Here is a 55,362-nt window from a genome sequence, read left to right as displayed (position 1 = left end):
ATGTAATAAATTAAACTTTTAATAATATAATTAAATATTAGATAAATTATTTTTAAAATAAATCATTATTAATTAAAATTATTCAATAATTACAAAGTGATACAAATACACTTACAAAATATATAATTAATATATGTTTTTTGTTGTTGTTGTATACGCACCGGTATGTACTGTAGTTGTGTATATAAATGATTGGATACAACTTGTAAATTTAGTATATTATTAATAATTATATAAATCTATAAAACACATACATATTAATTTGGTTGTTTGAGCCAGTTCACATCAATTTTTCAAATTATATATATATATATATATATATATATATTTATATACATTTTTTTCCCAATGAATATTTCTATTAAATAACTTTATTTAATCTCACATTTTTGTTTTGTTTAGTAAATGCCATAAAAACGGTTATTTCTCCCTTTATTTTGTCGGTCACTGTTACGGTGCTATAATAACCAGATAATATGGCCAATAAAACATATTAAACAATATGAATAATGCGGGAAATAAAACCCGACTAAATATATCTATGTCTTCGGGTTTCATATTTCGATTTAATTTCGACTTCAATACGGTTTTTGATTCGACTTTATCGCTGTTTAATGTTTGCTTATTTACCTCAACCATCGATGTCTCAGCAATACATGAGTTGTTTTGTTTTGACTATTTTTTAAATAAATAAAAAACAAAATTGACATCAAATATATTATTTTAAGTTTAATATAATTAATAATTAAATAAAAATTATTGATTTTTTGTTTTGTTTAATTTGTTAAAAATAATTGACATTTTTGGATTGTTTAATAATACTATATGTATTATATTTATTTTTAAACAATTCAACTATTATTTATAAGTTTATAGAAAAAATTATATTTTAAATAAAATATGATGTTTTAAATACAAAATAAATATAATTAATTTTTAATTATAAAAATTAATCTTAACGTTACCTTTATTAAATTAAATTTTTATTATTTGTTTTTGTATTAATTTTTTTGTTTATAATTTGTTAACAGTGATAAAAAATATCCGCATTTTATAATAGTTTGATTAATTAATATAATTACAATCTTTGAAAACTGCAATCTTCAGGATCAACTTATAATCTAATAATAAATGTTTAAATAATTTATTTACTTATAGTATTAATAATTATATTATTATAATAATTCTTTATAAATTATTATTAATAATATTAATACAGTAATGTTTTTAAAATTAATTCATAAATATGTTGTAATAACATTATAATTCATATAAAAATTAAAATAAAAGTTTTATTATAAAAATATTTAATCGTCTTTAGCTTTTAAATGCATAGTTTATGGAGATTTTAATTTTAATATAATAAAATTCAGAGAAGAGAAAAAAAGGAAAAATTATAAATATATTTAATAATATAACTGTTTGACAATAATATAATTTATATGTAAAATAAATATTTTTATAAAATATGTTTTTGATCAATAATATAGGATATAATTATCAAAAAAATCCTTTTTATATTTTAAATATTATAAAGTTTACTATTGTGTTGTATTTGAAAACTTTGAACATAAATTAATGCAAAAATATTTATTTGGATGATTTATTTTTATTGAATAAAATTGATTTTTTCTTTTATTTTTTTTACATATTTAATGATTAGTAATATGTCCTTAATCTTGACTTCAATAAAAAATCAAGTCTTAGTTGTACTGATAGTTCAGTATAAAAATCAATTCAATTTTATAAATAAAAATAAATAAATAAAATTTTCAAATATATGCTATTATTTGTTAAGATTTTATTTATAATGTATGTAAATATATTTCAATAAATGATAATACTTTTATTTAACTGATGATAAATAATCTATGATAAATAAAGTACATTTTGTAAAATTTATCATAATCTATGTTTAACCAAAAAAACAAACAAATATTTATCTAAACTAAAAAACAAAATTTTTTTAGACGACATTTACAGTGTCTATATAGTAAATGTTAACTTTTAAATATAGTTATAGAGATTCAATAAAAAATATCGATCAATATATTTTTAGTATAGTATAATATATACTGTATAAGACTTAATATAATAGTATATTAATAATATATAAGTGCAAAATGTTGTTTTACAAAATGAAATACAGTTATACAGCAATTATTATAAATTTTATATTTTTGAACAATTATTAGAGTATAATATGATACTATTGATACAATATACTAGACTATTGAGTAAACACCTGTCTGCTTGAACATTACAAACTACAAATATTTTAAAACTTAAAAAATTAATCCTTAAATAATTAGCGATAATCATTTATTTTTATACTTACAAAAATAATAGTTTATAGTAAAAGTTATTTTTTATAAAAAAATATATTGTCTCTAATCAATAGTTTCAGCTTTACTATAGACTATATATATATAGAAATTATATACCTCTTGATATCGAAATGATTTGAGTTGATGTTTTTTAGCCTTTATCCGGCTCAGGTAGTTAACCAAAGTAAATTCCAACAGTGCTGTAAACACAAATATAGTACAGACACCCATCCATACATCGATAGCCTTGGCGTATGAAACGGGCGGCAAATTACTTTGAATACCGGCCCCTAAATCACATAATACGTTAACTACTAATATAATATTAGTATACAATAACAACTAATTTATTTATTTTTTTTTACTAAATTATGATAATTAAAGTGATTATACCTTTTGATGAGATAGTTAATAGTGTGGTAACGCCTAATGTAATTCGGGCCGGTATGGCCTCAACGTCCAACCAAAATGACACCCACGAGATGACAACAATTAGTATGGTTGGCAAATACGACTGAACCAAATGATAGCCCAGTGCTCGTTGCAGATAAAACTCAGCCTTAAGACAACTGTATTCTCCTAATGTTATTTGAAAAGGCATAAAATCTTATTAAAACTTTTTAAATGTAAATTTACAAACTTTAATAACATTATTACAGTACAAACCTATATGAAATGTTTCCTTACAGAGTGTTGTATTGACATTAGTGATCAAAAATTGCGGTAACTTTAGCTTATCATACAATTTGACGGGCGATATGTCCGACCACTTCAGCATCAGTTCACTCGTTGTTTTTGAAACTATAATTATGAAAGTGTTTTGTTTTTGTTGATATATAATAGTTGTTAATATTTTTTTCAACATCAATGGGTTATGTTATTAGTTTTATGTTGTTATTATTAGTAGTGGGTGATAGATCCTAGACAGACGAATTATATTATAACACTTTATACTTTACATATTCATTATATTTTAGTGATTAATTAAAACAACATAACTATATAATGAATTATTTGAATCATCTAATAAGCTTAGGAAGAGATCAAAGTTTTTATCTCACATTATCAAAAAATAGTGAACATGACGATATATCCACATTAGAAGTTAACTTAGAAACTCCATATGAATATGGTTCATCAAGATTAAAAGTTAGTTTAAGTGAAATATCATATACACCAACATGGCAAACTTTACCTTCTGATGAAGAAATATATTTTAAATATTGGAATCAAGAAAAAAAAATTATTGATCAAACACAAAAAATTAAAATAAAAGCAGGTAATTATACAATGCAAACTTTATGTAATGAAATCAATAACAAATATAATGAATTAATAGAAAAAACAAATATAGGTTATGTATTAAAAGAAGATCAAAATAAATATAAGATAACAAAAAAACCAAAAATACAAGTAAACAATTTTAAAATTATATATTATCCAGGTGAACTTGAAGATAAATATTTTATATTTCCAGTATTCTCTAATGTATTAAGTAATATATTAGAAATAAAATCAACTTATATAACTTTTTTAACAAAAATATTAGAAATAAATTATAAAATGTCTAATTATGAACAAATTTCATTTTTATATGGTGGAGAAATAAAAAAATATATACCTAATGGTTTAACAGAATTTTATATTCAAATTGATAATTTAGTTTCAAATTTATATATTAATAGTAAAAAATTTACTAAAATTTTACAAAAAATTAATATACCAAAAATAGAAAATGATAATATGATTACACAAAAAATATTAGATCCTATATATAGTCAAGTAGTTGGAGAATTAGGAAAAAGTGGAAATGAATTAAAAAATATTAAAATAAAAATTCTTGAAAATATTGACGGAAAACTGTTACCATTTAACGGTGGAAAAATCTCGTTAACATTACATTTTATTAAACAAAATTAAATATATATTGTTTAGTTATAATGGAAGAATCATTTTTTTACACAATAACAACTGGTTTTAAAGACAGTAAGTCAACAATAAACGATACAATTTTAAAACAAAAAATTCAATTAAGTAATAATAAAAAATGGCAAGTCGGTTTAAGTGAAATATCATATAAACCATGTTGGATGACATTACCTTCAGATCAAAACGTTTCATTACTTTACTGGGATTCAAAGGAAAACAAATTACTTGAATCTGAATGTGAAATAATATCTAAAGGAAATTATAACGTCCATGATTTAGTAGAAAAAATTTCAGAATGCTATGAAAAATTAATTATTACAAATACTAATGGTATTAAAAATATAAAAGGTGATAGTAATAAAATAAAAGTATCTGTAGAACCTAGAATATGGTTACAAAATATATACGATAGTAAATGTGATAAACAAGTGATATACGAACCTGGAGAAATAGATTATAGTAGTGCAATATGGCCTGTTTTTTCACAATGCTTAGGTAAAATATTATGTTTACCACCATGTCTAATATATCAAAAAGCATATCATATGGTTGATCAATATATAAATAAAAATAAAAAATACAGATTTAAAAATTTTTTCTATGGTGCTGTAGGTAATCACCCAAGAAACGGGCTTGATACATTTTACATTACTAGTAATATAATTAAATTTTCTTATTTGAATGGAATAGATAAACAAATTTTAAGACAAATTCATGTTCCATTTATAGATGATCATGTTAGACAAAACTCTGACATTATAGAATCATTTACAAATATACAGTATTCATCACTAGTAACAAATATATTCACAGATATAAATATCAGTGTCAAACAACTTTCTCATATTTATTTGGTTGAGCTACCATTAAATGATAATCATTTTACTTTCACATTACATTTCAAGTGTTTAGATATAAAAAATGAAAACTAAAAATTTTAATCGAAAGAGAAAAGTTCAGTTTTCAAATTTAGTCAAAGTTTATTTATTTGAAGATACAAATAAAGAAGATAGAGTCGGATATTGGCATTATGAAAGAATTAAAAGACTTATTTGGGAAAGTAAACTAAAAATATTACATAGTTTAATTGAACATATATTTATTAACAGATAAAAAGAAATTTTTATTGATTTTTAAATTGATGTATACAAAATTTTATAATCTATAATAATATAATAATATGTAATTTATAATTAAAACTTTTAAATATATGTATACAATTTTATATTTTATAAATAAAAAAAGCATTACAAAGAATTATATAATTGTTTAATTATTTTATCATTATATTGAGTATTACAACTAAATAAATTTATATAATTATGAAAAACTTTAAGATATTTTAATCTATATACAATAAAACCAACACAATATTCTCCACAAGTTATACAAGAGGTACATTGTAAAGTAATATTATTGTACTTAATACCATTCGGACAATAATTGTTTAAATAGTTTATAAATTCATTATACATAGGTGGCAATCCATATGAATCGAAGTATTCCCCAGTACCATTTATATTAATAATAATTGCTATCCAATGTTTCCCTGGTTCTGAAATTAAATCTGTATTAGCAATTAAACCAATAGGCTTTTGTTTTTTATAATTAAGATGAGGTAAGGTATTTCTTGCATAGACTCCAATAAAATTAGTAATATTATGTAATTTAGATATAATTTCTGTTGTAAATACCATATTTAACGATAATCCATAAAAACACTTTTGTCAGCATAAACACTTATTAAATTATCAAATTCTAAAAATAGTAGAGCATTAACAATAGTAGTTAGTGGATTAGCAAATCGTATTTCAAATCTCATAATACCTTCTCTAGGTAGATTTACATAACCAGATTCACTATATCCTTGCGATTGATCTTGACTTAAGTTAAATGCAAAAAATGTAAATCCATTTTTAAACTGTTCCTTTGTAATTTCCATTCGTGAGCGTCCATCATATTGATTAGATATTTTAAATAAATCTAGATATTCCCTACAATATTTATTATTATCAAAATTAGGTGTATATGCTCTTCGCGGTATTTGTTCGCCATTTACATAGCAAGCTATTGAGCTTACGTCATAATGATAAAAATTATATGGATTTTTAGTTAATGATCCACTAAATGCTTCATTGCTAACAAATGCTAAATAAACACGTCTAGGTAATGGTCCACGATCAATAACATTTTCTATATTTCTACTTATAGCTCCTGAATCAATTGTTACAGCTCGAACTTCAACTCTATTTAGTATATATTTTAAAGGACCAGTTTCAACAGCTCTTTTCTGTGCAGTTAAAATATCATCTGAAATTTTAAATTTTGATACATTTAAATGTATGTCTTCGAAATGTATTTTAGGTATTAAAGTTGTATCATTAGTCAAAAAATAAAACTCAGGTCTATTAGGTATTAAACGTAATCGTATTTTATTATCTCCAGTCAAAGTTCTATATTGCATAAATAAATCAATATGTAATTTACCTTCAATTTCCACTATTTGTCCTGTACCAGCAGGATCACCTGATTTTGATTTAATTAATGGTACGCGACTTGCTTGAGGAGAATCTATCTTATCTGAAGTCATTTTATCTTCATCAAATAATTCATATTGAAGATAAGTTTTTCTTGCATGAGGTGTAGACCAAAAAACATTTTCAAAATATGCTCTATACGGATATGTTTGTAGTGAAAGTGTAGTCTGAATATCGTTAATTGATAAATCTATTTGACTCCACAAAGAATGAAAAAAATTATTTACCAAAGATACTTTATTCCAATCGGCATCGGCTATATTTCCGTTGTTAGTTTTACTTAATTTTACTCTAAAAATTACAGATAGTGTTGTATCATTTAAGCGAATATATTCTTTTTCACTTGTGTTGAAAATAAATTCAACATGTCCACCATTATTTAGTTGAGCAATAGGTCTTATTTCTTCAATGTATGTTGATGTTATAGAATTTTGAACAGGCGAATTAGAGTAAATGTCTAATTCAGGTAACGGTACTAAAGGGCTTTTTTCGTTTACTAGACTCATGTTTAACCAAAGATTGATTGAAACTTTTTGTGAGTACGTCTTGTAGTGCGTCTCTTTTTATACGTTTTTTTAATAGTACATTTAGATTTTTTAGCCCGCCTTTTTCGGCCACTTCGTCTCTTCCCTTGACCTGTTTGTGCAAATTTCATTGCTCGTTTACCCGCGTCGTTAAGTACTGTATTGCCTAATGCTTTACCTCTTGTTTTCAATGATTCGACAAAATTTTTACCATCAATTGCGTCTGTTGTAATATCTGCACCAGCATTAAATAGTTTTGGTCCTAAATATTTTAGTATAGGTAGTACTCCCTTATTGTATATAGAACTCATTATATCTGCAAAGCCATCACCTTTTTGAAATCTAATACCATTAAAACCTCCAATACCGGTACCTGCTTGATTAACGTAATAATTCAAGTAAGGGTTTGATGTCATTTTTATAATCTCTGGAGTTTTCTTTTAATCTAAAATGTAATGTTACAGCAGTATATCCAAAAGCAAAATCAATTGTTTGATCTTTATCGTCTTTAATATCAATTTCAATTGAATTAAATTTATGTAAAACTAGAGGATAATAATGTGGATTAGAATAATTTATTTCACAAGTATCACCAAAATCTTTGTTGTTAGGTATTTCTACTCGTCTTATGAGTGGTACTTCCTGATGTCCGACTAATACAGGTTCAATTAAATTACAATATACATAAAGAGAATTTATTGCTCCATTTAATGTTACTTCATGAAAACCTTCAATATAAACTTTATTTTTATTATCAAATACAGGTGCACTTCTTTTTTCTATTAAATGACTACTAGAATCTTCATCAATATTACCAACAGGGGGGTATGGTATAGAACCAAAACTATTTGGTAAAGCTTTTTTATAAGGAGATTTCGGTTCTTCTTTGTTAGATTCTGTAATTGTTTTTATTGGGTGTGAATTATGTGTAGTTGTGTTTGAATTTATTTTTATTTTATTATCAGTAGTTGTTGTTTGACTAATATTTGTTATTTCTTCATTATAATACAAATATTTATTAATATATTCAATATTTTGAGTATCAGGATATTGATTATGTTGTGAATCTGTTAATCCTAAAAATTGAGCTAAAAATAATGAAAATTGTGGATATAAATATTTATTATTTTTTGCACCTAATCTAATAACTATTTTATTAGCTTGTTTATTATAAATTAATTTTGGTGGATATAATATATTTAAATTTTTATTATTTTTTAAAAAATCATCATATATTTTATGTATTGCATCTAAAATATCTTCTACATCAATATAATTACCAGCAGGTAAATCATTATTTAATTCAATAATATTTTTTTCTTGATCAACAAAATTTATTTTTTGATCTTTCATAATATTGTACCAACTTTTTGTATATGATATATCTGTCAACGCAACTTCCCATTTATCGGAAATTTCAATAGATCTATTCAATCTTGTTATAAAATTTCCAATTTTATTTGAGATTTCTGTTGGATTTGTAGCAATAATATTACTGTTTAAATGAATATAAAAATTTTCTTTAGACTCCATATTTTTAATAAAATAAGACAAGTTATAAAAGTTAATGCACTGTTTATTTAAATAAAATTTATCAATTACAAAAAATTTAATACTTAATATAAATAATAAAAATATAACAAATATAAAATAATTTAGACTTTTACATAATTTATTTGTTTGAATCATTATTTTGAAAAGGCTTTAGCTTAGGATTAGGTAATATATAACCAATTGAACTTGACAGTAAGGCTGTCCAAAGATTTGTGTCGCCAGTATTTTTTGTAAGATTATATATACTAGTTGTTACTACAACAAGAATAACAATCATTTGAAATACAAATAAAATTAAACTTGATGTTGTTATTGCACAATCATTGGTTAATAAATTTACAGGTTTTGAATATGATCGAGTGGTATCCATTGATTGTGTTTCGCCGGCCAACCTTTCCATTTGATTAAAGCAAATTTTTTTCGGTTTACAGTCTTATATTTTACAATTTTTTCTATTAAGTATAATGTATTGTTGTCAACTATAACTTTTTGTAACTCTTCTGGATAAAATCTTCTATCTAGTGTTTCACCATCAACTTCAATAGTGTATAAAGGCTTTTTAGTTTTATGTAATACATTTTTTATAGAATATATCATATCAGACCATAATGGATAATATGTTCTATCAAATACTTTTAAATCATATTTTCTTCTTACTGTATCACCTATTTTAAATTTCGGTTTTTGTAAATTTTTCATATATAAATCTTTAATATTATTCGTTTTATATAAATTATAAAAAATTATGTGTTCATCATCTTTTCTCACTTTACTTGGAGCCATTTTAATACTTCGATGTTTAGAATTATTATATGAAAAAATAAAATTATCTAACTCATCAACATATCTATAAGTTTTTTGTTGTTTTGTAAAATGACGATGAATTTTTTGTTTAATAGTTTTATTTAAACGTTCAACCATAGCACATTTAATGTCAGTATTTTGGGTTGTAAAATAAATAACATCATGGTTATTGCAAAATTGTCTAAATAATTGATTATCAAATTCTCCTCCTTTATCTGAACGTATTTTAGTTGGCTTGCGTATTTTAAATATATTTTTAATTGCAAGTATGACAGCTCCAGCAGTCTTATTTTTCAAACATTTTGCAAATGCATATTTTGAAAAACTATCAATAATCATTAATACAAATTTGTATCCATCATTTTCACGTGCAAATTCTTTCATATCAAGTAAATCAATTTCCCATTGTTCGTCAATATAAGAAACAATTATTTTGTTGCGCGTAAATCTTTTTCTAACTGGTTTATGTAATGTATAACTCAATTGATGTGCCAACCAATCTTTAACGTTTTTAAATGTGATTGAATTATCAATTTGCTTTGCATATTGATATAATTTATTTACACTTGAGTAAGATGCTGGATGTTTTGTATTGTAATAAATATTTGATAATAATTCATTCATCGTCACTTTCAAACGGAATGTCCCACTTTGTTTTTTTATAATTGTCAATTTCACTTTCTGAATATTTTCTTTTTAATGCTGTCTTTTCATTATTAATATCATCTATAACACTATTGTTATTATTAGATTTTGTTGCAATATCACTAATAATGTTATTTACTTTATCGTGTTTTGACTTTTGCAAATTTGTAGCTTCTGAAAAATCAGTTTGTGAATAATTATCAAGTATATTATTTAGTTTATTTTCAATATCTATATTTGATGTTTTATTTTTTTGAGTAAAATTTGGTTGTTCTTTAAACTCAATATTATTATTATAATTATTATTATATAAATGTTGTAATTTATTTTTTATTTCTTCATTTACAATATCACCTGGATTAATTTTTGCATCATATAACAATTGAATAAGATCATTAATTCCTTTAGCAGAACGACTTTTTTGTTGAGTTAAATTTAAAATTTTTGCAATATTTGTATTTGTATCGTAAGACCCATTAATAGTTTTAATATTTAAGTTTTCATCAAATGCATCTATCTTTGCTAATTTCAAAACTATTTTTAGTATACGTTTTTGTTTATCCATATATTTTGTTCGTGGAATTTTTTTTATAGAGTCATTAATAGCTATATTATTATCATCATTAACAATTTCAAGATCAATTGTATTGTCTGTAGCATTTTCTCTATCATAAGGATAAATAACCATTGGTTCTTCAGACATTTTAAAATTTATCAATTAATTTCGATGCTACGGCTGTTATTATTGGTATAAGAAATGGTATAAACCAACCGTTACCCGCTTGTTCTATGAGTTTTTGTCGTTTTTTAGAACAATTTCTATTTTTTTTACAACAAAATTGTTTTAATAATGGAGTATATTTTGTTTTTAATTTTTTTTGCTTACTATCCAATTCAACGTTTGAATTCAAAATGTTATGTGATATTTCTTGAAGCGCATTATATACTGTTTTTTCTTTACTTAATTCTTTCATAACTTTTTTACGTATGGGCGGAGTCATATTGTTAACCAGTTTCAAAACAGGTATTGATTTTTTAAGACTGTTTGATATTTTATTCATCGTTTATTGTATTGGTAAAAAAATTGGACAAAAGCTATGTTTTTGTGCTAAACTAGAAGGTAGTTCTTCTCTAAAAATACGCGTTCTAATTCTATATAAATCAATAGATCTTGGATGTAGATCAATAACTATATATCCAAATTTATTATTTTTAAAAAAATCAATAACTTTTTTTTTATTTTTAATGTAAATTTGATTTAATAAATTATTTAATTGAAAAGTATTTCTAAGACCTTTTGTCATTGTAATATATTGTGCATTACGACTAATTGTTAACATATGTTTATTTTTATTTGTCAAATTTTGAACAATTAACACAATACTTATATTATTATGATGTGATTGTTTTATAAATAAATCTTTAACATCTTCAGTAATGTCATCCATTAAATCATCTAAAATAACTAAATCTATTTTATGTTCAATTAATGTATTAATTTTTGGTACACCTTTATAATAAATTATTTTAGTATCTAAATATTTTTCATAAAAATTTATACTATTTTCTTCACTAAAACACCATAAAATTGTAATTGAATTTTTATTAACAGTTATTAAATTTTTCCAATTTTGTATTAATAATTTCACATACCTTGTTTTTCCACTTCCGGTCATTCCAGCAACAATAGCTGTGAAAGGGTGTTTAAATTTTATTTCTTCTAAACACATAGTTCATAAATTACAATCACTTAAAATTTTGTTGGAATGTTTTAACAAATAACTATACTCTTCCCAATCAAATACTAAGCCTTTTAATATAAATGTATCATAATAAGACAATCCATATTTTTTATATATCGTTACATAAAAAGGATTTGAAAATTTGGAAATAATTAATGTATATTCATTTTTTCTGATTTGAAATGTATTTTTATTTTCATTTGAACTTAAAAAATATAAATACATTGATTGAAAATCTTTAGGTAAAATATAAAATTGATTATTTGTTTTGTTTATTTTATAATTATAAAATAAAATATTATTTATAACTTTTTCATTTATTGATATTTCTATAATGTAAGTATTATCTTCAATATATTTATATAATGATATATATTTTAATTGATTATTTATGTTGTTTGTGTTAAATAATTCAAGAGAATATAAGTGTATAGGTATAATTGTATTTTGTGTGATATTTTTTGTGTTTTGTGTAATAATGTTAATATCTTTTAAATGTAGTGTGTTTTGTTTTATATTAGTATTGTTTTGTGAGGTATGTAGTGTTACATTTGTAGAGTTTATAATATAAAAGTTATGTAAATTAAAAAATAAAAAAATTATGTTATTAGTCATATATTTTAATAAAAGCGCTGACATGTTGACGACAATATGGGCAGGTTTTGAATGATGGTGCACAATAGGTACAGGTATATTTATGGCGACACGGTAAAAATACAACATTTTTTTTTGCTTGAAAACATATTGAGCAGTATTTATCTTCTTCACTATTATCTATATTTATTTTGAGTCCAAGATCATTTGTATAATCCAATTTATTTTTATTTTTTAAGTCAGAAAGTTTTTTTTCTTCAATTAGGTAGTCATCATCAATATTTAAATCATTGTTTTGATATTTGTAAATTAAAAAACATTTTGTATCAAAATCAGAAAATTTACTTGCTATTCTTAACATAGTCATAGTTTTATGGTAAAAATGATCGTGAATATATGTTCTTAAGTTTATTGAAGTAACACCTCTTCTTTTGTGACACATATCTTCATTTAATTTAATAAGTGAACAAGTATTATTATGTGTAATGTGTTCAATCCAAGGGTCGTCTTCGGGTCGAAAATGTTCTAATCCAAGTCCACAAACATAACATTGTACTTTGTCTGTAGTAGAGCATACAGAAAAAAATCCAGCAAATGCCATATCTTCGATTTTAAAAGCTTTATATTTCCATATTGGTTTATCGAATGTAGCCTTACGTATATCTACAGATCTATATTCATCGGCAAAAAGAGGCTCATCATGTTCAATAATATTATAATAAAAAGTATGTCTGCATGAAAAGTTACTAAAATATAAATTCTTAGTTCTGAGTCTTTCAACTGTATCAAAACCATCCATAATCATAAATGATAAATATTATTATATTTATATTGTTTTTATATAGTTAATTTTTAAGATAGATATATACGCCTTTTTCCAGTCATTGGTCCTCTGCACGTAGGACATACTGTTGTTTGTGTTGCGCAATCTGCGCAAATGATTGCATGTCCACAATCAAATATTACGTTGATTTCATTTTGTAAACAAATTTTGCATTGGTGAGATTCGTTATTAGTAGGAGATGTAGTAAAATTATTTGATGGTAAAACATCACTTGATGGTATATTTCCACATTCATTTTTTTGTGCAAATCTGCAATTAGGCGAAACTAGTAAATGCATATTGTCAATATCGCATTCAGGTGTTATGTTTCCAACAACTACTCGGCAAAAAGCACATTGAATTATGCATCCCAATAATGTGTAGAAAAAGCCCTTTTTTGCTAATATATTTTTAAAATCGTTTTGATAATAAAATGGATAATGTTCATTAGTAAATGTTTTTAATCTCATTTTTTCTCTTCTTACGGCAAAAAATAAATATTCAATATCCAGGACTCTTTTAGAATAACCAATGCCTGGTACTAACATAGGTGCATGCAAAGCACAAAGTCTTCTGTCCACTCCATTAGGTGTTGTTAACATTTTTGGTTTATCAAAATCAAAATTCCTTAATACATTAGGTGGTTCTGTTCGATAAAACCAATCAGTATTAGGTAACTGAGGTTTTCCCAATATTGTAACATATTGATAATCAGGTTGTATATTATCTCTAATACTGACATCTATTCCTTGCAAAAATGGGCAATATGGTGATTTTTCTAAATGTTTTTTATGAATATTTTTTACATTTGTTATGGATAATGTTTGATTACATGAAAAACAAACAAATGATTGAAGTTTTTTATCTGCATAAAATCCAAGAGATGCTGCTTTAAATTTTTCTGGAATGTTTATATCCAACATTGTAAATTTTCTGACACTTTCATGTCTCAACAATTCATGTCTTATATAATAGTTAGCCATCCCAAGTATCAATTGAGTTTGTGATCAAAAATAAACTACTGCTTTAAACATTATGTTAGTCTTTATAACCAAAAGGTCTTGTAGTATAGTCGCTTCTGAGTATGCGCTTATCGTAAACCAATTGAAATGCTTTAAAATATTGTTTTGTATGTATGTCACTCCATCTATTAATACAAAATTGTGTTTGTGGTATATTTAGTGTTGAAGATTGTTTTTTAATATAATCGTCAATTATTTTTTTCATAGATTCAAAATTTATTATTTTATTTGTTTCAAAATTTAATGTAAATCCTTTTATTTTCATTTCATATTGTATTTTATTTAAATTGGGATAAAATATTTCATAACTATAATTTTTAGGACCACAAGATAAAAATTTAGTTATAWATGTATCTTTATCATTAATATTATCAATTTCATTTTTAAATTCACCTAAATAGTTGCCTGTTTTTGGTTTTTCTTCATATGATTTTGCAGAAAATATTATTGAATCAGTATCAACATAAAGACAACGATTGCCTAACTTTTGCATTTCATCAAATAATTTTAATCTTGCATAGCTTGTAACAAAGGCAGCTATAACTACATTTGTATCGTATAATTTTTCTATAAAATTAATTTTATTTTTGTATTTTACTTGAATCATATTATCGCCAATTAATAATATATCTTCAATGCTGTATTTATTATTTGTTAGTAAAGAAAAAAAACTTTCTGGTGATGTTATATATTCAGTTTTTGATAAATTATTTAAATTTTGACCAAACTTTCCCCAAAAACTATTAACAACTAACTTAAATAAATTTCTTTTTCCAGGATTTTGATTTATATTATTTTTTTCTAATAAAATATTTTCTTTAATATAATATTCATTTAAAAATTTATTTTTATCATTATCTGTAGTTATATTTGATGGCCAATCTGATCCTTCTATTTTACCTTTAATGCAATCATTTATAAAATTACTAAATAAATCTCCCATTTTCTCAAAATGCCATACTTCAAAAAGATTCAAAATTTTATAACCGTATAATATAGCTATTTTTAGTTCAGGAGTTGTCCATACTCCTATTAAAAATTTATCACTTTGTGAATGATTACAAATATAACATTTTTCTACTGCGCATGTATAACAGAGTGTGAAAATTAATTTGTTATTAATTCTACATGGTAATATAGGATATAACAAATTATTTGGAGGTAGAATTGCACAAAATACTAAACCATTATAATTATCTATGTTTTTATTATTAAATTCACTAATTTTTATCGGATGTCCTATTGGAAATAATTTAGTTTTACAAATATAAGGATATAAACTTGTAAAATCATAATAATAAATTTTTTCACCAAAATCGACTTTATGATATAATTTAAATGCGTTAACTCTTCCCCCAAAAAAAGCTTCTCTTGGATGTAATAATGGATGAAATTTTCTGTTTTTATAATTTCTTAAATGTTGTTTAAAAAATAAATCTATTAGTTTACTATTTTTTCTAATAATATTTAATTCACATTCCCATATAACTGTTAATTTTATATTTTTTTCTTTTAAAAAGTTTTCTTTTTTAATTGTATTTTCATATAACTCATTCATTGATTTATTTACTTTACTATTAAAAATTGTATATCTATTACCTTGATAACATTTTTTACATCCATGATAGAAACATCCATAAAATTCAAATACTTCATTTAATTCTGGAATATAGCCATCTATATAAAATATAAATAATTTATATTCTCGTAATATTTTAAAATTTCTATTAAGTTGCATATAATCTAGCCATGCATTTGCAATATAAGAGCTGTTTCGATTATTATTAAATTTACTTTCATCAATAATAGCAATTTGTTTTGGTAACAAATAATTTGTTTTAAAAACTTCTAATACACTTTGTGGTAAAGTAATACATCTTGTAAAGCAATCAATATTAAAATATAGTTTCCACAAGTCTCTAAAAATCATTACCGATCTCATTAATATTGAAACATCTTGTTTACAATATTTTTCAATTTCAATTTGAAAATCAAAAGAATTATTTTTATTAATTTCATACCATTTTAAAAAATTATTTCTATCATTTATTTTCATTGTATTTATTCCATAATATTTCAAATCAGGTAATGAATTTAATATTTTAAACCAATTTTCAGGTTTATTAAAACTATGTGGAAAATCGCCTTTAGATATTTGTAAACCAAATGTTTTTGGTAAACTTTTTAATGGCATAGGTAAAAAATTTAATGAATCAATAAAATGATAATTTTTTACTTTTAGTGATAATATTTTTGAACCTTTTTTTAAAACATTTGGTTTTATGTTATTATCGATAAAATGTTTTAAAATAAAATGACAATCATATGATTTAGCATTATGAGCTATTACTTTAAATAAAATATTATTTTTAATATTATTTTTTATTTTAAAATTTTTTATAATTATATTTAAATCATTTAATAAGTATTTTAAAAATAAGTTTACGCAATTTATACCTTTAAATGATAATGTATTTGCGGTACAAAAATTACAATAATTAACTAATTTATTTTTATAATTTTTGTCCCAACAATTATCACAAACTATTGAAATACAACATAAATTAGGTATATGAATTTTATTTTCAGTTTCAATAAATGTTTCAAAATCATAAAAAACAAATATTTTAAAATAAGTGTCTGCAGTTTGTATAGCGCTTTTATTTAATTGAGAAACATAACAATCATGGTAACTTATTGAAACTAATTCATTACAATTATTACATTTTTTTAAATTACAAAAGTGTTTAGTATTTTTATATAATTTATTACATTCTGTACAATATTTGTAATTATTGCAAATTTTATTATTTATATGATTGTTATAACATGACACAGATATAAAATATCTTTTACATAAATCACAATCTATATTTTCTTCATAAACACATTTATTTTGTGTAAAACAAAATTTGCATGCGTAAGGACATATATGGCCACATATATTCATATAACCTTTCATACATTTTTTACAAAAATAATTACATTTTAAAAATGCTTTTATTGATAATAAAGAATCTGCGTGATTATTTATAATTTGAACAAATATTTGTTTATCTGCATAAGGACCAATGAACAAATATATTTTTGGTGGACTGACAATAATTAATTGATATGAATTTCCTAAACATTGTTGAAAACTATTAAATGTAGAATATTCATAACCTATATTTTCTTTTTTTAAACCTGCTTTTTGAATTAAATTTAATGCTAAAAGTGTTTGTATTTTACCTGTATCTTCTCTTATTCTACGCCAATTATTACCTTTCATACCATCAACATGAGCTTTAGAAACAACTATAGCTCTTGGTAAACATAAACCATCACCAACAACTTTAACTACTTTATTTGAATTATGTCTCCATGTATTGATATCATAAAATGAATCATTTGTTAAATGACGACCTCCAATACGTGGAATTTTTACACAAATAATTTCAAATTCTAATAAACCGTTTAATAAAAATTCATTTTTACTTTGGGTTACTCTCAATATTTCATTTAAAAACATATTTATATCAAAATCTTTTTTATATTTAAATGGTAAATATATTTCCCTATCTAATTCAGAGTTTTTTAAAGATAATCTTATCATATCATTATCATCATAATTACTTAAAATTGCAATAATTATATTATCTAGTTTTTCTGATATTTCATCAATTATGTTAGACAAAGAAATTTCTGTATTTTGTAATTCATAATAAATATGTATCGTAAGTTTTTTACATTCAGTATTAAACTTACGGCTATGAAAATTGTTTTCATTAATAATTTCTGCGTGCATAAACTCTGACATTTTTAATTTTCAACTAAAACTAAAATATCTTTAATAATTGGAAAATATTGAGTATTTTCAAAATAATCATTAAAAAATGTATTTACATCGTTAACGCTGTTTTTAATTTCAGGAATATTGATTTGTGTTTCACTCAATCTATCTTCAATTTTCACATTAAGTAGATTCATAAAAAATTCTAAATGCTTAATAAATGTTGATTCAAATTCAATATTATTTATTTCGTTTTTAAATAATTCATTTTGAACTTTATTAGGATCGCAATTATATTTATTTTTTAAAAAAACTCCAAAGTCAAAAATGAATAAACTTTTAACAAAATTACTGAGCTTTATTGAGTTCATTTTTTGATTATGAAATATAAAATTGAAAATATATTCAAACTCAAGTATTTTAGAAATTTCAACAGCATCTAAAGTAATTCCAAAACATTTATCCATATCAACATTACCTATACAAAACTTACTTTCATTTATTTTAGTCCAAAGTAATGTTCTTCTTGAAATCAAACTTGACCACTCTTTTTTTAATTTTATACAATTCATAAACCATTCATACTCTACGCTACTTAGACTTACTGTAAATGGAGTAGTTGATGCAGTAAAATTACATATATCCATTTTTAAAAAATTATTAATTATATTTATGTCATTTCTGAATGTTTTTATTTGGCCGGAAATTAACTTTAACTTTTTTGTACATAATTTATTATTTAAAAGTTTTTCAGATATTACAATATTAAAAAGATCTTTAAATTCCATTTTTTATAAAAGATTAAATATATATATAAAATAATTATATAAATAAAAATCAGTAAAAGTTATTTGTAATAAACAAAATGTTGAATGAGTTTATTTAATAGATATGTCCACTTTATATATTGTACCAAATGAGAAAAGTCCGCCTTCACAAGAAACGTATGCTGTTAAACCAGTTAATAAAAACGGGTTATTTGTAAACAGGTTTCATAAACAGTTTAATTACGCGTAGTATAGATTATTGGTTATAAGTATACAAGATGAGTTAAAAATATTTACTGAAAATTCAAATTATTCAAAAATTAATTATATGTAAATCATATAAAGTATATTTTACATTTAAAGTAGTCCATCATTATAACTTGGAATAATTATTTGATTATTAGGTAATCGGCATTTTATGTGTGCTGGTAATGTATCAAAATCGTAGTTTCCATAATTATATACATTTTCATCAAAATATGGAATTAAATTGATTAATTCAACTATTACTTTATCATTATTTATTAATTTTATTTTTTCTTGAAACAATTGAGCGTAATATTGTATAAAAATAATTTCACTTAATATATTTTGATAATAACTTGATGTAATTTTAATACAATCAGAAACAGTATAACCACATTTTAAAAAATATAATAACATATAGTTATATATAACAAAATCAAAACATGTGTTTTCTATATCAACTTTAATATTAATCATTGAATTAGTCTCGTATTGTGTATTAATATTATATATATAGAGAAAAAGCTCTGCTTTCTGTTGATATACATCTAATGATAGATTTATATTATTTATTATACTTATTCTTTCATTACATTTATTTATATGATATAAATATTCTGTATAATGAAAAACTAAATAACAGTAAGGACAAATATCTTGATCTAAATAATCTATTGAAGTATTTAAAGGAATAGGCATTTTTAAATGTAAAATATTTTATTATTTATTAAAGAGTTTAAAGTACAAATGACAAAGTAAATATGAATAAAAAATATAAAGTCTATACATTTTTATAACAAAATACAAAAATCACACGCATGTGCAATAAAATAATTTTACCCGCCACCTATTTGTATAAATATTAACTAATTATACGTTAATAAAATAATTAAATATAAAAATTATGTATATGAAATTATATAAGTATAAAAGGATAATCAAATATTAATAAGCTGTATCAATATTATAGATGTCATCATTTCGAACTCGTCCATCCTCAATAACCATAAACTCTTCTAATACACCAATTTCATTTTCTATGGTATATATACCATCACATAATTCACTCACAATGTCACGTTCATTTATTAGATGAATTTTTACTATGTGAGGTAAATGTTTATTTATGTAATCACTGTTAATTATGTCAATTTTTTCTTTCATTAAAATTGCAAAAAATTCATAAAATAATTCTTTAAATAGTCGAGGAAAACGAAAATATTTAAATTCTTCACGTGATGGATAATATTGATTTTTTCTACTCCATTTTAAAAATTTGTAAATATCAATTGTTATTGTAGCAAGCAAAATATCATCTTCAAAATTAATATCTTTACTATTCCAAAATTGTTTTGTATTTATTTTATTGAAACCAAAAACATGTAGAAGTATTTCACAAAATTTTTGATTAACATTAAAACCAGAAATTTGATTTTTTCTAACAACACAATGTAAGATATGAGTTATAAAATAAACTAATGGAATTTTTTTGTAACAATATCTGCAAACATTATAGTCTTTATAACATAAGATATTACAATCAATTTGATGTTTATAAAATTTCATTTTTTGTTAAATTTATAATTTGGGCACGTGAAAAAATATTTTCCAATTCAATATTTTTAAAGTCTTCACATTTTAAAAATGGTATAATATTTAGATATTTATCATTTGGAAGTTCATTAATTTGAGTTAAAACAACACGTGTTATAGCATCGCTTTCGGTAAGAGCTGAATAAAAATGTCTATTTTGTGAAACCAAATCAAAGTGTTTGTAGATTTCAAGAGAATAATCTTTAATGTTGTAATCAAATTTAATTCTTTTATCATATATAATGTAGTCTAAAATGTATAACAAACAAATATATTGTTTATAATAACTATCATTTTCAATATTTTGTTCGTTACTTTTTTTTGACACACATAATAAAAGATGTTTTGTGCAATCTTTTTGTTCAATAAGTTTATTACATAAATTGCAAAATACCTCATAATAAACTTGTGTGAAACTCATGATTGACAAACTTAAAATGATTATTTTAGTAAAGAAGGAATGCTATTTAAACTTTAAATAATAAAACTGCGCATGTCAATAAATTAAATATGTAAAATATATAATGTAAATTTACAGCGCCATCTATATTGTTAATAATATAAATAACATTAATATATACTATTTAAATTATTTTTTAATAATTTTTCGGAATTGTAGATGGCAGTTAAAAATACAATTTTTATATATTTTATTACTTACTGAATATATATAATTTTTTAATGTCTTAATATACATTTATATTATATATATTTGAAATAAAATTTCACGCATCAAGTCTGTGAGACTTAGAAAAAATTGTTATAATTTTTAATTTTTACAAAACAAAAAATTTCAAAAAATTATTTTAATACTTTGCTACACATGGATTTTAAAAATATTTTTTATATGACTTAATATACATTTATATTATATATATTTGAAATAAAATTTCACGCATCAAGTCTGTGAGACTTAGAAAAAATTGTTATAATTTTTAATTTTTACAAAACAAAAAATTTCAAAAAATTATTTTAATACTTTGCTACACATGGATTTTAAAAATATTTTTTATATGACTTAATATACATTTATATTATATATATTTAAAATAAAATTTCACGCATCAAGTCTGTGAGACTTAGAAAAAATTGTTATAATTTTTAATTTTTACAAAACAAAAAATTTCAAAAAATTATTTTAATACTTTTCTACACATGGATTTTAAAAATATTTTTTATATGACTTAATATACATTTATATTATATATATTTAAAATAAAATTTCATGCATCAAGTCTGTGAGACTTAGAAAAAATTATTATAATTTTTAATTTTTACAAAACAAAAAATTTCAAAAAATTATTTTAATATTTTGCTACACATGGATTTTAAAAATATTTTTTATATGACTTAATATACATTTATATTATATATATTTGAAATAAAATTTCACGCATCAAGTCTGTGAGACTTAGAAAAAATTATTATAATTTTTAATTTTTGCAAAACAAAAAATTTCAAAAAATTATTTTAATACTTTGCTACACATGGATTTAAAAAATATTTTTTATATGACTTAATATACATTTATATTATATATATTTAAAATAAAATTTCACGCATCAAGTCTGTGATGTCTACTTATAAATAAGGCAAAATTAAATTTGAATAAAATATTTATTTTAAAATGCAAAAATATTTAAAAATACATAAACAATGATTATATAATTAAAAAAATAATGATAAAATATAAATGACAAAAAATATATAATTATTGAACTATATAATTTTGTTGACCCATAGCATTTTGTGCTATAATTTGTTGAATTGCCATTATAACTTCAGGAGCTAAAGTGAATTGCGGTGGCATTGTAGGGGCTACTGGCGGTGGAATAGCCACTTCATAAGATTGTGGAATTGGAGGCGGTGGTGGAGGTATTGCCAACTGTTGTTGTTCCATTGGATGTACAATTGGAGGTGGTGGTGGAAGTATTACCTGCTTTTGTGGTAATATAGGAGGCGGTAAAGGAATTTGCTGTGGTATTATTGGTGTTTGTAAACACATCTGTTGAGGTACAGCCTCCGGTTGTGACAAAGACACCAATGCTGAAGTAGAATCTGATGTTTCATCTTTTTGTCCATCAGTCAAGTCGATTATGTCATCATTACATTTGCGTTTACGTGGAGTAGAATCTTTAGCACCTGTAGGCCGTCCAAGTCTTTTTTGTGTACCTGAAGCGGAGGGTGTATGATCCAATAAAATTGATTGTTTTGGTGCAGATTTCATGCGTTCATCCCTTAAAATCGCACTTTGCTTCGCTTTCTGTTTAAAATAAAAATTGTTTTATTTAATTGTTAATACAATAATAATTACTATAATATTAAATTTAAAAAACTTTACCTCTAGAAGTATTGTTGTAGAAGTCGATAAACTGTTTGCATAATTTTTTTTTATTTGTGATGTTTGTTGTTTTGTCTAAAATTGTATTAAAAATTATTAATATTTTTATAAGTGTAATATATAATAACATAATATTTTAATACCTGAATGTTTTGTTTACGGTATTTAATTGGTGCTTTTACTGGTGTTTTTGTATGGCTGCGTTGTGATTGTTTTTGATAAATTACTTTATCAGTTGACAAACCTTCTCTTTCAATTAGAGTGTTGGCGGCTGCGTTTGCCTCATCAGAATGCAGGTCGTCCGGTTCTTCACTAACTTGGCTTTCAGAATCTGTTGAACTATCATCATCGGTGTCGCTGCTGTCAGACACTGTCTCACTTGATTTATAAATTTTTGTTTTTGTATTTTTTGATGTCTCCGCTGCAGATGTTTCAGTCAGTATGTGTGAAGCTTCACTTTGAACTTTACGTTTAATTGCTGAAAAAGGAGTCCATAAAAATTCTTTTCTGATGTCTTTTGCAGTAATATTTTTTGTACTTAGTTTATCTGAAAAATTTTAAAAATTATTAATTAGTATAAAAAATTATTATTAAAATTCATACTTATTGATTTTAATTTTTCGGATAACTCCTCTTTCATTCTATCCAAAATAAACTTAAGTTCTTCTTTGCCTTCAATATCTAAAAAATTATTTAAAAATATTATTTTTTCAAACAAAATATTTAATATAAAAACTTACGCATTTTGTATTTTGTTGTAGTTTTTTTTAAAACAACTAAAAACTATAAAAATATATATTAATTTTAAAAACAGATACTTTTTATAAAAAATAAAAATATTTATTAATTTTTAAGTTTATAGATATATTTTTAATAAATACTTTTTTGAATAGTTTAAATAGTTTTTAAGTAATAAAAATTATAAAATAGCTTTTGAATTATATAAACAGGTTTTTATAATTCAAAAAATATTTTAATTTTATTTCTAAGTTTTTAAACAAAAAATGAAAAAAAATTATTTTTGAATTATAAAAACTGGTTTTTATAATTCTAAACTACTTTATATTACATTTAGTATATAATACTATACCTTAAATGTGGTGTTTGTTGTCCTGTGTAGGTTAAGTGAATGGATAGCAAATAATACATGTATGCACTGATATAACTAGTTTAGCGCATGCGTACATCATTCATACCTTACTTGTGTGAGTTACTATGCATAGCTTTATTATAGCGTTGAGTGAGTTTGTGAGTCCCTTTTTTATGCATATTATGTACTGCGCATGAGTCATTGAGTCCCTTTTATAGCTTTATTAATATTAAATGTGAGTCATTGAGTCCCCTTTCTATAATTATATTATGCATTTATTTTTTTATTAAAAAAATTATTTCCTTGTATTTTAAATTATACTACAATATATTTTTAATATTTTTTAAATATTTTAAAAAAAAATTTCCACTCCCTTTTTTACTATCCCTAACTACTTTTTTTATTTTAATTATATAACTAAAATATATGTATATAATTTTTATATTGTAGTATAATATTATACTATTTTAAAAGAGTTAAAAAAGAGTTCGTCTGTCTAGGATCTATCACCCACTACTATTATTATTGATGATAATTATCTCTCTCTCTCTCTCTCTTTCTCTCTCTCTCTCTCTCTCTCTTTCTCTCTCTCTCTCTTTCTCTCTCTCTCTCTCTCTTCTCTCTCTCTCTTTCTCTCTCTCTCTCTCTCTCTCTTCTCTCTCTCTCTCTCTCTCTCTCTCTCTCTCTCTCTCTCAATTGATATCATTTCTGAAAACACATACGATTACTACTGTATTGGTGTGTATAGTAATTGGCGTTTTTTTGGGTGTAAACGAAATATAACAAAAAAAACAAAACAAAAAAGTTTCTGTCATTTTATATCAATTTACTAGAAAATCAATTGTATTGACAAAAACATTGACCAATAAATTAATATATAAAATGTCCTAACATTATATAAATTACACATCAGTGTCAATGCCGTGATCGCAACATAAGGTTTATGTATTAAAATAAATTTATATATTTAGATGTCTATAAAGTATTATATAATATATACATTATATTTATTATAGTATTGTTTTATGCTATTATATTTGTCTGTATATATATATTGTGTCTAATAATTGAGACAAACATAATATTGTCGACTCACATGAGGCCAATTCAATGGCACATATCTGAGAGTCCATTGGGTATCGGATCAGATCCATCATACATGAGAAACGCAGTTTAAGTCTATAAAATGAAAAGATTTAAAAAAAACTATATAAAGTCTTATATGTTTAAAGATTTGTTTATTTATTTTAATTTGTAAAATAAGATATATTTTTGTTATATTCAATATAATGAATGCAAGATTTAAATACATTTCAATTAAACAGTTTTACATAAAACTAACAATAATATAATTAACAAATATTGATATTATTTATTCTATCAAAAAACATACATATTTAAAGGTCAAAAATTTGATTTAAAACACTACAAATTTATATAAATTATTTGAAATATTTTATGTTCATATTATATAATATAATTAATAAATAAATAATTAAATAAAAAAATTTATTTGATATATTAATTTAATTAAATAATTGTGTTAGATTTCCTTGATTTTTTTATAAAAGCTAAATTGATACATGAAAAACTACAAAATTTATATTACTTAATGATTCATTTATTTTTGTTGTTGTTATTAGTTTTTCTAGTAAATTGCATCAATATTTTTTTACTATTGTATTAAATATAATATCGATATTAAATTAAAGGATATGCTTTTATTAAATTAAAAAAAACGTGATTTATTTTGTCTATTATAAAGAATAATGAACATAAATTTGTATATTAAATTTAATATAAAATAAGTATTGTCTCTATTGAAGCATCTTATCAGGCATTTTATTAAAAATATTTCAATAATTTAATACATATTTTTATAATATTTTAATACAATATTGTTATTTTTTTAATAAAGAGATATTAAAAAAACTGTATATTTTTATATACATACTATAATAGATTATTTGCCAATTTTATAATTTGGCAAATTTTATGCTAACAAAATAAATATAATTATAGCAAATTAAAAAAAAACATCAAAAAATATTATTATCAAAAATAAAAATAAGTTATAGTAAATAAATGAATGTTTTATATTTACAAGCAATATAAGTTAAATATCTTTATTTTAATATATAAATATTAGAAAGCATTTATTGTTAATATTATGTTATATGTTAATATTTTATTTGGAAAAATATACTATTAATAGATAATTGAAAATAAATGTAAACCAAACTTTTAATTTAAATCTATAAATAAAAGGACATCACATTTAATGTGTCTCAAATTTAGCTTTTACATAAATTACAAAAACACTATATTTTATCATTTATAAAAAACAAATAATAATCTCTTTGAATAACAAATAAAAAATTCATGTATTGATCTATAAATTTAATTAAGATATGATATGTGATAAGCAAAATGCATGGCATTAGTTATATTTGTTAAACATATTAATAATATTATTATTAATACTATACTAATATTATATTAATAATAAAAACTATATTATTGTATATTATTGCATCAAATGTAATACTAGTGAGATTTGTTGTCAAAAATTAAAAAAAAACTTTGTATTTTTTAAAAATTTACTCTACAAAGACTCAATATAAATGTAAATTATTAAATATACATTTATAAAATCAAAACTTATATAATTAAACTAATGTAATGAACAAATTTGTTTAACTCACTCAGTTTTGTTAAAGTTAATATTAATAAAATTTGTTTTAATTATTGTAGTATATGTGTAACTGAATTTTTAATTAATATTTAAACTTTATAATTAAAATTTATAAACTGAATTTTGTTAACAAAATAATGTTAGACTTTAAAAATTTTAAATTAAAAATTTATTTACATAATAATAAAAATCTATCATGATAGGACTAAATGGAAATATCTAATCTATAGTATGAAAAATAATTTATATTGTAATGTTTTACTTTATTAGTAACGATAAAAATTTAAAGATTTTATTTAACATTTTGAACGTTCAAAATTTTTGATTATAATTTATTATTATTTGAATACAGTATTATGTACTTTTATTTTATTTTTACTGTAAGTTATACAAAATAAAAAGTATATACCATATAATGTAGTAACTAATAATATAATTTATTTACTAAAAGAGATCTATATCTATATGTTTTTAAGATTTAATAGACTATATCATTAAGTTTAGTTACATTAACAGTGTCTTCAAATGATATTTTCAATTTAATTTAATTTTTATTTACTTTTTTTGTATTATTATATCTGATATAATATTACTTATATGTATGTATGATGTCTTGAATAATTAGTCTGAATGTCACAAAGCATTCATAAGATACTATGAAATGTCATTATTTATAAGTTGTAATAAATTTTTATTTCTTTTTTTTTTGTTTCATTACAAACTGTTAACTAAAAAACAAAAACAAAAATAAGCTAAAAATCTCTGCAAAAAGCTATTTATGATAATTTTTTCCGATAATCTCTTTTTTTCTTTATGTCAATAGTTTGGACATAAATCCAAATAAGATGTGATTTTTTAAGACCAATAAATACTAATTTATTGTATAAAGAATATTAATTCAATTAATTTTTTATGTAATGTAATTTGTTTTGATAGGATTTATATGATAATTGAGGGTTAATAAAGATTATATAATATATTCTATAGTAGAGGAAAGTTATGTAAAGTAATTACCTCAACATATAGAGTATTTTGCCGCCGGTTTCAAGTCTGACCAAAACATTGGGAACCGTCACGTACTGGAACTCCGCTGACTTTGCGTTGGCGAAGAAGACTTCCGGTTTCCAAATCATCTGAACTAACTTCGGGTCGTTTAAGTCCAGAGCCCGCGACCCGTTGCCGGTACGGAGCCGCTCATCAAACCAACTCTGACGCAAATATAGGTCGACCTCGTAGTCCATGGATTCCGGATTTATTGATCCAATCGATCGGATAAATATCTCGCACTCGACTACAGTTGGTATACCTGACCATTAAAAATAAGAGATAGAAATGTTTTTGTCAAATAAATTTAGTTTATTTGATTTGGTTTTTATGACTTGTATTTGATTTCGTATCGTAAAAATTAAACTATAATAAAATAACATACAAAATATTTAATGCAAAAAACATCATAAATTTCAATTGTACTGTAAATAATATATAATTTAATTGTAATAAACTGTTATTATTATTAGTAACATAACTTTAATATAACCAAACCGTTACGGTTCTTAACTCTAGAGATGAAAAAAACATTATAACAAAAGATATCGTATTATCTATGTTACCAATAATTGTAATTTATAATACAAATTATAAATAAATTGGTCATTAAAATATTTTTTTTCAAATCTTATTTTTTTCATTAATAATACAGTATTATTATTGTAAAATATTTTAAAATTAAAATACTCTAAATATACAATATATAATAGTAATAAAATTATTTTGAATATAATTTTTTTAACAATAACTTAATAAATAAAAAAAAACTATTAGAATTTTTTCAACCGTTTTACTATAGAATTCTAATAAAATAGTTAAACATTTTCAAAAAAAACTTGAAAAGTTTTGTTTTCTGAAATCTATGAGCCTTTTTAGTGTGTGTGTGTGTGTGTGTGTGTGTGTGTGTGTGTGTGTGTGTGTGTGTGTGTGTGTGTGTGTGTGTGTGTGTGTGTGTGTGTGTGTGTGTGTGTGTGTGTGTGTGTGTGTGTGTGTGTGTGTGTGTGTGTGTGTGTGTGTGTGTGTGTGTGTGTGTGTGTGTGTGTGTGTGTCTGTAGCATTTCATTTTGCGAATTTTGAAATTCTGACTTCAGATTCGGTTAGAGGACTACTAATAGTGTATTGAAAAGTTGCATCAAAAATGATCTATCTCTTCGGGAACATAGACAAAATGGCGGCCAAAGTAAAAAAAATTAGGTAAAAATTTTAACGTTTAGAATTGTAAAGAGCATCAAAAATATGATATAATATATCAGTATAATTTTTTTTAAATGGCGGCAAAAGTATGAGAATTTTTTTTTAAGTATAGATTTGAATAAAGCATCAAAAACAAGGATAAAAATATGAATTAAAATTTTGATATCTACGGAAACAAAAAGAATAAGTATAAGCGGAAAAAGTATAATTATAGTCTATAATAATTTATAGATGATTATTTTGTTATACTAAATCATTTGATACAACAACTGAGTAGTTATTTTGTCAAACCGAGTCATTTGATACCCTACATGATTAAAGTTAAGTTTATTTTGTCATACTGGATCATTTGATACCATATATGACAATATTTATATTATGTATATTTGACCAGTTTTTAAATTTTTATATGTTACTATATAGACGCTATAATTATACAAACTAATGGTGTTCAATGCTATTCAAGTTTTTTTTCTGAAAATGCTTTCTAGCATTCTTAACTGGTTTTTATTGAAATCTAATTTAAAGTATTATTTACTAAAAAAATTTCTTTGAAAGTTAATGATAGAGATGTGCAGTAAATGTAGAATAAATGTAAAAAATAACAATAAATATTGAATACAATATATTGAAAAAAATTGAAAAAAACTACATTATATTTATAATAAACAATTATGATAATATATGTTTATTTAAAATATTCATACGATATATTCATTAAAAAAAATAATCCATTTATATATAAATTTATTCATATACAGTGTATATATATATATATAAGTATTTATTTGAATTATTTCACACATATTTAGCATAACTTATGATAAACTAAAAACAGTATAAAAACCATACAAACACTTACCTAAATGACTGGTAGGAAGTGCTCGTCTATCATAGCCTTTGAGCAATGAATCCAATTGACTTAAATTGCTATCACTTTCAAACTTAGACCTAAAAATAGTTCAAAAATATTATAATTTGTATTAATAAATATTAAATTTTAATATAACACGTGTGATATATACAGATTAGAAAAAAATAACTTGAAATATTAGACTAAATAATTCAAACTTAAACTATTAAAACAAATTATGACACTTTGATATTTATTTTTTGAAAAAAATAGTTATTAGATATTATGTTTTAGATTTGTTCAATGAATTTATATATGAAATAAAATTATATTTTTACATTTTTTTTGTTTTTGTATAATAGAAATAATGCCATAAAAAGTAGAAAATAGAAATATGCTTTAATATTTATATAAATAAATAAATAAAATAAGATAATAAAATATACCGTAATAGTTGTATCAAAAAAAGTTTTTGAAAAATCCAAAAAATACAAATAAATACTAAAATTTTATAAAAATATAATCTATTTGATATAATTTTCATTGAACACAAAAATGTTAGTATATTTTGTAATATAGTACATAAAATTTTGGTGAATGTGTCAAGGTATTTTTTAAATAAAATCATTTACTTATATTTTACTATTAAATTCTTGTGTGTGATTATAATTTAAAGAAAAAAATCATATAAAAACTATGATTTATTTCATATAATGTCATAATATTATTGAGATATTGACTAAAAATTTATTTAACATTCTTTATTTAAAATATTAGATAATACTTATCGCAGTTAATATTAATCTATAATGTTTTTGTTTGCTTTATTATATAAAAATTTAAATTGTATTATAATACATAGTATAATACATAGTATAATACATATTACAAATATATTAGTATTAATATTTGATAGCAAATGTGTTTTTTTCTTTTTGGTTGAATGCCATCAATCATAAAATTAAGTGAAACTCCTTTTTTATTGTTTTTTTATTAGAAAAAAAAGGTAATACAGTATAAACTTTTCAAACTATGTTTTTTTTGTTTGATTTTGTTTTTTTATATAAAAAAAGTGATGAGAACTTCTAATAATATCATACATTTAATAAAAATATATTTATCATACAATGTAATCACAATAGTATTGATTATGAATAGTTATAATTAAAAAAAAATTTTTGCTTTTTAAATTGAAATATACAATAGATAGATAAATAGTTTTTATTGTAAATTCAAATTCATATGTTATTTCTTAAATTATATAAAAAATAAATTTTTATATAAAATTAAATTAAGTAAAAAGCAGACATTTTATTTTTATTTTTATACTGAATTTTTTTTAAAGATTATATTCTACTTTTAATATAAAAAAAAATTTCTGGTATTAAAATAATTTTTTTACAAAATAAATGCAAAGCTATAAATTATATGCTAATACTAGTTAAATTATATTATAAATGTTTAGTTCAATATTTATTTTATTTATTAAGCAAATGTATGACAAATTAAATTAAATTTTTTTAAATTCAAATTTTCTATAATACACATAAACATAGATATTTTGTTTTAACTTAAAATTTTAAATGAATATTAAATATATTAGGTTTGAAAGTCATTTATTAAATTATAATAGTAACTATAAACAAAATTTGACTATCAAAAAGTTAAATTTTAATAGACAAAATTGTGTTTAATTTAATAATATTGATATATAACAGATATTATATAAAACTCAACGTAAGTATACAAACATTATTTCATATTTAAATATAATTTATTAATTTTATAAGTAAATGTTATATTTAATTTAAGTACTGTATAAATATTATAAATAATAACAAAATTTTAAAAATAAATTAAGTTTAAATCCCATGACTTTTAATTACTGAAAAATGCTTTATTATTTGCAATATTATTCTGCAATTTATATACCCAACTATTTTGATTTAAATAATAAATAATAGTTTTGTTTATTATATTTATAAAGAAAATATTTTAATAAAATATTTATGAAAATTTTGAGTTATTTAGTAACTTAGTATGTCATTTAAATTAGTTTTAAATAATTATTATTTACACAAAACAATTTAAAAACAATTTAATAAAATCAATTAAATAGCAATTTATATTTGATAATAAATAGTTAGATAATAAAAATGTTTAAAAAAACTATACCTTTGAGATGCCAATACTAAATTAACAATTAAAATATAGCGTAAAATAAAAGCAAATATATATTGAAATATAGCCATTTATTAAGCGATAATTTTTTATGTAACTTTTTTAAAAATTTTATTATTAAAAGTTAAAGTTTTATTTTTTTAAGCCAATATGCTTTATAGTGATTAACAAAATAGTTAAAACATATACAGAAAACAATTAATTATCCACAAAAAAATAATATATGGTTTAAGTCAACTAACAGAGTTAACTACACCATCAAAGCCAGTATATATATAATATATATATATATATATTGTACATAAACTATATGTTTCAAAGAGTTTCACTTTTCAAACTCTGGTAGTTGTCTTGTTGTTGTTGATGTAGTTGTGAACTACTGGTGAATGTGAAACACATCACAAATGATTTACTGTTAATTTATTGACCGATTTATTGCCAGCAAAAACCAATAGATGCACTCATATATATATAATATATAAATATATATATATATATTTCTAGTCGTATATATATAGACCGGTGCTATGGTATCGGTAACGGTATGACATGCGCTCCGATAATAATAATAATAATTTGAATATCTTTTGATTTTTTCACACATATTTTTTTGGCATATTTAAAGTTTTAAATATATAAGTAGATTTGTTAATAGATAAGATTTAGTTTTAATAGGGTGTAAAACTCTCTCAAAAATGTGTAAATAAATTAACATAATATATATGAATCAAAAACTGTTTTTTATTTAATAATAAATAAAATGTTTTTTCCCATAAATTAATGTTATAAAATATTTGGTGAAATATTTTCATTTTTTAATTAATTTTTAATTTTGTTTTTTGTCTAAAATATTTTTTGATTAATACATTTTTTTGTTTATGAAAAAACTAAAGAAAATTTGACGTAAATTTTTTCTAAAAAAAGTTACAAAAAAGATAACTAATGGTTAATAAATTTTTTTATTAGGAAATTCGTATACAAACAAAAAAGTATATTATTTTTGTTTTCCTATCACTAGATTTACATCAATCATATTGTCGATGACAATGAGTTTATATATTGAGCTATAAATAATGGTATCATTTTAGTTGTATAATATTTGCCAATAAAATAAACTGACCAAACATTCATACATACATTCATATATACTATATCTTTTTTAAGTGATACAAAATACCGGTAGTATTAATTTAAACATTTTTTAGCAATAATAAATACAATATGTAAACAAAAAATAATTTAATGACAAATAATTATCATATAAAGATTTTACACATATTTTTTAAATAAATCTAATTTTTATTTAGTTTTTAATAATTTTAATTAAAATATACAATTTTTATTAATTTTTTTATAATAACATATTATTATAAGTAAATTGTTATAGAATTAATTTATAATTAACATTTAATAAATTGTTTACTTTTTTATTGAATATTGTGCGCTATTAAAATAGTGTCTTGATAAACTATTTAATTAATTGTTGTATTTTAACAATTATTATTTAAAATATTTAATACATTACATCAATATCTAACTAATAGATATATTAAATATAATTTATTGCCATGATTTAACAATTTAACTAATTGGCAATATATTTTATAAATTATAATAATAGTAATAATATTAATCTGAAAAAACTAACATAAATTTTTGTTATCAATTTATTAGATTGTATTACTACAACATAGACATATAATTTATAACACATTTGCACATATAAACAACATTTATAACAATATAATATCAATGATAATTCATGTTAAATAATGATAAGCAATCATAATAATCATTTTTATTTGTTTCATATACTGTATGTCTACTAAAAAAAGAAAATCTATGTTTGTCTGTGCAGTTGTTTTTTGTAACTTAAGGTGCAATCAATATGAGATAATATGGCCAATAGATTAGGTTAAATACGATAAAAAATACGGGAAATCCTATACGACTAATACTATCGATTTTCTCGGGAGTTCTTCGAGAACAGTCGTCACCATTGCTAACACCACCAGCACTACCACTACTACAATAGCCGACATCACCTATCGATGCTGTAGTCATACTAAGATCCCTGAGCTCGCTGTTTGTATCTTCGCTGACCGTCAATAGCTTATTGTTAATACTGTTCATCGATTCAATGTTTTTCTTCTAAAATAAAATTCAATTTAAATAGAAATTCAATTACAATTTATATTATTATTATTATTATTAAATACAAGTAATTTATTTTATAAATAAAAATGTTAATCTTTCGTTTGTTTTTTAAACTGAAATAAAGCTAAAAATTTATCATTTATTTAATATAAATAAACAATTAAATGAACAAATAGTTTCATAAAAATTAGTAAAAAATAACAAAATAAATGCAAAGAAACAAATAAAAATATTTTTCATTAATAGATTAAAAACATAGAAATTAATTATAATTATACAAAACAAATCATTTATTGTTTATTATTTAAAAATATATAATTCAATTTTGCTTTAATTAATTGACACGAAAATGAATGTGATAAAAACAAATAACATAAAAAACTTTTACTATTTTTATTATTTAATTAGATTTAATTAAAATTAAGAGCAAAAAAAACACTAGAGTAATGCACACAAAAAAATAAAACATACAAAAAAAGTATTCAATTGAAATGAATTAATAATAATGATTGAAATAAACGATTGTTATTTTTTACAGTATGACTGAGATTGTTAAGCCGTACGGTCCTAATGGGTGTTAATTTATTTCTGCGCCATAAATAATTGACCAGGGTAAACTCCAATAGTGCCACAAATACAAATGTAGTGCAGGTGCCCATCCATACATCGATAGCTTTAGCGTAGGAAACGGGCGGTAAATTACTTTGAATTCCAGCCCCTATTTGTTTCAGACAACAAAATGTAATTAAATTGTTTTAATATTTTTCTTGTTTTCAATGTTCAGACGTTTTTAACTATCTTTTATTCTCTCTCTCTCTCTCTCTCTCTCTCTCTCTCTCTCTCTCTCTCTCTCTCTCTCTCTCTCTCTCTCTCTCTCTCTCTTTCACTCAATGCCTAACTAACAAACATTTACTTTTTCATTGCTTACTTACTGACTCACACTTTATAAACTTCAAACAAAATAGACTAATAGTTGTTTTCAGCAAAAGTAGAGTACAATAGAAAAAGAGTGAAAAAGTTTTAATTTAACTAATGATTCTTTCATTCAGTTTAGTAAATGACTTGAATTTATTACATTACTTAACAAAAAATAAAATAAACTTATATTGAGTTTTAGTATATATATACTGTATATATATATATAGTATAAGTGACTGAATGAGTCAGTTAGTGTATAAAAGATAGAAAGAAAGAGAGAGAAGAGAGAGAGAGAGAGAGAGAGAGAGAGAGAGAGAGAGAGAGAGAGAGAGAGAGAGAGAGAGAGAGAGAGAGAGAGAGAGAGAGAGAGAGAGAGAGAGAGAGAGAGAGAGAGAGAGAGAGAGAGAGAGAGAGAGAGAGAGAGAGAGAGAGAGAGAGAGAGAGAGTGAGAGAGAGAGAGAGAGAGAGAGAGAGAGAGAGAGAGAGAGAGAGAGAGAGAGAGAGAGAGAGAGTGAGAGAGAGAGAGAGAGAGAGAGAGAGAGAGAGAGTTAACTAATAATATTACCTTTTGATGAAATTGTTAATAGTGTGGTAACACCTAATGTGATTCGGGCCGGTATAGACTCAACGTCTAACCAAAATGACACCCACGAGATGACAACAATTAGTATGGTTGGCAAATACGACTGAACCAAATGATAGCCCAGTGCTCGTTGCAGATAAAACTCGGCCTTAAGACAACTGTATTCACCTTATTTTTAAAAAATGTAAAATAAAAGTCATAAAATAACAAAACTAAAAAATATCGATTGGAAATTTATTTAAGAATACTATAAATTTTATATTTCTATTTGATATTCAGTATACTACTGTATAATACATGTTTAACTTAAATAATAGGTTATATATCTCCAGACACTGTATTTATTACAATAGTGTACTGTATATATAGTAATATACAGTGAATATAATAATACATTAACTTATATGAAAAATTATGTGATTTTGATCCATAAAAATAATAATACTTTCATACTATAGAAAAATCGTGAAAAAACATTTTCTTTTTTTATATTCTGTTAGACAATTCATTCAGATTATTATATATATAACACAACTGTCTATAAAAGCATATTATATCATCCAATGTTATATCAAAAAACAAAAAATAAAACAAAAAACCAATAATATTTTCCGTCACAAACCTATATGAAATGTCTCCTTACAAAGTGTTGTATTGACATTAGTTATCAAAAACTGCGGTAACTTTAACTTATCGTATAATTTAATGGGCGATATGTCCGACCATTTTAGCATCAATTCACTCGTTGTCTTTGAGACTAATAGTTATTATTTTTATTTGTATTATTAGTATAATAATTATTATTATCACAACAATTATTTGCATCATTTGTTGTGTTAATATTAATTTGTTGTTATTATTATAATTTTAAATTTCATGTTTGATGATAGATAAAAATGTTGATATGTAAAGAAAAAAATATTTTTTTAAATTAGTATAGTTGTTAAAATAAAAGTAATTTAGTATTTGCTAATGTTTAATTTAAAACATTAATTTTTAATTAAATTTGTAAATAAAACAAGTATATAATTTTATTTTATAAATTTTTATGTTAATAATAGTACTATATTTTTGCTAATAGTTTCTTATATATTTCTATTTCAAATAATTAAATATTTTACTTCTTATAAATTATAAATTTTACTTAAACTTAATTTAATTGATATTGTAATAGCATATAAAAATCAATAAAAAATAAACTTTCTAATTTTAACTTGAAATAGTTGACATACATTAATAAATAAATAATATATTCTTACAAAAATTAAAAAAAACATTTAGTTTATATGTTGTAATATTATATATAATAATTTTCAATAAATTGTTGTCAATGATAACCTACATGAAGCCAATTCAATACCGCACACCTGTGCGTCCATTGGGTATCGGTATAAGTCCATCATACAGGAGAAGCGCAATTTGAGTCTATAAAATAGTTTAAATCAAACAATAAAATAATAAATAGAAAATTACGAAAAAGCTTTTTAGATAATTTATACACTATTTTTAGATATTAGTATACATACTGTATATATATATATATATATATTTTAAAAAATATTTGCACTAAAATATTTTTATCTAAATATTACATTTATCCAAGTGTTTTAAAGCACAATAAAACAATTTTAAAAACTTATTTAACATATTTTCACTTTAAAAGTAAATGATTCAAAAATTTTTGTACATTATATACAGTACAATAGTACATTTGATAATGTTTATAAGTGTATAACCATAAATCAACAAAGTTTTAAATAATACTAATAATAATAAAATTATTATTTTCAAAATTTTTCCAAAATTCCTTAATTTATATTTGCAAAAATGTGTATCATTATTATTATTATTTAAAGTAATTTATATTAAAATATAATAATTTTAAATATACTTGTATGTATAATTATCTTGAATGTATATATTTTGCTAAATTAATACAATTATATTATACATTTATATGGCATTTTAAATAAATTTGATATATTTAATATAATAGACTATTACAATTATTTCATAAATATTAGATTAAATTAAGTTATAAAACTTGTGAAACATAATATATATAATAATAAAATTTATGTTTTATAAATTATAATAGAAAGTAAAAGCAATTTTCCAAAAAATGTTTTGTCAAATTAGTTGATTGTCTAAAATATCATAAATTTAAAATGTGAATAATAACAGTACAGTACATACACTATATGAATATAATATGAATTATTTTTTAAAAACAATACTCAAAATTCATAAATTATTTATAAAAATGATTAGAAAATATCACTTGAAAATACAATTTACTGTATATTTAAGTAAATCATAAAATATAGTGTTTATAATATTGTTGTTTACAATTGAGATGAAGTGATTTGTTTTACGAAAAACCCTATTGAGACCAATATTTATCGCAATTTTCCCGATTGTATACACAAACACATAACACTAGAGTAGTAGTAATCTATAGTAGTATTTATATTATAATACAGTAGTAGTAATAGTTGTTTTATTTTTTTAATATATATTATTTATAATATATCACTTCATTTCAATTGTAAATGTGTTTTACAATAAAAACTAAACATTTCTTATTTAAAATATAAAGTGTCCCCAAAATAAATCAATAGTTAAAAAAATTAATATTTAAGTTTATTTTATTTATTAGAATATTCAGTTTAATATGGTATAAAAGCAAAAATTTTTAATAATATTTATTTTAATAAAATAAAAAAAAGAAATAATAACGTAATCATAATAATAATGAAAAATTATTGATTTATAGCAAATATATTAAAGTCTTTTGTAAGTTTGATGGCTTAAATTTGATAGATTTTTTGGATCAATGGGTTGTCACATAATAGATAGAAAATACACACTAGTCTTTAATATCTTATAAAACACTCACTCACTCACTCACTCACTCACTCACAAAATAAAATCAACTCTTTTTCATAATTATTTGCTATCAAATTATATCAATAAATAAAAGTTTCAAAATAAATATTAAACTTTATTCTTATATTATTCTTATAAATAAATTTATTAAATATAGTATATTCTGGATATTGTTTGAAATTCCATAAATTCAGTGATGATATTACACTTTTGTATTATAAGTAGTGTTAGTGATGGTTGACAACAGTAAAGTAAAGTAAGACATGAATGTCCATCAAAACATTTGATATATATATTATCAATGACTTATAAGATTCAATAGTTTATTCATATTTCACAATAGAGCTAATGTTATTGAAACACTAGTGTTTCTAACATTTGTGATACATATACACACAAGTCTGACATAACCATTATATTAATCATAAATTTTACGACAAAATAGAGTATATTATTTATTTACTTACTTATGCATCATTTACTTGAATGTATGTATAGTATGTGTGCCGGTATGTATGTATGTTTGGGTAGTTATCTAATGTTTTTATTTAGTATTTTTATTCTACAAACTATAGTATATAATTACAACGATTTATTTTGTGTAAGATATTTATCTACAATATATATATGTAGTTATCATATTTATATTGCTTGTTGTGTTGTTATTGTTGTTGTCGTATAATTAATCCCAACAATGAAGTTGACATTTGACATTGAGAATCAATCACTTTTTTTTGTTAGATATATAGATAGATAAATTATGTATATTATTAAGTTTCAAATAAGTTTCAAACAATTTCATTATATCTATAAAATTTTTGAATATTAGTAAAAAAATAAAATAAAGCTAGATAACAATGTTTTTTTTTTAAATGTTCATTAAAATGACATTATTATTTATATATAGTATTTATTGTTTAATAATTTTTAATTAAAATAAGTAAACTTATAAATAAATAAAAATATTTTATATTACTATAATTGAATTACAAGTAAACAATTATTTTAAATAAATTGAATACTATAGTTGTATAATTGTATTTTCTGTTTAAAAATAATATATATATATATATWTKTSTYTATAAATTCAATCTCAACTGCTAGAGTATATACATTAAAGTATAATAATATATAATTTATTTTAATTATTGCAATTTATTTTAGCATTTTTCAGATGATTTTTCAAAAAAAAACTAATGTAAATATTTGTCTAAAAGTTTTATAATTTATCAAAACATTTTTGTTGTAGATAAAAAAAACAAGTAATTAATTTATTAATTTAGTCATCTTTGATATTAATAATAATAACTAAAATATACACAAAATTTTTCTAAAATTAATTAAATCTGATTATCTAAATATATATATCCATTAATTATCTTAAAGTTTTGTGTGAAATATTTTAAGCGAGTTATACTAGAAAATTATATCAATACATAAATACATACATATTTTTCCATAGATTTATATAATATAAAAAATAAAACTTCATTTACTAAATTGTATTATTATTACTCAAAGGCATTCAGATTAATATATAATAAAAATATATACAATAATGTATTCACACATTGAATGTTGATAATGCAATAAATTAGTTTTATTGTCAACAAAAATGTGCAAATGTTTCTTTTATTTGCAACTATTGTTAATTTTTTTTATCATCAAATTATTGCATAAAGTTAAGTATTTTGATAAAGAAAGAAAACATATTGTGTATCAAATGATACATTAAATATCAAATTTATACAAATATGCAAACATTTATATTGTAAGGCAATAATAGCTTTTGGCATTAGTTTTATTTTTATACATTATTTTTTTTTCTTTCAATAATAAATTTAAAAAACAAAACATTTTTATGTTATTAATCCTTTTAACACTAATAAAAATCCAATATTAAGCAGTTACTATGTCTGCATCACTGAATCTATGTGTACTTATTATGTAATTGTAGGTAAAATTTTTATAGACATCTGGAATAGTCCAGATAAGACGTCCATATTTTTAAAAACAAAAGTCATAGTTGATACCTTATCATAAAATATAATAAAATCTGATTAATTTCCGATTAATTATGTTGACTGTCCTATCCGGATGTCTCAACTATATAATGTGAATCAATATAAGACACATAAATACTAATATATTGTATACTACTGTAAGAATATTAATTCAATTAAATATTTTATGTAATGTAATTTATTTGATAATATTTATGTAATAATTAATGTTAATAAAGATTATATATTCAATATTAGAGGAAAGTTGTGTACTGTAATTACCTCAACATATAGAGTATTTTGCCGCCGGTTTCAAGTCTGACCAAAACATTGGGAACCGTCACGTACTGGAACTCCGCTGACTTTGCGTTGGCGAAGAAGACTTCCGGTTTCCAAATCATCTGAACTAACTTCGGGTCGTTTAAGTCCATAGCTCGCGACCCGTTGCCGGTACGGAGCCGCTCATCAAACCAACTCTGACGCAAATATAGGTCGACCTCGTAGTCCATGGATTCCGGATTTATCGATCCAATCGATCGGATAAATATTTCGCACTCGACTACAGTTGGTATACCTGACCATTATATATAAATTTGTTTTATAGATTATAATAATTATAAAATAAATTTCTTGTATTTTAGTGTAATTTAAATCTTATTTAAAACATAGTTTAGATTAATTCAAAAAAAAGTTTGTTTTCAATCAATAATATTTTTTCTGTGTGATTAACTATATTTAAAATCATAAAATCTTTAATTTTATCTCCGAATAATAAATGATATTAAAATTTTATATTTAATAGAAAATATGATATATAAATACTAAAAAACAATCAATTTTCTTGAAAAAAAAACAAAACAGTTTTACTGAAATAAAAATAATAAAAAAGTTTATAACATTTTCTTCAAACATTTCTTTTTTTTCAGTTTCAAACTTTTATATTGTTTTTTGTACAAAAAAAATCTGTCACATACAATACAATACAATATAATATTATACAATAGATTTACTTTTAATATTACATATTATATTATTATTTTTGTATGAGATATATATCCATTTAGTTTTATTGTTAAATATAGCATATGTTTTTATTAATAATATATCTGTCATTGATACAATCAATTTATCAAGCACATTTACTTTAATATATAATAATAATAGTATTATTAACTCACTAAAATAAAATCACTACCAAATAAATTTTCAAAACTTTATATATTTTTTCTGCATCATTGACTCAATCACCCACTATAGTACTTACTAACTCACTCACTCATATTTAATATATATTTTATGTAAAATTTTTTATTTTTGTTTTTTATGTCCCTTCAATAAAACAAACTTAAAATACTTAATTCAATACTTATACTACTACTACTGTATGTACTGTACTTACATACCGTAGACTGCATTTAATATTTATAAAAAAAAATATTATAAGTTAGTCTGAGAGGGATATTATTCACAAACATACATAGAAAATAAAATAAATATAATATACATTTTTCTAAATTTATATCTATACTATATATTATTGTATATAATATTTTATACATTTCACTTTCAATTTGGATTACAAAGTGATTTATAGTTAAGACAAAAATTTAGTGCTATGATAATTGTAGTATTTATATGTTATTAATGTCAAGTTAGATATTTTTCTATGTGTAAAACTTTAAACTATTTGATAATAATCATAGTAATAGTAAAATAAAAGTAATGTTATTTTGTGTAAATTAATGTTAGACTTGAAGTAATGTTGATCAATAATTTATCGTTAAGAAAAAGTTTCGTTTTTTATTATTATTATTATCATTACATAATATTATCAGTATATTGAATTTATATAAATTTATATTTATTTGAAATGTATATATATGTGTGTGTGTGTGTGTTTTTTTTGTTGTTTATGATAGCACTTACCTAAATGACTGGTTGGAAGCGCACGTCTATCATAACCCTTAAGTAGACGATCCAATTGGTTGAGATCTTTATCCGATTGAAATCTAATTAATATTATATAAAAACAAAAAAAATTATGTTATATAATTTATTACATAACTAATAAGAAAGTCACAAAATATTAGTCAAACGTATAAAGTTTATATGACCATTAAAAACATAAACAACAACAAAATAATGTATAGAAAGATAATATTTTTCAATATTTTATTAAAGTGTTACTTTCTCATACAGTTTATACTATATATATATATACATATATATATATAATATCATTAATTTTAATTTAACAAAATTAAAGCCTGTTTTTACACTTAATATATTTTTTAAGTATTGCCTTTATTTTATGGTCCAAATTGAGCTTCAAATGCATCAACAATACTGAAATTAAAGCTAATTTGTTTTACGAAAGAGTGAGTGAATGAATGAATGAGTGAGTGAGTGAGTGAGTGAGTGAGTGAGTGAGTGAGTGAGTGAGTGAGTGAGTGAGTGAGTGAGTGAGTGAGTGAGTGAGTGAGTGAGTGAGTGAGTGAGTGAGTGAGTGAGTGAGTGAGTGAGTGAGTGAGTGAGTGAGTGAGTGAGTGAGTGAGTGAGTGAGTGAGTGAGTGAGTGAGTGAGTGAGTGAGTGAGTGAGTGAGTGAGTGAGTGAGTGAGTGAGTGAGTGAGTGAGTGAGTGAGTGAGTGAGTGAGTGAGTGAGTGAGTGAGTGAGTGAGTGAGAGAGAGAGAGAGAGATTGTAATTTATTTATTTTTTTCCAATCCATTTAGGTTTTAAACATTATTAACATCTAATTTAGACATACATCTACACACAATTGCAAAGTTATATTTTATTATATACAGTATAACTTCTATATACATACAGTATATATTTATTACAATATCATCTATTATTACATATGTGTAGTATATGTAGCACATAGAAGAAAGTCATTGTTATGAAATTTTATCTATTATTGGTTTTTATAATCTAATATACGGTATATTTCTATTATATATATATATATTTTTGCCGTAACAATACATTTGAAAATATTGTATCAAACAAATAGTGTGTGTAAACTAAATTTGTGTCCAATAAATTGCTAAATAACTGAAAATTAAACGGAACTTTGAAAAACTTTTTTATATCTGAGTTCCGGTTTTGAAATTTTATGTAAACTAAATAAATATCTTAAATATCATAGATAGTAATAAAACATTTAGTTTATAGTAGTGAATACAAAATATTGTTAAACATAATTTTTTTACAAAACTGAAATTATTATTAATAGTATATTGAAATAAAGTATTATAAAAAAATTTGTTTTTTTTTGTTTGTTTGACCGCATTGAACAACAATAAAAAACAAAATATTCAATAAAAAACAATATATGTTGTTTGTTTAATGTTATGTAATTAATAATATTTGTCTTCAATGAGCAAAAAAAAAGTTATCCCAATGTTGTTGTTGTTATTAATAACTGTAGTTAAATAAATTTATAATAAATAATTTATATATTGGAAATGATATTATTATAATTATAATTATTGTTTCCTAATAGATAAGTGCATTTTGATGTCGGTTTTGGTTTGATTAAAAAAACTTTTATCTACGTATTATAGAAAAATTAATTTCTATAGTATTATATATATATATATATATATATATATAAATTATATATATCATCAGTATATATATACATGTGCTGCATTAGACAGCTTGCTAGCCATTTAGACTACAGTATTATTAATTATTATATTTATATTATGTAAATTATATATTAATCATATACAGTATATCATATATAATTTATCTAATTTTATTAAATTAGATTTTTTGTTATTTAAGTCAAAAATTTTAACCGAAATAATTTTATTACTTGTTAGTAATTGTATGATTTTGTAAATTAATTTAGCATAATTTTAAAACACGTTTAATTTTAATACATTAATAGTTTTTCTACATTAATCATCAAGTAAATTATGATAAATAATTTTATTAACAATTTTAAATTAAATGTGCTGTTAATATTATATGTTAAACTATATCTATTAATGCTATACGTTAAACGTATTTAATTAAATATAATTAATTAATAGTTTAAAATTATAAACTAAGAATATTAAATTAATTAACATAGCATTAAAAATTAACAACAATGCATTGAAGATAATATCTATAATTAATTTTAAAAAATTAAAATTCATATAGTAATATAAATTATTATATATTTATGTAAAATAAGTTATAAATTTAGTTTAAAAATTAATTATTAATAAATTATTAATATTGAAATAAACAAAGAATAATTCACAAGTTATTTAAAATAATACACTAAAATATTTTATATAAATATTGAAAATAGTTTTTGTATAACTAAATAACATTATTATTATAGACAATATACACAACAAATATATATATAATATACTTTATAGTCTATTCATGAATAAATTTTTTACTTACTTTGATTGTTGAGCCAAACATTTATAATATGAAACCATTAAATACAGATACAAAAACTTACATTTTATAAACATTTTTGTTTTTTCTGGATAAATATGACAAGTGATTTGATTATAGTTTTTTTGGGTTAGTATTTATGTTAATATTATAAATCAAAATATTATGTAAAATATATAAAGTATTTAAATTTTGAAAAATGAAAACTTTTATTTTGTTTTACAAAAAGATAATGTTTTTCATATAAATATATTGTATGAAGAAATTGTTAAAACAATAACTTTTAATACTCTAAAGTATTTTTTGACAAAAATAATAATAATTTTCTCAGTCAATGATGACTATTATAAAAAATTACATTTTGAATATATTATTATGAAAAACAATTTTCCGTTTCATTATAATATATTATTTGCTTTTAAAAAAAATTATATGACTTATTGTGCTCTAAACACAAGTAGCCATCAGTTCAACCATCAGTTTATTCCTATATTACAGTCGGCATTGAATAAGGTGTTGATCCACATCCCCGCCACCAAAAAACGGCATGCGCTCGACATACTGTCTATCTTATCGCTAAAACTATATTTATATAAAATTACATATTATGTCTTAGGTCTAGTATTTTGTAACTAATTTGTTTCATTAAATTTTGTTTTGTTTATCTATTTATTACAATATATGCTAAGTTGACTTAATTATTATTATAAAATTTAATCGATTTTTTGTTTGTTTATTTATAAAAAAAAATTTCTAATCTAACTTTTACTATTGTGCGTAAATTTGATACATTGAATGATATTTACTGTATAACAATTACATTATAATCTTCTCATTTTATCCTTTTTTATATATAAAATTAGTCTAATATTTTACGCATTATTATTAGTATTAGTATTGTTATCGACAATTGATAGCAGAGACACTTACTATGGCTTTATATTGAGACAGTTATATCATTAATGTCAAACACGTAGAGACTATTCACTGTATAATTATTTTTAGTTTATTTATGTAATTATCTATAAAAATTTGACACTTTTTTTTATACATTACATGTTTTGGAGGTAATAAATACGATTATTTATAAGCCTATAGGCACACAATAAAATGTAATACTAATCACTAAAATAAACATTAAATTTGTAATTTATATTGTATACAAATTGTATAAAAATATACTGTATATATATAAATTTATATAACAACTTTATCCAAATTAATCTTTTAAAAATATAATTATTTATTATTTAATTTGATTTTTCTTTACTTGTTTTGAATTTGAAATGAAAATTTATTTATGTTTATAAACACAATGTATTGAATTAAAAAAAAATTATATCACATACAGAGGTGTTATAATTAAATTAAAATTTATGTACAAAAATTATTTTTGTTTTTATTTTCTCTGCAAACAAATATTAAATATTTTAACTGAATGTTAAAATTATACATTTAGTTTCTGTTAAATAACTAGTTTATATATTGTCTATATAATAACTTTAATAAAAATTGTTTTGAATTTGCGTTTTTATCTGTTTTTGTTGTTCAGCTTAACTGCACCGGTAGTCAAAATGGGATCAATGGTACTATTAATACTGTATATAAAATTTTAGTAAATATTTTTATCTTAATATTATTAAATAATATACAAGTAAAATATAATTAAAAATTCTAAAATTTACTATCATTTAATGCAATATTATGTATAAAAATAAATCACATACCGTATGACTTATATGTATTTGAAATATGAATACAATTTATAAATAGATATATTTTTTGGCTATTCTGGTGGTCATCACTAACTTTTTAGTGGTAATTGTGCATAAAATATAGATAAGTGGTCAGTAAAATGCAAAACAACATAACATATAAATATGTGGTGTGTTTTGATAATAACTTGTTTTTATTTATAAAAATTTCTAGTTTTATATTTTTATAAATGTATTATAATATTTAATATTAAATGTATTGTGTTGTGTTGTATACAGTATATTAGTGTTTTTAATTTATTTGTGATGATGATGTAATAAAATATATTATCTATAACATATAAAGTTTATATTAAAAATTTTGAAGTAATTTATCTAAAAAAGCAGTTTTTAAAATTTATTATACTATAATAATTTATCAATTTTATTTTTAGAAAAACAGTAAATAGATGATATTTTGTCTCATCATATTTTAAAGTTAAATTAAAAATAATAGCTTTTGAAAATTATTTTATTATAATCTATTTAAAGATATTGTGCAATAATATTAAAAGTTAAAAACATTTATTAAAAAATATAATAGATAATGATAATTATAGCTAATTTTATATAATTTATATGTTTATATAGTTTATATGTAAGTAGTAAAAATATTATAATTTTTAATAGTTTTTTATAATTTTTATAATTTTAATAATTTTTATAGTAAATTTAATTGTAATATTATTTAGAATACTAATTATCATTTTAGTAATAATATTTGTTAAATATATAAAAATATATATATTTTAAATTAATATTTTCTTAAAAATAAATATTTAATATATAGTAGTTAATTTAATAAAACTATGAAAATAACATAAATATATACTGTATTTAATTTAAATATTTTTTTATAAGATTACTACTATTACAATTTACATAAATCATAATAGGTTATATAATTTAAGTAAAATAAAGTTAACGGATTTTCATAATGATATATAAATCTTAACATTTACCATACAGTATATTATATTTATAGTAATACTACATTATAGATACAGTATTATTATTACAGTACATTATGCAAATCTACTATTAGACATAAATCATGTACTGTATTACATAAGTATCATTATTTATATGATATACAGATCTAGAAATCATATCATTTTGCTGTTATATATATATTGCAATTCAAAGATTAAAAATATAATGCAAAAAAATCAATAATATCTATGAAGTGCAGGTACTCTATGTCTAAATCGAGTCATATCTCTATTATAGAGATCGAGTTGTCTTTTATCGTTTTTGTTGTTTGCCTGTAATTGTAGATTGCGTTCAAACATACGACGATTGGCCACCTTTTCCCTGATTGTCTTAATACTGGTCAGAATAAATACAATGGCATCGTAAATGGTAAGTACGGAGGCGCCCACCCATAGCGAGAATAGGCCACCCATTGCGGCAAAAAAGTCAAATTCATTCATTTTGGGCACATGTGTGTAGGATATCTCTTCGCCATACTTTGCCGCCACAAATACGACCGTATGATTTGTAGTATCAGTTGTATTGAGTTTATCTTTGACCTGATGTTTACTCCACATATCATAACGTGTTTCGATGCCCAACTCGAACAGGTCTTTCGTATAAATGTCTTCATCGCAGGCAGACTTACAATCGTTTTCACACTGTCTAACGTATGCCTTATATTGTTTACCTGTAGAACCGGGACATCTCTCACATATGCCATTAGTTGTAAGTTTTTTATCACACATTTTACAGGTACAGTCGCATACGTTATAGTATTTATCGTCCGATTCCATAATAAATGCTAAATCAATTGGTAAACACTTTTTATTATCAGATCGGGTATTGTTTTTCCAGTAATTCTTTTTGCATCGGTTTAGACATCCAAACATCGACAGCGGTTCGTCGGCTTTGGTTCTCTTTGCCGAATAGTTAGTGCAATCGGTTATGTATGGCGTCTCCAATCGGGTCACTGAATATTTATGATAAACTACACCATATGTAAGTTTTTTAGTTAAGCGCGATCGGCTCATCTCAAGTCCATACAAATTGATGTCCGGCATCGACATCGGTGTATGAATATTAATAAAGACATCATCGCCCGGATTGTCAATACTGAGCCACGCGATCACCCGTTCCTCTGTTTCCTCTTTTTCTGTCGATTTGTCCAATGGATTGTCGTAGTTATTGTCGCTTCCGTTCCAATTAACGTATAATTTACTGTAGAATGTCATACATAAGCGCCGTTGAGTAAAACTATGGATTATTTTTGCCTTATCATAGCATTTATCTTTTGCCGGGTCTTTAATATCTATGCAATAGACGTTCAAAAGTTTTCGGATTATCTCAAAAAAAGTTGAACTATTGGTGTGACTCATCTCGAAATAGTGGGCAATCTGTTTGAGTGCCGACCAGTCCTGCTTTTCCGGTTGTCCTTCAGTCTCATTATTGTTACTATTCGGTGACGACATCTGATTGTTATTAGCTCGCGGATACCTCTTCAGAAACGTTTCGTCCTTTTCGTAGATAAGATTCAAATATTCTATAGCCTTAACCTGTCGGCAGATACTGATTGCCGGTAGACTTGTGTCCGACTTACCGATCCTGATCTGTACAATAGTATTATACTTGTAATACTCCATACATGAGGAGCTGACCTGATAAATCATAACAACCGAACAGATCGTGTAGATTATGGCCCGGCATACAAAAGTCCAGTTGACACTATGTCGGTGAGTAAAGTCCCGTAACCGACTCCAATGTTTATCAATTGTTATCATAAACATTATTATTAGTTTTGTTAGTTAGCTTAGTATAAGTTTTTTGTGCAATTAATCACAAATACAATATATATTTTATATCTTTTATATAGATATGAATAACAAATTAATTTTAAAATAAATTAATATATTTTTTAAAAATCTGATCACATTTTTTTGAATAAAAGTTTGAACAAAATTTACAAATCTAGTGACTGAAATTTGCAATCAAAATCAATAAATAGTTATTTTGTGCGTAGATTACAAATGACTCATAAAATATATATATAAAAAATTAAAGAAATCACTTTAGTTTCATAACATACTTTACAATAGTCTGAATGTTTTTTTCTAATAATAATAAATCTAATAAACACAAACATTTATATATATATAAGCTTTAAGTATATATATAAATTTATATATATATATATATATATTATTTGAATATTAACTATATAAAAATATTTTTATAAAAACATATATATTTAATATATCGTGTTTGATGGTCATCGTTTTGTATTTTATTAGATTTCTAGTTGTATTGCATTTGTAATTAATTGTAATAAAATTTTGAAATATATATTGAATATATAAGAATTCACAATATATGTGTAATATATTGGTAAAACAATAAATATTTATTAGTATATTACACTTTTAATTACAAATCAATAAAGATTTAAACTTATTACCTAAAAAAACTTGTATATAAATAATAATAATAGCATTTAAATATACTTTAGCTAATAAATTCACAGAAAAATTATTTTTATTTTTCTAAATAAAAATATATTGTATAAATACTTTTCGCAATTTTTTTAATATATATATAGAAGATATAATATATCTAAATATATATCATATTGTTTTAGAAAATATTCTATTAATGTTTTTATATAATGACATTAAATAAAATGAATATTTTTTAATTAAAATATAAATATCTATATAAAACATAGTATGTTATAATAAAATATTTTTTCAATAAAAGGTTATAATACTCAACAATTGATTGATTGGTTTACACATCTATAATAACTTCTACAATAAATACTGTACAGAAATGTCTATAATATTGATACAACTTTTAAATTTGTATTACCTGTATTTATAATATTATAAAATATATTATTTATATATTTTTCATTTAAAAACACATATAATAAATAAAACATATTTTAATACAAATAAAATGGATTCACTTTTAACAAAATGATTCAATATTATGATGATATAAATGAAATAAACGATTAATAATAAACTTTGAAATTATTAATAATTATTTGTTAATCAGTAAATACATATAATAAAATAATATAATAATAATTAATTCATAATAAATTTAATAAATTAAAAATAAGATTCATTTTTAAAAGATTATAAAATATAATTAACAAATTAGTAGCCAGTTTGTAGTAGTAGTAGTAATAATAGTAGTAATAATATCAATAATATTAATACTATATAATTGTATAAAAATTGAATATATTTTATAAACGCTATTAAAAAGATTGTATTTATTATTTTCTTTCAATTAATTTGATAAATGTATAAATAAATAATAACAATTTATATAAAAGTAAATATAAACTTTAATAAATAAATAACTTTTAAGATATTATAGATAAATATTTTTAATAAAAAATCTATGGAAACAATGAATAGTTGTTTGTTGATTTTAAATGTCAAATTTTTTAAATATACAATTTAATATAAATATACAGTATTTGTTTATACACTATTATATATTTTAGTAATATTATATTATTTATAACTACTACTTTTTAATAGATATTTTAATAATTTACAATTAAAATTATTATCAAAAAGCAATTAGTTTATAATGTCAAACTTAGAATATAAAAATGTTTATAAATATATTTCATATATTTTTTTATTATGTGGTATAAATATATTTCAATTTGAAAAAAGGCACATAATTGTCAAATATTTGCTATTAACTATAATTAAAATAATAATATTACTTTTATGTTGTCATAAAACTTATTTAACTCATTTACAAATAATTAAATTTGAATCATTGAAACAAATGTTGTATAAGATATCAGTTTTGATAAAATTTTCAATTTATTTAGTTATGTATGTGTTATTAATTGTAAAGTTATCACAATTACGCCAACTATTACAAGCTATAAACAATAATTTAAGCGATAGACAAATCGGCAAAATTAGATTTATTTCATTATTATTGTTGATTACATGGATTTTTCTTATAATTCTGGATTCATTACCCTCTATGATATCGTTGGTATATTTAAACATAAAATGGCATTCATTAATATTAAGTATGATTTACGGTATTTGGATATTTGGTTTTTCAGTGGCCGTACCCATATTATTTAATTTTATAAAATATAACATTTACGTCATTGAAATGAATTTAATTGTTATCAAAAATAAAAAACTAAATTATGGAAAATTTAGTCATAAGTTGCAAGAAATAGAAAAATTGAAAAAATTGGTTAATAATAATTTCGGTATATTTTCGTTTCTAATGTTTGCAGAAATATTTTTGACAACATGTTTACGATTAACTTATATATCGGTAAATGATAAACAATTTCTAAAAAGTAATAGTGTTACCCATGGCTTAATTGAATATTCACTATTATGTTTGGTTAGTATTGTTTATGTATTAAGTATTAACTTCTATCAAACTCATAAACCAAATGATAATTTAATAATGAACTTAATGTCAAAAATGTTATCATCGCTTAACACAAGAGATATAGTCATTCAATCAATTGTTACACAGAATATGGTTTATAATTATCATAACATTAAATATATGGCATTCAATGTATTCACTATTGATATGAACTTTTTATTTGCATTTTTAGGTTCAGTCATTACATTCACTGTAATGTTAATACAATTATTGAGTCAATAAGTATAGTAAATATAATTGTTATCAATAATAAATTTTAATTAAAATGTAATAAAAATTTGAAAATAAAAATATAAACTAAATATAAAAAATTTATAGCCCATTGAGTACAACATTTAAATACTTGATTTCATTTAATATCTCATTATAACTGCTTGTCTTTTATTTAAAAAAAATTACCACTTCTTTGTTTCAGAGTTTTTGATGACAATCCGGATGTTTGCCTAATTAGTAAAGAAAATTAAATTAATTATTTATATTATTATTTCTATTTTATGACATTTTATTATTTCAATTAATATGATTAATAAATAAACAATAATAATTTATATAAATGTAAATATAAACTTTAAGAAATAAATATCTTTTAAGATATTGTAAAAAATATAGATATTTAATAATAAGATCTCTATGGAAACATTGAATAGCAGTTAACCCATATTAAATGGAAATTTTTTAAAAATATATAAATACTTATATAGACTGTTATATATTTAAGTAATATTAAATAGTTTAATATTAATTCTTAAATAGTTGTTTTATTATAATAATTTTCAATTAAAATTAAATATCAAACTATTTTCTAATGTCAAACTTAGAATACAAAAAAGTTTATAATTATATTTCATATATTTTTTTAATTTGTGGCATAAATTTATTTCCACTTGAAAAACGGCACATTATTATCAAATATTTAATATTAAATATAATTAAAATACTATTATTACTTATATGTTGTCAAAGAACTTATTTAACTCATCTGCAAAATATTCAATTTGAATCATTGAAACAAATGTTGTATAAAATAGCTGTTTTGATAAGATTTTCAATTTATTTGTTTATGTATGTGTTATTAAATGTAAAGTTATCACAGTTACGCAAACTATTACACGATATACACAAACATTTAAACAATAGACAAATTAGCAAAATTAGATTTATTTCATTATTATTGTTGATTACATGGATTTTTGTGTTATTTTTGGACACAATTCCCGCTATAATACAGTTGGCATATTTAAAAAGAAAATGGTATACATTTATATTAAGTATGATTTACGGCAATTGGACGTTTGGGTTTTCATTGGCCGTACCCATGCTATTAAATTTTATAGCATATAACATATATATTATTGAAATGAATTTAGTTGCTATCAATAGCAATGATTTAAATTATGAAAAATTTTGTCATAAGTTGCAAAAAATAGAAAAATTGAAACAATTGGTTAACAATAATTTCGGTTTATTTTCGTTTCTAATGTTTGCAGAAATATTTTTAACAACATGTTTGCGATTGACTTATATATCGGTAAATCATAGACAGTTTATGATGACCAGTGGTGTTACCCACGGCTTAATTGAATATTCACTATTATGTTTGGTTATAATTATTTATGTATTTAGTATAAATTACTATCAAACTCATAGACCAAATGTTGCAAATATAATGAATTTAATGTCAAAAATGCTGTCATCGCTTAAAACAAGAGATATAGTCATTCAATCAATGGTTACACAGAATATTGTTAGCAATTATCATAACATTAGATATATGGCACTCAATGTATTCACTATTGATATGAACTTTTTATTTACATTTTTAGGTTCAGTCATAACATTCACTGTAATGTTAATACAATTATTGAGTTAATAAGTACAGTAAAAACAATCTAATTGTAATTAATTATAAATGTTATCTAAAATGTAATCTAAAATGATATACAATAATACTCAAATTTTCTTTTAAAATAAAATTATTAATAATTAAAAAATTTTATTTTTATTAGCATAATTTATATTACATAGATTCAATTGTTATTTTTATATTATGGTATATGTAATATTATGTATTAATATATTCAATAAATATAAAAGATTTATTTTGAACAAAATTTGTCAAAAAAATATGCACTAATTATTATATAAATGAAATTATTAATTGTAAAATCTTTAACACTAAAAATTGTTAGAAATTAAAACGTAAAAATTTGTGATATTTATTAAATATAATAATAAATAATTTATTGAATGTTTATTTAAAATTTAAAATAAAATGTTAAATTGTTTAGATCAATACTAGTAATGTAAATAAAAATTATAAACTTTGATCTTAAAAATTAACAATTTAATACGTATCTCAGCTAGTGTTGACAAAAAAGAAATTTATAAAATAATAGAGAAATTTCTAGAAAATTTCTAAAAGAAATTTCTATCTATGGGATCCCCATGTTAATTTTTTTCTCTCTCTCTATATTTGTTATCTTGTGCATTGTTTTTACAAGTAATAATTAAATATTATTAGTAGTATTTTAATTACTAATTAAAATAAAAATATATTTATTTAATTATATTTAACTATGATATAATATAAAGATCAATAAAATTTTACAAAAATGATTATTATTAGATAATTATAATTATTTATATTGGGATCCCATTTGTATAATAGAGTATAACATTATAAAAAATATTATATATACAGTATTATGTCTCATTAATATATTTATAATTTTATACCAGCTATATATATAGAGATCCCATAGTATAATAATAAAGTTAAATTTTTATAGAAATTTATTCTTGAGAAATTTTCTAGAAACTTTCTCGGGGAAATTTATTAGAAACTTTCTATTTGTCAAGTCTCAACTGGATATTTTAGTAAAAATTGCATTTAATACATTTTATAAATATTATTCAATAAATTATTTATATCATAATTTTCTTT

The 55,362-nt window shown here is 21.7% G+C and overlaps 2 protein-coding genes across 2 annotated transcripts; both read right to left on the bottom strand.

Annotated features, from left to right (window-relative positions):
• Window positions 1-450: 450 nt before the first annotated feature.
• Window positions 451-32,679, bottom strand: LOC128955901 (glycine receptor subunit alpha-2-like). Its single transcript, XM_054301579.1, has 9 exons — window positions 32,619-32,679; window positions 32,275-32,290; window positions 30,109-30,197; window positions 28,020-28,311; window positions 25,407-25,489; window positions 2,994-3,128; window positions 2,721-2,906; window positions 2,445-2,617; window positions 451-675 (listed from the first exon to the last, which is right to left on the bottom strand). The coding sequence occupies exons 1-9, from the start codon at window positions 32,677-32,679 to the stop codon at window positions 451-453; spliced, it is 1,260 nt and encodes a 419-aa protein (XP_054157554.1).
• Window positions 32,680-34,133: 1,454 nt separating this feature from the next.
• Window positions 34,134-45,299, bottom strand: LOC128956385 (glycine receptor subunit alpha-3-like). Its single transcript, XM_054302119.1, has 8 exons — window positions 45,244-45,299; window positions 42,757-42,839; window positions 41,113-41,404; window positions 37,281-37,363; window positions 36,561-36,695; window positions 35,921-36,106; window positions 34,974-35,155; window positions 34,134-34,431 (listed from the first exon to the last, which is right to left on the bottom strand). Exons 1-8 carry the CDS (start codon window positions 45,279-45,281, stop codon window positions 34,153-34,155), a joined length of 1,278 nt encoding a protein of 425 aa, XP_054158094.1. The 5' UTR covers window positions 45,282-45,299; the 3' UTR covers window positions 34,134-34,152.
• Window positions 45,300-55,362: the final 10,063 nt, after the last annotated feature.

The sequence above is a fragment of the Oppia nitens genome, unplaced genomic scaffold, assembly GCF_028296485.1.
Source record: "Oppia nitens isolate AA-2021 unplaced genomic scaffold, nextdenovo-longstitch-racon4-pilon3 scaffold2_pilon_pilon_pilon, whole genome shotgun sequence".
Lineage (NCBI taxonomy): Eukaryota > Metazoa > Arthropoda > Arachnida > Sarcoptiformes > Oppiidae > Oppia > Oppia nitens.
Note: the sequence above shows the minus strand (reverse complement) of the source record. Positions and strands in the feature narration are given on the sequence as shown.

Coding starts and splice junctions, on each gene's coding strand:
- LOC128955901 (XM_054301579.1), bottom strand. CDS start 32,679: ATGTGTTTCACATTCACCAGTAGTTCACAACTACATCAACAACAACAA. Junction 25,490..28,019: donor AAAATACTCTATATGTTGAG/GTAATTACTTTA, acceptor TTCATTTTATAG/ACTTAAACTGCGTTTCTCAT. Junction 2,907..2,993: donor TAAGGAAACATTTCATATAG/GTTTGTACTGTA, acceptor AAATAACATTAG/GAGAATACAGTTGTCTTAAG.
- LOC128956385 (XM_054302119.1), bottom strand. CDS start 45,281: ATGGTTTCATATTATAAATGTTTGGCTCAACAATCAAA. Junction 36,696..37,280: donor CGGTATTGAATTGGCTTCAT/GTAGGTTATCAT, acceptor AATAACTATTAG/TCTCAAAGACAACGAGTGAA. Junction 34,432..34,973: donor TTAACAATCTCAGTCATACT/GTAAAAAATAAC, acceptor ATTTTATTTTAG/AAGAAAAACATTGAATCGAT.